Genomic DNA, 57,500 nt, shown 5'->3' on the forward strand with positions numbered 1-57,500 from the left:
GGAGGAGGAGGAGGAGGAGGAGGAAGAGGAAGCAGAGGAGAAGAAGGAAGAAGAGCAGACATTTCCGGATAGCTTGCTGACTTGCTGGTGTCACGCACGGTCGGGCACTCATCGCGGCGGCTGTGTGCTCTGACAAATTATTAATGAATACCTGGAGGAATATACTGGACTGGCTTAGACTAAAGGAGATTAAGCACCTCTCCCTCTCCCTTTCCCTCTCCCTCTTCCTCTTCCTCTCCCTCTCCCCCCTCCTTATCTCTCTCTTTTCCTTTTAGTACTATTTATTATTCTACACCTCTTAAGATTAGATAAGAGTGTGACGCTTCAGTCTCTCAAGGGATTAGCAGAAGTTTGGTGTGGTTCATTGTGCCTTTGAGTTTCTTTGTGTTGCCTTTTCGTTCCCGACCGCTGACCGACAGGGTGGAAAGGGAGGAGGTGGTCTGGGGAATGAATCGGTAGCAGGAGGAGGAGGAGGAGGAGGAGGAGAGAAAGAGGAAATGAGGAATTGTCTATAACTCACATGACCTGCTTCTTTTTTTTTTTTTTCTTTTCTTTCTTTTTTTCATTTCTTTCTTACGTATTTACTCTCTTCTCTCTTCTCTTGAATATGTGATAGTTTTTAACAATGTAAGGATAAAGATGGATAATATTATTGTAGATCTGAGAGAGAGAGAGAGAGAGAGAGAGAGAGAGAGAGAGAGAGAGAGAGAGAGAGAGAAGAGTATATATGTGTTAGCGGTTAAAACTAGATCACACACTCGCATTGCTCACTCCTGTCCTGTGTGTATCAAATTGTTGGACTATCCTTGTGGGCACAACAACAAACCATGCACACACTGAAGACAAGCATGAGAGAGAGAGAGAGAGAGAGAGAGAGAGAGAGAGAGAGAGAGAGAGAGAGAGAGAGAGAGAGGAGGGACGGCTGCATTAACTGTTGAGCAAGTCGTGAGTGAGTGATTGAATGACACATGCACACCTCTTTGAATAACACTCGTCTGTATCATTGTGCCTGCGGCGGATGAAGATCAAGGAACTGCAATTAAAGCCCCATGTGTGTGTGTGTGTGTGTGTGTGTGTGTGTGTGTGTGTGTGTGTGTGTGTGTGTGTGTGTGTGTGTGTGTGTGTGTGTGTGTGTGTGTGTGTGTGTGTGTGTGTGTGTGTGTGTGTGTGTGTGTGTGTGTGTGTGTGTGTGTGTGTGTGTGTATGAACTGTAACTGAGAGGCAACGCGTGCTGAGGCGGCCAGCGTTTTGTTTACGAAGGGTTCTGCTTGACGTACCATCTCGCAATAGGTACGGTTCGGTCAGCTAAACTCCTCTGCTCTCCCCTGTCTGCTTGCTGCCTCGGCTGACACCACAGCACGCTCCGAAGCACTATTTTGTGGCTTCAGTAAACGCAATTCTCTACTCTTCTTGTTGGAATAACTTGATCTGATTATGTACGTATATCGTGATGTCGTACGGTAAAACACAAATTAGGCCAGTCAGGTATGCACACTAAGCACAGGTTTGATCCATACTGTAATACATTATTTAACTTGCTATCTCCCAACACAATAAAGGCAATCAAATCTACTCGGATTTTCATTATTGTTTGAGAATGAGACGAATGAATGGAGAATGAGAGAGACAGACAGACAAATAGACACAGACAGACAGACAGACAGACTGACTGACTGACTGACTGACTAAATGACAGAAAAACATGAGGGAAAGAAAGGAAGCAGATCATTATTCACTTATCATCATGAAGTTATGTATGTAATGAAAAGCAAAATGTTGATAGAAGTTAACATTCGTGTGTGTGTGTGTGTGTGTGTGTGTGTGTGTGTGTGTGTGTGTGTGTGTGTGTGTGTGTGTACAAAACAGCCTCGCGGTGTCCCCAGGCCTTAACACAGCAACTTCGCGGCCTGGACCTCGTGCGTACGGGGCGCGGCCGGTGCACTACGCAGAATGTGTTAGCGCCGGTATTCCTCGGCCAGAAGCAGACCCACATTGTACTAAAATGGAGATGCATGCTAGGAATGCCACGTACAGCACCGCCGCTGCCATCCTGGGTACCGGGGTGTGGGAGGAGGAGGAAGATGAGGAGGAGGAGGAGGAGTAGGGGGACGCTACTGGGGCTTCGGTCTCCCAGGCGCGGCACCTCCCTATACCTACCCCGCTACACGCCTTCTTTCTCTCTCTCTCTCTCTCTCTCTCTCTCTCTCTCTCTCTCTCTCTCTCTCTCTCCTTCGGGCGGCAGTTAACGTTATCTCCTTAATTGTGTTGATATAAAAGCACAGCATTTTCGCCACGGTGGGATTCGGCGAGGGAGACAGGCGGAGGTATCTGGCATCTGAAAAAGACTCCACAAGCCAAGAATTCAGCCAACACACCAGTCCCTCTCAACACCACACACACACACACATACACACACATACATACATACATACACACACACACACACGCACATACACGTAAAACAATGCACATGACTTTTTTTTTTATTTGTTCGCTTGTTTGGTTGTTCCACTTAACACATTTTTCATTTTTTCCGTCCTCATTAATGAAGCTATTAGTTCGTGGCACGGTGCAAGGTTGGGCCAAGGAGGGAGGGTGGAGGAGAGGGGGCTGTTGTGGGGTGTGGGGGGGAAACAGGGAAAGGGAGAGGGAGTAGAGTGGAGGGGAGAAGGAGGCTGACATAGTTTGGGGTTCATTACGAGGCACACACACACACACACACACACACACACACACACACACACACAGCTTACTGAGGTCATGGTGAAGATAATTGATCGCCAATTGTATACTTTTTTTCCATAAGTCTTTCTATTTTGTCTGTTTTTCCTCTTCTCTTTATCTCTCTTTCTCTGTTATCTCTCGGGCGCCATGTGACCTCGTTATTGCAGCGTAAATTTCTGTCAATCAATCAATCAATCACTTAGCCATTCTCTCTCTCTCTCTCTCTCTCTCTCTCTCTCTCTCTCTCTCTCTCTCTCTCTCTCACACACACACACACACACACACACACACACACGAGTAATGCACTAAGTCGGCAGGTTTTTCACGTGTCCTGCTAACCGCGTCCTGACCAGCAACACGCCTTTGTAAGAAACCCAAGTGAGATTCTAACACGTGGTGAAACTATCTGTTATCTGACTTTTGCCAATGAGTACGTGCACTAATACCACAATGCCTCACGCTAATACTAATACCATAAACCCACAAAGAATTTATAATAAAGGAGGAATTTTAATGTCATAAATCTAAGGTCATAATTCTAAGGTCACCATGAACCTTATCACGTCCTTATCGGAATATTTCGAGATTATCGCATGTTACCTTCTTACCTACTCGCCTTCCTGCCTGTCTCTCTTTCCCATCACCTCGTCCCTGTCTAGCTCTCGTCCCTCTCGTCCCTCTCGTCCCTCTCCCCCCTTGACTGCGGCGGGTATGGCTTGGCCCAGTACGGAATATCCCGCTTAGCCTTCCTTCCACTTGACCATGTATAACCCTGACGTCATTGTTTGGGTGGTGACGTCAGGCCAGACAACCCAGGCACCCACCACCACCACCACCACCATCGCAGCCCGTGTTCACCTCAGCCACCGAAGCGAGGAGCAGATCCAGTGAGTGCGTCTTTCATCACTCTACTAAAGATGGATCACCCCCGCTCATCCAAGTGTTGCATGGGTGTGTTAATAATCTAACAGCGGTGCGAGGTGAGTTATGTTTGAGATGGTCTAAAAGTATGAAGCTATGTCGGCGGGTCTGTATTTACCCGAGGAGTGTGGGCGGTGGTGCCAAGTCTTCCTCTCCACCCCCATATCACAACCTAGACAATCTTTGCTCCCTTGATAAATAAATACAGGCAGCCAGGAAAATATAGGCAATGCGTACGCTGAACAAAAATAAGCGTAAGGGACACTCAAGTTGCCTGGAAGTAACATGGAGACGGGGCACGGTGGGGAGGGTGGTGATGGTGGTGGTGGTGGTGGTAGGGGCGTGGCATAGCGGCGCCACAAACTGGGTCACGACACACAAGGTTTTATCCTGTAGGTGTCAGACGCCCGAGCCAGACACAGCCCTGCCCTTATTATGACTTTTGCTTCCCAGTCTCACCTCGAGGGCTTAGTGCCTTCGCCTCGGTATGCCGCCCTTCCCTCACGCTGCTCTTCGCCTCGTCCTCTGAAAACAATACCCACTACCGATCCTCAACTCGAGCAAGGATTCTCAGTCAGCGGTAAATTTACGCGGTGAGGATAAAAATGTTACAAGAAATGGGTTAAATATACTTGAACACTAAACAATAATTCTACGACATGCTGTATGTGGTTAGAGTAATAGCACATAACAAGAAAATGTTTCTGGTCTAGGAAACTTACACGGAGCTTCTTTCTCTTATCAACTAATTCATTGTCTTTATACCGACTATATATATATATATATATATATATATATATATATATATATATATATATATATATATATATATATATATATTACATAAGAGTCAGCAGCAAGTCAATCTGAGATGGTAAACGACAGAAGAAGGGTCAAGACTCACTAGTCCACTACAACGTGTCTTCCTCGCTGAGATAAGACAATAATGATAGTCCACGGGTGTAGTCCCATGCGTGGTGAAATGTCATGCGTAAAATCTAACAGTCTTCATTATTTTTCCCACTGAACAGCTGCATATATTGGACGCATGAATCTCACCAGTGAATTCAAGCTGAGCACGTAACACTTAGATTTAAGAAAAAGATAGGAAGAAACTGGCTCTCAAACACAAACAGGTAGGTGGATGACTTCAATAAACTCAGTGTTAGTGCAGAGTCAATATGAAGATCTGTGAACAGACTAAACACATTTATAGGCAGAGAAGAGTGATGGACACAAGTACGTGTGTGTGTGTGTGTGTGTGTGTGTGTGTGTGTGTGTGTGTGTGTAATATAGGTACAGCCATGCGTAGGCCTATTTGCGTTTTACAGCTTCCTTTATGTTACTTTATGTTCTTACGTGACCCGCATTCAGTGTCCATCACACATAAGCAGCAATGACTGTCGTATTTCAATGTGCCGCATAACAAACAGCCAGCTCAAGGTGGTGACGCAGGCCTCCCCGCTCCCTCACAGCTCATTGCCTCCACTAATGCGATAACAACCATGATAAGCTGGTTTACACAGTGTGCGTCACCCCACCTGGTGTTCGCGCCCCGCTTTTACCTCACAGTCGAACTGTCAATCCTGTTTGCTGCCCAGGCTGCAAAGGGTCGCCGAGAGGTAGGCGAGAGCACGGTAACCTTGATATTAATTAGGATCAGTTTATGCAGATTCTAGATGACGTATAAAATGTTCCAGAAAAGGCTTGTTGACGTGCTGCCTGATGTTGGACGCCACCTGGCACTCACTTCCCTTCCTTTCAGATGCGATAGTGTCATTCTAGGTGAAAGCTGGTTTCGTGTTCTTAAACGCTTTGTTCTCTTTTCAGGGCAACTTTCAAAGGCCACTAAGATTATTAGTTAGTTAGTTTTTAATGTATGCTTTTCTTAGAATTTTGTATAACCCATGTTCAACCAGCACTGAACTCCTGAGAAGACTTTTGAGAACCTCTCAATAACTTTCATTGGAGTCTGAAAAGTTATCAAAATGAGGACTTGAAACGTTTCAGAATGCAAGGACTACATGCACTGGCTTGACTGGCGGAGACTCCAAGGCCAAGCTGAGCATTGAGGGACAACCCTATAAAACAAAAGGAACAAGGGAGGAAGAACAAGAGGGTGGAAGGTGGGCGAGACGAGGCGTGTACAGGACAAACAGCGAACCACGCCCAACACTAGCTGCCTCCGATTAGATTGTCAAATAACTGCCTTCCCTCCTCGTCACACTGTGAGCACGTTATGTTTTATCTGTTTGAACCAACACGTGCCGCCCCTGAGCGCAACAACCCAACGCTCGATTAGTTCTGATTAGCTGTGATGAAACGAAAACCATTGTTTACAAAGAAAACAGAAATAGTAGAGTTCCCCCACCCCCTCCAGTCAGGGTTACCAAGGTTATTGGAACAGGCCTGTGACTCATGCCTTCGTGCTATTACCCGGGGATTGGCAGCACTATGATAGCCCAGGGATAAGGGATACCGGCGATAACAAAAGTGTGTAAGCCGAGCCCTATCGGATTAACCTTGAGCTTCACCAGACGAGGAAAACACCTGGAGGATGATAATGTTCGGGCAAGAGGAAGGTGCAACTACGCGTGGATTATCTACGCCTTGTGGTCATCTTGTATGGCTTTACACTGACAGGCAGAGTGAGGGGAGAAGACAGTAACATGAGAACGTGATTCGTGAAGTGACAGGCATCTACTAAAGGAAGTCCAACAGCCACACGAACACTCTTAAACAGACACAGCGGGACAGGTGACAGGTAGACAGAAACACCGTGATTAGATTACTGGCAACAGTAAAGCCAAGATAGAAGCACGAGAAAGCCAGAAAGAAACTTAAGTAAAAACAAAGGATTCAGTAATAACGATTACCTCACACCCCCCAGACCGTGGTGGCCGGGATGAGGGCACGAGGTGAGGGTGTGGGGGGGAGATGGAGGAGCACCAGGTACCACACTAGGTACCACACGAGGCTGAGGTGAGGGTGTTGAAGGGAAGGTGAGGAAAAAAAACTTTGATCAACTCACCAGCAGTAGCGGCAGCAGTCACCAGCGACCGGAATGTGTGTAAGCAGGCGGCGAGGAAGTGTGGCGAGGGGCGGCAGGCGGTGACGACGCTGAAACACCGAGAAGAAAATCCAAGCGATATACAATGCACTCAAACTCACACACCTGGCCCTTGATCAACACCAGCACAGGTATATCCTCAGGGAAGGGCACTAGAGGCACTAGAGCTAACGGTGTGGCACTGTGGGGGGCGCACTAGTCTCCACGTACTGACAACACGGCCGCCCACACCACACCACCACAAGCCAAGACTGGCCACCGCCTCCCGCCCCTCCACCACCACCACACCGCCTCCTCCCCGCAGGCTAAAGATAGACACGGCCGACGCACACACCCTCAGCACCCACTCGCAGGAAATTGGGAGACCACAGGCGCAAGGTAAACGGAAAACTGCTAGACCACACCTTCGAAGAAAACGAAGAAAGGGGAAGGACGGGTGATGTATGTATTATCCTATCTACGTACATACAACAAAAAACGGGAATGTTAAATGCTCTACCTAGAAAATAGCAAGACTAAAGGGCCCGTATATCTAAACACTTTGTTCTCTCACAAGGACTATTTTCGAACACCACAGGGATGATAAGTTCAGTTCTCTTTTTTTTTTTTTTTTTTTTTTTTTTGCGGCGGTGATGATGCAAAATGCTACCTAAAGTCTAGACTAGCACTAGTATCATATAAAAACACCCTTCAACACCATTAAAATTGAACCATTACATTAAATTTAGTCGAGATAAGACTCCTAAAAAGTTTGAGACCACGATATACCAGATGATTGTGTAGCATGCCGGCACCACGTCAGGTAGTCTCAGCCCAGCCTCAGATCAGTGGTGTGCTGTGAATGCCCTGCCTGCTGAGGGTTGGTGGCCTGTGGTGTCACCCAGGCGAGGTGCACTGCAGTCTGTCACGGGCATCTCCTTACCCTTACCAGCTGAAAGGCGCTAAGGAGCAAGAGGTCGTGTGTGTGTGTGTGTGTGTGTGTGTGTGTGTGTGTGTGTGTGTGTGTGTGTGTGTGTGTGTCAATAAACTACTAACTAACTGTGTGTGTGTGACTTCAAGATAAACTAAACTGATAAAAAAAAGGAAGAATATTGCCATTGTTAGTAGTAGTAGTAGTAGTAGTAGTAGTAGTAGTAGTAGTAGTAGTAGTAGTAGTAGTAGTAGTAGTAGTAGTAGTAGTAGTAGTAGTAGTAGTAGTAGTAGTAGTAGTCGCTGTTGTCGTTGTTGTTATTGTTGTTGTTTGTGTTGTCGTTCTTGTTGTTGTTGTTGTTCTTGTTGCTGTTGTTGTTGTTGTTGCTGTTGTTACCACCTATTCTACACGCAAAGCACACGAAGCCAGAACGCGTAATTAACACCACGGCGAACAAGAGAGAGAGAGAGAGAGAGAGAGAGAGAGAGAGAGAGAGAGAGAGAGAGAGAGAGAGAGAGAGAGAGAGAGAGAGAGAGGTGCATGAGGACTCGAGAATGTTTACCACCAGTATCCCGGCTGATTCACCCCAGGCACTTCCATCACTAAGCCAATCAACAAAGAGTGATGTCAGCAGGTATTCCATCAACCACTGCGCCACGTCAAGGTTATAGACACTTGTACCAGGCGCAGGGAGATGCACAAACTCGTCGTATCTCCTTTGCAATAGTCGATACTGTGAATGTAAATAAAGAAGTGCAAGTGTGAGAAATAAGCTTAAATGAACGATACAGTATATTTGTTTACCATTTTGTTTATCTTTCTATTTACCTATTCATTTATTCATTTTCTACTTTCATTTATTTACGTATTTTTCCTTTACTTATTTCTTTATATGTTTCATTAATTAATTTATTTTTTGAGTTGACATGGTAACAGGTAACAAGATGCCCTGGAAGTGACATGAGAGACTTTCAAAAGGCTATCACCCACATTTCGTTTTGTTCGACTTCATTTGTCACCTATCTGCTTTAGGATCATGCTCGTATCGGTGCGATGGCGGGCATTACAGCAAAATTGTAAATATGACTATATTAAACATATTATAATGGAAATAAATTGGAGTATTCAAGAATATTTTCGTTTTAGTGGTGGTTGGAAAATCCTGTATCATCTCTGGAAAAAATAATGGGAACCTGTCACATAATCAGTGAGGTCTTTGATAATAGTCCGTATGAGATTCCTAAATCTTTCATAATAAAAGGCACTCATTATATATTCTATTCATATCTTCTTATAACACTGAAGTCCCTCGTGATCAGCCAGCCAGTCTTTCTAAGCAGGCCGACTGGTGGATAGGTATAAGTCTATGGTCACTCAATCCAAAAAAAACATGTAAGCAATTCAAATGAGGCATTAGAAAAGATCGTTATGGAGCATAGACAGTTAACATAAGAATATGAAAAAATAAGGCAAGCATAAGAAATCGTCAGGCTTACACGTGGCCGACCCTGTATGAATCATACCTACTTGTTTCCACTTATCATACCCCTCCATAAATTTGTCTAATCTTCTTTAAGCTTCACAATGACTCCCCACTCTAAACCAGGTTACTGAGTCAAGGTGAACGGAATATAATGCATATTTCAGGGCAAGAATGTGAGATGAAATACTCGTAAGGACGTCATATTTCAAGCGTAACATTAATATTCAAAAGATTTCTTGAACAAAAATAGCTCTGGCAAACATCCCTAACAACACAATTAAATTTCCATCACGCACAACGATGTGCTTAACCTTTTTTGGCCACTCAGTCAAAATATTTTGCATACAGTCTCATAATTAAGGCGGCTGTCCACTAAATGCAAAGACATATCAGGTAAGTGAGTATTTCGCCTACTCCTAAGCCATGGCAGGATCATTAATGGTGGAACTGTTCAATAGCCACGTATTAGCAATGGCAATACTAATGATGAGAGGCCCACATGTAGGCAATGGCACTACCAAATAATATGGGTGCCACTTATTAAACATGGCAAAACATAACAATGAAGATGCAGCCCAACCACCTCAAATAAGCAATTGCGGAAGCCATTTTCCAACTGAAATATGCAAGTACATCTTCATTGCAGTGATTATCGGTGTTCTCCCAGGTTATACTGTTTTCTTACTCATCACAACAATTACTAACCATGTTGTATTCGAATATTTTCTTTATTAATAAGTAATCATCTTTATCTGATCTTTTTGTGTGTCTTTCAAGTCCCTTTGGAGGCTGATACTACTACTCGGTTCCTTTCCAACCAGTCTGTGTGTGTGTGTGTGTGTGTGTGTGTGTGTGTGTGTGTGTGTGTGTGTGTGTGTGTGTGTGTGTGTGTGTGTGTGTGTGTGTGTGTGTGTGTGTGTGTGTGTGTGTGTGTGTGTGTGTGTGTGTGTGTGTGTGTGTATGTTAACTTCAGAAATCGATCCTGATGAAAAGAAAAGAAAGAATCTTCCAGCGACAATAATGGAAGACCCCAAATAATCTCTTGGTAATCATCTCGGTGTGGCTGATGACTCGTGTGCCTTTGATGGTGTCGCCAGTTTGATTCTCCCTCCCCCTCCACCTCGACTTTTCTAAAAATAAATAGCAGCCACATTCTAAAGACTCTTCCAGTATCTCGTCCATTGCTTAGTTGACTCAGTTCCACACATTTCAGGAACATGGAGTTCATATATTTACATTTTCATTAGCGTGCGTATTATGTATTTACTGTAGTTTATCAAGCACTTATATCGATCATTACATTACACAAGCATTTCTCGGAGTCCCTGGCATGGATGTGATGTCAGGCACGGGAAGTTGTGTAGTCTCTCTCTCTCTCTCTCTCTCTCTCTCTCTCTCTCTCTCTCTCTCTCTCTCTCTCTCTCTCCAAAGCCGCCATTGCAAACGAAATTTTTTTTCTTCACCAAAGAGAACAGAGTATCATTACCTCCTCATCAAATTTTACGTTTAAGACTACATTCATATCTACTTCCCTTTCAATGTCATATATATATATATATATATATATATATATATATATATATATATATATATATATATATATATATATATATATATATATATATATATATATTAAACAACAAAGTGGACAGCACGCATCTGTGAGGCGGTCCTGTTCACTCACGTTACTTGCCACCCAAATACATTCTTTACTGCACAAATGAAAGCATTTTGCACCTTCTAATAATTTTCTACTTCGTCCACACAATTTTCAAACGATCCATAGCCATATTTTATTAATAACGCCATATATTTTCTCTAAATTCAACATCCTACTCATATTCCTGACCGTCTTGGAGATAAGCCGAACATCCTTGATCTTTTCCTTACCTCTAATCCTTCTGCTTATACTGTTACTCTACCTTCTCCGTTGGGCTCCTCCGATCACAATCTCATATCTGTATCTTGTCCTATTTCTCTAATCTCTCCTCAGGATTCCCTAAAGAGGAGGTTCCTCTGGCGTTTCGCCTCTGCCATGCAGTTGCGGTGACCTGAGGAGGTATTATGCTGATTTTCCTTGGAATGATTACTGTTTCCATGTCAGAGACTCATCTTTGTGTACTGAAATCATAACGGAAATGATAGTGTCTGGCGTACATTCTTCATTCTTTCTCTCAACCTAAACCTTCCAAACCTTGGTTTAACACAGTTTGTTCTTGTGTTATACATGATAAAAGGTTACCCACAAAAGGTACTTGAGCCTTCCATCACCTGAATCTCATGCGCTTTATATTTCTGCCGGAATCATGCCAAGTTTGTTCTCCAACTTGCCAAACACTCCTTCATTAATGGAAAATATCAAAATCTCTCTTCATCTTTCCCTCCTTTATTTCATCCTGATAGCACCACTACCATCTCGCCTGTCTCTAAAGCTGAGCTTTTCTCTCAAACCTTGTTTTAATAACTCTACCTTGGATGATTCTGCACTTGTTCCTCCCTCTCCTCCTTCCTCTGTATCTTTCCAATGATGTTTTCCATGCCATCGCTGGACTAAAGTCTCGGAAGGCTTATGGACATGATGAGGTCCCTTCCATTACTCTCAAAAAACTGTGCCTCTATGCTTGCACCTTGCTTGGCCAAACTCTTTCAACTCTGTCGATTTTATCTTTCCTTCTTACTGGAAGTTTGCCTATACATTCAGTATGTTCCTCAAAAAGGGTGACTGTTCTAACTCCTCAAACTACCGCTCTACAGCTTTAATCTCTTGCTTATCTAAAGTTTTCGAATCTATCCTCAATAGGAAGATTCATAAACATCTGTTACTTCACAATCTTCATATATCTGATCGCTAGTATGGCTTCCGTCAGGCCCCTCTACTGATGTTTTTCTGGCTTTCCTTACTGAGTCTTTGTCATCCTCTTTTATGAACTTTGGTGAAACTTTTGCTGTTACCTTAGACATATCAAAAGATTTTGATAGAGACTGGTACAAAGCTTTGATCTTAAAATTACTCTCCTACGGCTTCTATCCTTCCCTCTACAACTTTATCTTCAGTTTCTTCTCCGACCGTTCTATTGGTGCTGTGGTAGACGGACTTTGTTTTCCTCCCAAATCTATTAACAGTGGTGTTCCTCAGGGTTCTGACCTGTCACCCACTCTCTTCCTATTACTCCTCAATGATCTTTTAAACCAAACTTCTTCCACTATCCACTCTCACGCTGATGATAACATCCTGCACTTTTCCAAGTCTTTTCAGAGACGACCAATCCTTCAAGAAGTGAAAAATCCTGCAGGGACGCCACAGAACGCTTGACTTCTGATCTTTCCAAGATTTCTGGTTGGGGCAGAAAAAAACTTAGTAGTGTTCAATGCCTCAAAAAATTCAATTCTTCCATCTATCAACTCGACATAACCTTCTATATAACTATCTCCTTTTCTTCAATGACACTCAACTGTACCCCTTCTACACTGAATATCCTCGGTCTGTCCTTTACTTATAATCTAAACTAGAAACTTCACATCTCTTCTCTTGCTAAAACAACTTCTATGAAGTTGGATGTTCTATGGAGTACACTCCGTATGTATGGAGCGGTCCTACTCACACAGTCTTATTAGATAGGGTGGAATCAAAAGCTTTTCGTCTCGTCGATTCCTATCCTCTGACTGATTGTCTTCCGCCTTTTTTTCACCACTGCAATGTTGCATCTCTTGCTATCTCCTACCGCCATTGTCATGCTATCTGCTCTTCTGTCTTCTGATCTTGCTAATTGCATACCTCCTCTCCTCCCGTGGCCTCGCTACACAAGACTTTCTTCCTCCTCTCATCCCTATTCTGTCCATCTCTCTAAAGTAAGTGTTAACCAGTAGGTACTCTCAATCATTCATATCTTCCTCTGGTAAACTCTGGAACTCCTTACTTGCGTCTGTATTTCCATCTTCCTATGACTTGGCCTCATTTAAAAGGGAGGAGGTTTCAAGACATTTATTCCTTTTCCTTTGGCTAACTTTCTCTGATCTGCACGGGGACTGGCATTCTAAGTGCACCTTTTTTTATTGTTTCTCTTCCCTTTGGCCAGCTTTCCCTTCTTACATAAAAAAAAAAAATACACGAATATTTAAAAACATTTCATCACATTTTTTTCCATATACCTGTCTCACGATAGCTTAAATACCTAATCAGCGAATTTTCCTCCTTCCTTAAAATACACTGTTGTTTACATATCATAAATTACGTCCTCTATATTAGCTAATCCTCTTAATCAACACTTGACTATACATTTTTTTTCAACAATACGAAAGACATTTTTAAGTGCCCATAAACGTTTGTAATCTTCATCCTTATCTTTACATACCTATATGGTTACGTACTCATATGTTCAATGCCAACGGACACCACACTGCTCATGAAAACAATGTACTGTAGCCCACTCTGTAATACCGCGCACCCATCCAAGCTTGAAGTTTCACCTACATTAATTTCATCTTCATCACTTCACTCGTAGCATATTAATGTCTTGCACCATTCCAAGTACAATAATTTTCAGCAACTTGTCCACCTCTAGAATGAGTAACCTCTCCAAATTTTCTGCTGCCCATTTCATTAACGTACTTACATCGCACATTATCTATTACTGTTTACAAGACTAAAGTAATGTTAAACTTTTCTATTCAATCCAAAGAAAAAGTCGCAGTAATGAATATCCAATACATATGATTGACATGAAATACTCAACAACACAATCCATAAAGTCATGTATCACACTCTTGCCTTGTCACCAGCGGCGCCACGTTTATAAATGTCATCCTTCAAAATATTACAGAGAACGACAAGAACTATTTGTATGTGACTTTAAGAACAACAAAACTTTGGAATGTGTGAAAATTTGTGCAGCGTAAAACTAATTTTTATGAGTGTGTATTAAAGCCCTAGTGAGCCTGTAGAGTGACAGGGAGGGCAGTCGAGGGGGCCACACGCAGGATATATTTGCCGGGTGCGAGTCGCAAGGCATTGTGGGTGTTGTGAGGAAGCGTTTGTTTGGGACCTTGTTTATCATGCACTAATTACTTGCTTCTGACATTTGAACTGCCTGAAGCTTGAAGCCGCCTGAGCTGCCTCAATCTCAGTAAGTCCACGGTTCATGCAAGGGTGGCGGTGGGCGTGCAGGGGACGGCGTAGGGGCGCGGCGGGCGTTGGGCGCGGGCTGTAAGGGTTAGCTTCCTGCAAAGCTTGTACACCAACAACTGGATGTTTATATTTTTCAAGGGACATTTCTATTTTGACTTGCCGTTGCCTATACCAATGCCCTCCAAACTTGCCAGGAGAATGCCCTAAGCATCCCTGGCTAGTGGTGGTGGTGGGAGGCACTTCCTGTGGGTGTGCTGTGAAGGCCAAGCTGTGCCAGGCCCACCCGACCGACGCCTGTCACATACACGCACCTAAGCAGCAGCAGGTGGTGTGGATCATATTGAAGTAACATTAGCGTCTTCATCACAAGGCAAGGTTAGGTTGGTTATGGTGACGTCTGGATTCAGTCATCATTAATTTCACTGCTGATTCCTTCATTGTGTTGGTCGCTATTTGAAAAGTGCATCAAATTTGTTCAGAAATAGTCAGTGTCTGGATATTAGTAGATAAAGGTTGCTTCTATGATACCCAGTGTAAGGGCCCCCCTTTAGTTAATATCAAAGGAAATATACCATTCTTAACAACCAGTGTTCCATGGTCTTCGGTATGAAAAAAGTATAATTTTTAAGCATAAGGGAGAGACAGACTTATTACAAGCAGGTATGAGGAAATCAACATTTAGGGAGAGAATATCATCTTGTTTTCTTTGTTAACTAAAACAAGGTAATGTAGTGTAGCCATAAAATGTACTGGTCAGGATGAGAGCATAACCCTTCTTTAAATTGAGTGAAGAAAAATTGAAGGAAGATTATTAGTGACCTAAAAATAGCATAGTGGATAATCTCTGTGCCCAGCAGAGATCCTCTTGAAGGGAAGGCAACCCAGACATGACTGAAAATGTTTTACTGCAGGAATGAAATACAAACACTACCTTTAAATCACTTTTACAATAGACTAGAATTGCAGTCCAGTATTTTGCCAGTGCACCCGTAGAGTGTGTGGCAGTATATAAGTGAATAGTGTTGTTGTCTGTACATTTAGTTTTATAAAAACAAAATGTACAGCTGTCACAGTAGTCACTGTAAGCGTAAGGATAACTTGGAGGTAACTTTTACTCTTGTGCATTGTACAGCTGCCCTTCATTATTGGGTGGTGAATCAGTCTTTGCACAGGTTCAGAGACTAGCACTAACAGTGCATTATTTTTTCATATATTTATTATTTACTGTGAACATCAAATTTATCAAGAAACAAGCTAATAATTGTTCAATACTTAATAGAGATGAGACATACACATCTTTTCATTGACAGAGAATGAGTCATCTTGAGAGTGGGTCAGTGGTTTGGGTGCGGCTGGGCCAGGCCTGGTGGCCAGGTACCATCACTACCATTGCCAAGTGTCCACCAGAATTTGTGCAAGCCATTCGCAAGACTCCCATTGCTATTGTCAAGTTCTTTCATGAAAATGAATAGTAAGTATTAATAAAAAAAAAAGTGTTATTTGTCTAGAGCAATGTGTTAAGTTATTTAGAAAAAGTGTCTTATTATTTAGATTTTATGTGTAAAACCTTCACCAGTGGGCCCAAATATGATCATACTACTTGTCATCCCCAGTCAGGATGTGCACAAGGCAGAACACATCTTCCCCTACAACTGTGACCGCAAGGAGGAATTTATCAGAAAGGGACAAGGTAGGTACATCTATCTTTTTCTCTGGACATTTACTCCAGACAAGTTTTCCTAGAAATTTAGTTCATGTGTTGTAGAGGTCCTTGATTGTCATTTACTGAACCTGCTTGCAACAGTGAAGAGTCTTATGTAATGAGTTATTCTATCAAATAAAACCTTGATCTGTTTCAGCGGTAAACAAGAATCAGAGTCATGGGGATGTGGACCTGCTGGCCAAGTTTGAGGCGGATGTGGTGACTGCTGAGAAGTTGACCGGTGGGGACATGGACATCCTACGCACACTCGTGGAGGGGGCTGGTAAGCGCAGGATAGACTATAGCGACCTAGGTTTTGGTCCACCGAAACCCAAGAAGAAGCGTGAGGATGGAGCCAACCGACAGGGCTCTGACATTGGGCAGGCAGTGGTGTACAAACGTCTGGGTGGGCGTGGAGGGGGACGGGGGGGACACAGGGTGGTGGTGGAGCACCGAGTACGAATAATGGAGCAGCCACGTCGAGAAAACATGGAAGAAGAGATGAGGGCTGCATCCAGCTGGTTCAAGTGCCAACAGTGTGGCTTCACCTGCACACGCCTCAATGTGATTGTGTGGCACAACAAAGCTCACATGAGCAAGGTTTGTAACTATGACTCTGGCATTAAATTGCCAGGTCGGCGGCGGCGACGGCCGGGTGCATCACGAGGTGGTCGGGATGGCAGGAAAAAGGGCAAAGAGCGCAAAGGAAAGGAGAATTTGGATCATGCCCATACCAATGGAGATGTGCCAGGGGGAGTTAGCGGAGGCAAAAAGGACTTACAAGACACACAGCAAATTCTAATGGACTGGGATGATGAAGAAGATGCTGCAGCTGTTGGTGGTGAGCCTGGCACACCTCAGAGCCCTGAGAACAAAGAGAATGAGTCGGATGGCGGATACAGTGATGTAGACGATGATTATCCACCCCCTCAGCCCAGATATGAGCGACGTCCCATGCCCAAGGCTGCAGATCTCAACTCAGCCTTTGATGCTTTACTAGCTGCCACTAACACACACTCCAACCTCAATACTTCTACTTCCTCTGGACCGGCCAATAACTATATCAACAATGACTCTGACAGTGACTATAGTGACTGGGAAAAGTACTATGCACGAGACTCGGGCTCGGGTTCGGAGGAGGAAGAGGAAGTTGAACAGGAAAGTGATATTAAGAGCTTGTGTGAGGGTAATAGTGGAGAGGGAGGTAATGTGGCCACAGGGGAAGATGAAAGGGGTGAGGAGGAAGTGGTAGGAAGCATGGACCAAAGCCATGGGAAGGAGCCACAGCAAGAACAGGAACAGGAAGAGCAACAGCCAGAGAAGATGGAAGCTGCCTCTTCTCCTTCCAGGCCAGTCAGTGTGGAAAATGTTTCACCCCCACAAAAAGTTCCAGCCTACCCGTGCCCAGATGAACCAGAGCCAGAACTGCAGCAGGAGGATTGTGCACAGCCTAGTGTGGGGGGTCCAGAAAACTTAGGTGAGTCTCGAGAGGAAGCCTTGGAAGTAGAAGCTGTGGAGGAAGTGACAGAAAGCATGGAAATGGAAGAAGGGCTTTCTAACCCTCCAGAATATTGTGAGGAGGTATCCACAGAACCTCCACAAGCTGAGGAAGAATTGTCCATGACAGCTGAGGAGGTTGAGTACTATGAAGAACCTGAGAAGAGTTCCACTGAGCCAGTGCTTGATCAGCCAAATGTGATTGAACAAGAAGATTTGACAGTTGCAAGGGATTGCACTGATCCCTGTCAGGAAGATGTCCAAGAACATCCTAGTTCTCCTCCAGTGACAAGAACTGAGAGAGATGAAAGGAAACACCCCACACCCACCCAACCTTCCTCCAAGGCCCCTACTGGAGAGCAGCCAGGGAATATGAACCGTCTGAGTCGCTACATTGATGAGTTTTCAGAGACTATGGTAGCAAAAGAAGAGGAAGTCAGTGCAAGCTCTGTGGAGTATTCTCGAGGACGTCGCCAATCTGTTGAAGTTTCATCTTCACCCAGACCTGTTCCAGGCGGACAAGATGGGACGGTTTCTGCGTCACCAGCCAGATCAGGAGATTTAGCCTCCACCTCCAACTCTGGGACTACTTACATGCTTGTTGCAGTGGATGCCCATGGCAATACAGTGCCCACAGTGCCCACACCAGCCTTGAGTGAGGGTGGCAATGACCTGGTGGCAGTGGAGGCCACCATGGAGGACGGTACCACTCGTACTTTGTACATTGATCCTGCCCAGCTAGGACCTAATGTGGATCTCAGCAACTTAATGCTACACATTGACACTTCTGGACAGGAACATGTCATCATCCCTTCATCATCATCCTCAGATTCTGAAGGGCCCTCATCCCGCCCTGCACCAGCTGTACACTATTCACAAGGCCATGGTTATGCCCATGGAAATTATGAGTCTGCATCAAGCCCACCAGAGCCCAGCCATAGCCATACCCAGCATCATGGTGACAGTGACTCTTGAGCATGTGGGATGGGATGGGCAAGACCAGGACAGCAGTTCGGGTGTCATGCCCACCCACTGCATTAGAGGGCATCATCCAATGCTGTGTGGCCATTTGCTTTCATAGGATTGTATTTTTATCAACAAAGTTTACATTACCTGGTGAAGAGATCTGGCCCTGGTGTTGAAAAGTTAAGCGCGTGTTAGAGGGTGTGCTGTGTACAAGTGCTTACAATTCAAATGTAAGGTGTTGACTGTTGCTGTTGAGTAGTGCTTTAGGTGCAAGTGTTGAACATGTGTGTTATGGATGAAGGTGTTGATTAGAGTTGTGGATGAAAATGTTGAGGTGTGTTGTAAGTACAAGCATTCACAAAAAAGCTGCGAGTGAAGGAATTGAATAGTGTTCTGAATGCAAATACTGAATAGCAGCATTGCTGCTGTGCTATGTACATGTGTTGAGCAGAATGTGGGTGCAGGTTGTCCACTTTCAGGGTTGCAGTGTTGTGGTTTGCAAAGCATGCACAAGTAGAAAAGCATTAGAAGTGAATCCTCCTTTTCATGTCATCCATTACCTCTAATTAGGCTACTCTCCCCAACACATGTCAAATACCAGGCTTGCTCTGTGCCTTTTTTTTTTTTTTTTTTTTTTTTTTTTCTCCTCTGGTATTTCTTCCCGAGTGTGTGCATGAGATGTTTATCAGACTATTTTATTGTCAGACGACTGCAGAGGACTTACATTTTATATTTAAATTAAAAGAAACCATTGTAAAATAGTATATAATTTATTCTGTTTTATGCAGATCGTGTGACTCTAGTTTTTCATCGATCCAGGCTTTACCGTACACTTCCAGAAATGTGTGTAGCAATATTTTCAAGGTTCTTTTTAAAAATGTTAATGGATTATTATTATCATTATTGTTATTATTATTATTATTATTATTATTATTATTATTATTATTATTATTATTATTATTATTATTATTATTATTTATTCTTTCTATCTTTACCTCCAATGCCTCTCTTTCATCTGAAAAGTTTCATCAAGGGGATGGCTTAGCAAGAAGGAATTAAAAGTCTCCAATTTTTCTTGTTCCAACATGCCTCATTTCATGGTCTAAGCCTTGCCTCTCATCTTATCCATTATTACATATTTTATTCATTTATTAATTTTGCTGGTGGCCTCTCTTTTGTCTTTACACTAGTGTCGCTCACATACACAATTTTTGCAATCTCATTACATTCATTCTCACCATTAGTTCTAACCACCTCAAAGTAACATGTTTTTGCCCATTCATTCATTCTGCACAATATTCTGTGCTGTTTCACTTCAAAAATTTTTGTACACATGAGCATTGCTCTCTCAATGTCCATTGGGATAACACATGCTCCTCTTATGTAACTTCATTACACTTGCTCTCATGTACACACACACACACACACACACACACACACACACACACACACACACACACACACACACACACACACACACACACACACACACAGTAGCTCAGTGGTTAGAGCACTGGCTTCACAAGCCAGAGGACCGGAGTTCGATTCCCCAGCCGGGTGGAGATATTTGGGTGTGTCTCCCTTCACATGTAGCCCCTGTTTACCTAGCAGTGAGTAGGTACGGGATGTAAATCGAGGAGTTGTGACCTTGTTGTCCCGGTGTGTGGTGTGTGCCTGGTCTCAGGCCTATCCGAAGATCGGAAATAATGAGCTCTGAGCTCATTCCGTAGGGTAAGTCTGGCTGTCTCGTCAGAGACTGCAGCAGATCAAACAGTGAAACACACACACACACACAGTGGAACTTTGACTTATAAGAATTTCAAAATGTGAGCCGTCCATCACTTGGATAATTTTTCATTTTGACTTGCGATCCAAAATTCAAGTTGTGAGCTAACTCCAAGTATGCTGGTGCTAGTTGGCAAAGTAAACACCACATCCACACAGCATCTATCACCTACTGCATTCACCTCCCATTTTTTTTTCGGCCATGGAAACATTTCTCTCACTGTGCTAGCCTTTTATATTTTTATGCAATTATTTATTTTTTTTTTTTTATTTATTTATTTTTTTTTTTTTTTTATTTATTTATTTTTTTTTTTCCCTCCCTCCACTCTCCACCTTCACCAACATCACCAACAACCCCAAGTTGTCTGATCTCCAAGGAAAATATTGGTACCATTATAAATAAAATTGCCTGCACCACTAATGGGTGGAAGCTTAACAGCGCTTCCCACACTCTTCAAGTATGCCTACAAGCGCTATAGGCCATAACGTAAAAAAATAATAATAATGATAATAAATAAAAAATAAATTTTATAAAACCAGTATATTTCTTTACATTCTTTTGTTTTATTTATTTAATTATTTTTTTTACAATATTTGTTACTTTCAAATAATTATTTTTTTCTTATGCAAAAACACAACAAAAATATATTTTTTGCCGGGGCTGGAATAGATTAATGGCATTAAATCAATTTCAAAAAATTGATTTGAGACATGAACTCCGTCATGGAATTTATAAAACTTGTATGTCGAGGTACCACTGTATGTGTGTATTTATATGTATATTACCAATTCCCATATAGATTCCAGATAAAATTGTCAAAAATATAGAGTAAGTATCTTGAAAGAGTTCAGGGTAGGAGGAAATACAGGAGAAAGCAGAGAATTTCAGTTTACCTGTGAAAGGGATGAAAGAATTCAAATACTAGGTAATTTTCATTAGTGAGTGGGAGAAAATATTGTTGAGTATAGCAAGGCTATGAAATTGAGGAAAAGATGCAGTTAGCAAATTTTGAAAAGCAGTAAACATGAAAAAAATGGAAGAAAGATGGCAAGAGTACATCACTGTAGTGGAGTATGAGAAACTAGATTGTATGTCAACGAAGAATTGATTAGGTAAAAAGAAACTTCATTCCTCTATGTAGAAGCCATCCTCCATGCAGGATTCTGCATTAAGTTAGTACTTGAGAGAATAGTTGCAAGAACAGCAAAAAATTACTGGAGTAATGTTTTTGTAAAAGGTGAATTTTGAAATTTTCAACTAAGGTTTTTATTTTGTCAAAAATAACCTAAGTATATAAAATTGTATGGGCAGGTCATAGCTGATTGTGGTGCCTAAGGCTGTGTTGAGTAGATAGTGAAGAATTGAAGTATTCAAGACACTGATCAACACAAGGTTTGCTCTGCCCCATTCTCTATTATACAGTATAAAGATCAGAAGTTAGGCATTCTGTTTAGTTTCTCTGTTTCTGTGTGAAGACTGTTCTGTTCTTGCTTCATTCTTTGTAAATAACACTGAGAGCTGTAGAGCAGTCATTAGTATCGAGTGGATAAAACAAATCTGTTGGTTTGGGATACTTTATAAATCAGAAAAGAAAAGATGTATGAAATACACCATGTGGCATTTTACTAAGAATGAGCTTAGGAGAAGAAGGACTGTAGCATAATCTGTGTTAGTGTACCAAGCAAATAGCCCCTACAGACGAAACCATTAATTATTTTACAAATTGCTTATAATCACCAGTTACTGAATACATTTATTTTCAGTATCATGCCAATTTTACACTTGGTGCATAATTCATAAGCCAAAACCAAACACTTGTAATGAAGTGTGCTTTTACTTTGTGGAAGTAACAACAGCATATTCAGTTGTTTTTGTTTTTACAAGAAAATAATGGTTATGGTAACTCTTCCACATCTTTAATCTTTCATCCATTTATTTATTTGTTTATATCTTTTGTGTACGACCTACATCTTAATATCCATTGCCACTTACGGAAAATGCTTATTTCATAGCGCACTAGTATCCTTTGTGAAGGTTTCCTGTTCCACTAAATGAATGCTTAATGGGATGAAAAATGAGTATATGAAGAGATCAGTTTCTTTAATGGACTCACAAACTAGTAAAGGGAAGGATCTGTCATACACCTGTGCACTGCATTCAAGCAAACATAGTTCAGAGGAAGCAGATGGGAGATACAGATTACAGACAAGGCTTCAGAATCCTATTGCTTTTTAAACAAATTGCCAATTTCTAAATTGACATTGTATGTAGAATGTGATTCTGTAAACACTGCCATGTGTGTGTGTGTGTGTGTGTGTGTGTGTGTGTGTGTGTGTGTGTGTGTGTGTGTGTGTGTGTGTGTGTGTGTGTGTGTGTGTGCATTTGTACATGCTTTTGAAAAATGAGAATTTACTCATGCAGATTTCGTAGTTTTGAATGGTCATAAATAAGAGAATTTTTTTCATTAATAAGTCTCTTGTTTTATAGCTACTACATATAAATTGATAATGGAATCCATATTTGTCTTAACATATATAATTGGTTCATGATTATGTTTCTGTTTATTCGTAAATGTATGATGACAATATTTTTTTACTAATTTTTAGTTTCTTGTTATGTATGTGTGTACAGGAAAGACATTTGTTTGACAATTTTTACAAAAATGTTTAATAATTCAGTACAATGATCAGTAGATATTCACACTGAGCTTAGAAGACTTGGTGAGAGTGGAAGAGTAAATAAGCTACACAACATTGCAAACTACATTAGATACAGCTTATGATCTTGACCAACATTTTATGGGATTGATATTTAGTGATGGTTTGCAAATTTAGCAATGTAAATAACAAATTTTGAAGGCTTGATGTGCAAAAGCTACAATGATGTACAGTACAGAGGTGTGTGTAATTAGAGGTAAAACAGTATGTAGTGTTAATGCACTCCTCCCATCACATAGGAGGAATATTTATATCATTGAAAGTGGCAGGGCTGTGAGGGGTGGGGTGGTGGACACACAAGCTAAGGGGACAAAGGTACATGGTTAGGGATGGAAAGCCTACCTCCAGCAAGATGGTACTAGATGGACAGCCAAATGTTCAATGAGATTGGTATATTTTATAATCCCCTACCCTCTGGTGAGACATAATATCACTGCCCTCCCTTGCCTTAATAGCCTGGATCTTCCTTATCAGAGCTTTATCACTGCCTATCCAAGTGTTTGCACATGGAGGTACCTTATTCACTTTCTTACTAATATCCTTTCATTCTTGTTTACCAGTTATCTTTTAAATACAAATCCTTTTCTAAAGTTATTTTCTTATCTAATTAAACTGGCATCATTGACGATTATAGTGCAAAGTTTTATCTGTTAGTTTTACCTGTTCTTTCTTTTTTTAACTATTAAATTTTGCTCAGTGGCAAGACATGGGCTCTACGTAGAATATTCAGCTACAAAATTCCAGGCATCTCATTATTTACTCAAGATTGTTTTTTTTTTTTTGTACCTTTCCCTCACCCAGCTACAATATGCTCAAAATCTGAGCCAATTTCTAATGTTTGATGTACTGGTACAGTTTGTTCTAGTAATCTGGATCCAAACACTGCTACAAAAATCAGATGTTGTATGTGTTAGACAGTGCATGTCTTGGTAATTCATGCCATGACAATACATTTTTATTTCATGTATGTATTGATATGTTTCCTCACTCAATGAATTTCTAATAATCCCATGTATAAACTATTGAGTGGGATATGTTTTTTATATATCAACATAGAAAGCATCCCCTTTCCTTCTTTCAAAAGTTGACAAATTGGTCTGGAGCTGGCCATGAGAGGGAGCAGGCAGAGATTGAAGTTCTGGCTGGATACTTAGATGCATATTACCATTTGAACCAGTGTAATCACTGAGGTCCAAGTGGATTTTGGTTGGCTTTGATTTGATTCCTATGCCACTTCAGAGGTGCATATCATCACTATGAGCCTATAGGCAAAATTAGAGCTTTTCAGAAGACCTGTCAAGCAGATACTAAAGAGCACTGCCTTTGAAATTCTTGGCAAAAAAAAGGGGTTAAGTCCATGTGATTTCCTTATGATACAAGTTCTCATACAGATTCAAAAGATCTCATTGTTTAAAGACTGAATATAACATTGGTAGGACAAATACATCTTTGATACTGACTCTATGTCAAAACTTTACTGTATAAGAAAGGAAATCATCTAACTTCGAGATTAGGAACTACTTTAAATTTAAGTTTGCATATTGGTTTTAGTTCACATCATGCTTATGTGTTATTATGTTACTGCAATATTGCTACTTCTAGTACTAACTTTCCAATGCACTGGAGAAAATATCTCTCTCTCTCTCTCTCTCTCTCTCTCTCTCTCTCTCTCTCTCTCTCTCTCTCTCTCTCAGAAACAGAATAGTAATGTTTGTATTTTGAAAAAATAATACACTGGAAAAAATCTTAATATGAAGTATTTAAATGGGTGAATAAGCATATTTTAACTTCTTCGGGAATGTATAAATATTTACTTATTAGCACTTTGTATACAGCAATTCATTTTACATTACTCTATGTTCATTCCTACTTTTTAGATTTTTCTATTTTCCTTTTCTTCTCAGTTTTACTTAGTTTGTTAAAGATTCTTCCCCAGCACATAACATGTTAAAGATTGTTGGGGTTAGGGTGGGGAGGGCTGGCCCTATCTCTAATCACCACGATTGCATTGTTTTGGTAGCTCAAGAAATAAGAGCATGCTGTAAAACACAGGATTTTAACAAAACAGATGAGTTGTCAAAATAGACTAACACGGTATATTGCTACTTTGTATGCTAAAGTATTTGAAACGTTAAAATATTTGAAGATAATTTTATAAGAATTATATTTGTTATATAATAGTGTATTCACCTTTCTATTAATTGTCAACTCCCTAGGGTTATTCATAAAGGCATTACCCATAGTGGCAGTGTGATGATTCTTATTCATATCTTTGTAATAATTTGGAAATAATATATAATGTAGTTGGCATTTACACAAATGAAGGGTCAAGGAATGACTTTGTGAGTATGTAATATACATGCAAGTCATTGTGTGTGTGTGTGTGTGTGTGTGTGTGTGTGTGTGTGTGTGTGTGTGTGTGTGTGTGTAATGTGTGCTTGTCTGTACTTGCACATATACACATATACCAGGTGTTGGCAGTCATTCCATTAAGAGTGTATGGAGTGGCCTGTACCAACACACACTAGCTTTCATACCTTTTGGGATCTCTAGTAAACCAGACCAGCGAGGGAGCTTACATTTCAGGATCTCATTTCTCTGTTCAGTTTGTATCTTTTACTGGACTCCTTGCTGGTTATTTGTGAGCAAAAATTTACAAGGTTAACAAATGTATGATAAGAAAAACTCATACATAGAACGTGTGCATTGTTAATTCCTGGTTTGTGTATGTGTATTTATATTATTTTTCTCACAATCTGAGGATCAGTATCCCCAATGTGCTATAGAAATTACATGAAATGTGCTCTGACCATCTTGAAAATTTTCAGACACATATAAGGCCTTCCACACTACTCACTGCCCCCCCACCAGTCCCCGTCTTGACTCCAATAATATGGTAATATCTGGCCAGCCTCTGCAGCCCTCTCTGGCCTCCCCCTGTCCAGCTGGTGTTGAATTTGAGTCAAGGTAATAACATAAGTGGAGTCATGTGTTTGTTTCCGTAAAACTTGTTTCAGTATATATATATATATATATATATATATATATATATATATATATATATATATATATATATATATATATATATATATATATATATATATATATATATATATATATATATATATATATATATATATATATATATATATATATATATATATATATATATATATATAGGTAGTTGTGTTCCTTTTCACACCTTTTCCTTGGCTTTATCTTTCCTCTAAAATTCCTTCATCCTTTCTTTAATTCCTGATGTTAATTGTACTTTATATTTAGAGGATTAAATTCCATCACACAATAGTACAGAAGTTTAGTTATTAGTAGACATTTTTATTATGTATGTGTATGTAAGCTGGGTCAGTCCACTTGGAGTCAGGCTTTTGGTAAACAGCAACACTGGCTGTTGGAATGTGGCTTTGTCAAGGAAGTTGCCAGTAACTTGTGTAATATTTTTCTCCTTGGGGTTGTAGAGCACTAGAGCAAATAAACACAACTATGATTGATACACCAATTATCTTTTATTTTGCCTAGGAAAGTTGGGAGACTTTGTTGGAGGAAAGTGGTAAGCAGACTACTATTCTGAAAGGACTAAATAATAAAAGGTCCAAATGAGAGGAGGAGGGGAGGATTTTATCACACAATCAGGCATTTGGTGGTCAACACAGGCTAGGTCTGGCATATCAATAAGTGAAGTTAGTACAAGTGGGGTTTCTCATATTTTGTCTTCTCTTGGTTTCAGACCCCAGGAGAATTTGTGGCCAGAGAGTGTAGAGGCTCACACACGCTTAGGCTGTAACACTAGCAAGGTGAGAAACCCCCAGAATTGCCAGGCGGCCAGTAGTGACCACCAAATTGCCGTGCTGTCCAGAAACTCACTCCCATCTCTGGCAGCCAGTGCTGGTAGAGAAACAGACCAGAGTCATCCTCACTTAGGGGGATCTGTACTTACTAAACACTCCAATGATACCAAAAGGGAAGAGGAGATGTCTACCACACATGTGGAGGAGGTAGGCTCAACACAGTGTGTTCCTGTATCTCTCAAGGAACAGGTGATCCACAATGACATAAGCCTTGCCACCAAGGTCATCCCCTCAGAGGCTGGGAGTGGGAAGTCATTGGAGGAAGATGAAGATGAGGAGGAAGAAGAGGAAGAGGAGGAGGAGGAAGATTCGTTGAATAATGAATTGAATTCCGAGTGTGAGAAGTTTGTTGAATCAGTGGATGAGGATTCTTTCAACCTAGATTTAGAGATGGAAGGTGAGGAGGATGAGCCTGATCCCAAGCAATTGATCTCGGAAGAAGGTGAGGCTCTGGAAAGTGATAGTGACAGTGATTCTCTTTATGAGGCTGAAGATGATGAAGATGCCCTACTGGTACCAGAGCAAGACAATTTGGTTGGGTCAGCTGATGACAATGAAGATTCTCTCATGCCAGATTTTGAGTTCTTAAGTGAAGATGAAGATGAGGAAATCAGTGAAAGGGTTGACCAACCACATCCATCTCAATCTTGGGAGACTGATGAAGATGATTCAGAGGAGGAACTGTACCGTAACCTTCCCTCAACCTCTGCCACTGATGAAGAGGAGATTGGGTGGATGCAAAGTGGTATAGGAGAGCAGAATAAAGATCATAATGAGGTGCAGACTACTGATTCCACTCATCAGAAAAGTTATGCAGTTTCTGGGAGGAGCCAAAGCAGACATGAGGTAGAGAAAGAGGCAGCTTCATTGGAGAAGGCATCTTTGTACCAAGAAGAGGAAGAGCCTTGCCCTAGTGAGAGAACACAAGATTTGGAACCACTAGTGCAACAAACGTATCATATTTCCAGTCCAGTGAGAGGCCAGAATTTAGAGAAGGAAAAGAATCCCAAGGAAGAGGAGGAGGACGATCTATATGATCACCAGGATCACCCTGATCTTCGTACCTGCAATGAAACCAGCCATTCTCAGGAAGTTCAATCCTCAGAGGAAAACTTGCCTTGCCAAAATTCCAAGGAACCTGCCACCCTTGATTTCTCAGATTTAGAGAAACCCTCCACTTCTAAATCTCCTGACAACTCTTTGACATTCGAAGGGTTTGATTGGGAGAAGACAAGGCAAGCTAGTGCCCGGCTCTTGATGCTTTTGAAAGCAAAGCAGTTCCAGCCACAACGTAAGACCCAAGGTTTGAAGGCCAAGACTGTAACCAAGAAAAGAGGAAGACCATCCCTCAAAGGACGCATTGATCTTCAGGGAAAGAGATCTAATAAAGCATCCCTTACTAGGAAGAGGAATCAGTTGCACAACTCTGCCACTGCACCCTCAACTTCTGAGTCAGATGAAGAGCAAGAAGAGGAAGCAGAAAGTGGACACCAGAAATCCATAAAGGGAAAGGGTGGCAGAGGAGGCACTGGATGGATGAAACAAAGATACAGTAGAGGCAGACCAAGCAACAAGAAACTAAGACACTCATCACTGAGGAGAAAAACACTTCACAAACAGCACAACAGCATGGAAAGGTCTATAGATAAGCGAAAAACCAGAAGCAGTGATAAGGAAAAGGAGAAAGAGATCAAGATAATTAGAAACACTAGAGATTCTTATGAAAGGTATGCCCACAGTCCAGATATAAGCAGCTACTCAGAAGCACAGCCCAGACAGCCAAGGGATTGGGATGGGATAAAGGAAACAGAGAATAGAGCAGAACACAATGCTGCTTCTGGAAATTCTCCAGCAAAGCGTCCTAGGAAAAGGAAACCATCTGAAGTTGACAACTTGCTAAAATGGGCAGTGGAGACTGGTCACACAGCATCCAGAAATAGGGGTTTGAGAGAACGTTACAGTTCTCCCAGCAATCCAAGTATCATTAGCAGCAGTACAACTAGCAACAATAACAATAATAACAATAACAACAATAATAACAACAACAATGCCACCAGAAGGTCCAGACAGGAAACAAAGACTGCAAATAGAACACAGAAAAAGAGAGGAAGAAAAAAGAAAGTTAGGAGAGAAAGTGATGAGGAGAACGATGAAGAATTAGAGAGACGAGTCCATACACACAGCTCCTCGGATGACCCACTAGTCAACTCAGAGGAAGAATTACCTGACATGGGCAAGACATCAGTGAGCAAAAGTAAGTTCTGAAACCATGTTTTCAGAGTATTTATCATACTAAATATTTGACCTTTTTTGTTTTTTATGGAAACTTATTTTTTCGTAGTCTTAATAAACGTACTAAAAACACCTTGTCAATCAGGATATACACCAAAGTAACTATTAATAGTGGTGTTCCTCAGGGTTCTGTCCTGTCACCCACTCTCTTTCTATTATTCATTAATGACCTTCTTAACCAAACTTCTTGCCCTATCCACTCCTACGCTGATGATACCACCCTACATCTTTCCACGTTCTTTCAGAGACGTCCAACCCTTCAGGAAATTAACAGATCACGCGGGGACGCCACGGAACGCCTGACTTCCGATCTTTCTAAGATTTCCGATTGGGGCAGAGAAAATCTAGTAGTTTTCAATGCCTCAAAAACTCAATTCCTCCATCTATCAACTCGACACAACCTTCCAGACAACTATCCCCTCTTCTTCAATGACACTCAACTGTCTTCCTCTTCCACAATGAATATCCTCGGTCTGTCCTTTGCTCATAATCTTAACTGGAAACTTCACATCTCATCTCTTGCTAAAACAGCTTCTATGAAGTTAGGTGTTCTGAGGCGTCTCCGCCAGTTTTTCTCGCCCTCCAACTGCTTACTCTGTATAAGGGCCTTATCCGTCCCTGTATGGAGTACTCTTCGCATGTTTGGGGGTTCCAGTCACACAGCTTTGCTTGATAGGGTGGAATCGAAAGCTCTTCGTCTCATCAACTCCCTCCTCTGACTAACTGTCTTCAGTCTCTTTCTCACCGCCGAAATGTTGCATCCCTTTCTATATTTTATCACTATTTTCATGGTAACTGTTCTACTGATCTTGCTAACTGCATGCCTCCCCTCCTCCTGCGGGCACGCTGCACAAGGCTTTCTTCTTCCTCTAATCCCTATTCTGTCCAACTCTCTAATGCAAGAGTTAACCAGTACGCTCAATCATTCATCCCTTTCACTGGTAAACTCTGGAACTCCCTCCCTGCATCTGTATTTCCAAATTCCTACAACTTGTCTTCTTGTAAGAGGGAGGTATCGAGGCATTTGCTCCCCTAATTCTGGCTGACGGTTTTGGCACTTTTTTTACTCTTTGGAGAGCCAGCGCTCAAGTGGGCTTTTTTCTAACTTTGTTTTTTTTTTTTGCCCTTGGCTGTCCCTCTTCCCTACGTAAAAAAAAAAAAAAAAAAAAAATCATCAGTTTTAGTTCTTTATTCCATATTCATATGTAAGTGAAATATAGGTATGAAATTGAAGGCAAAGTCATTAGGTCTAAACCCTATCCATGCTAATGAAATGTTACTTAACAAATGCCTAGTGTTCTTATATTGGATAATGAGAAATGAAGTTGCATGTAACATTTTTGACATGATGGTGATGAAACAAAGTGTGAAGTGGTTAAAGGGCTCCCATACACCATCAGGATTGTTCATAGAGAAAGAGAGAGCATGAGTATTAGATGCAGTGTGTGAACAGGATGACATCAAGTGAAATGGGAGGATAAAGAGTGCTAAAGTATGCCAGAGAGGAAAAGGAGAATCAGAAAATATATTAATTCAAGGATAGGAATAATGGTTCAGAGTCTTCAGAATGAAAATCAGATGTAGGTAGAAATAGAGACTGGCATTTACCTAACACTTCATATACATAGCCACTTAGCATTCACACACACACACACACACACACACACACACACACACACACACACACACACACACACACACACACACACACACACACACACACACAAGTCCAGTAACCAATTGCCTTGGAAGTCATGGAAAATAATTCCGTTTCCATGCCTAGGTCGGCCTGGGTATCCTTACAAAAGTGGAGACCTGGTATGGGTGCAGCTGGAGAACCATTGGTGGCCTGCCTATGTGGATCAGGTGTACCCTCAGACCAGGAGGGTGTCAGTGTACAGGGTGGGCCTCAAGCAAGAAGCCAGCATCAAGGTTGAGTTGGCCAGAGTCAAGTCTTTCCAGTATGGAGATGTGCCAGCATTTGTGGTGGGTCTTTGGGTGGATGAAGACATGTACAGCTTGACAATGCAACTTTTTTTGTATAGTGTTTCTTCATTATTTTTAGTGTTTTTAATTTGTAATAGAGAGACTAAAAAATTGTCATGTCATCATCATTGTTGTTCTGATAGTATTCTTCCTTAATTTAAACACATGTTGCAGATAATAAAAATTATGGAAAGGGAAACCTTAATTATTCATATACAGCTGCCAGAAGTAATGACAAAATACAAAATTCATAATATGACACACTTCACAAGTCCATATCTTAATTTTATGCAATATATTTCTTTCCTCTGAAAATAATCTCTTTAATTCCACTTGATTAATATATTATTATGTAGATTTCTGTAATTCTTTTCCCTTCGTACATCCATTCCACAAGTGGAAACAACTTTATTGCCAATTTTCTGCCATATATTTGAAAGGCTCTTTCTACTTTGTTCACACTGTACATTGTAGATATGATGTAATTAATCCTTATCTTGTATTCTTTCCTTCTACACAGGACCGGAGTGAAAGTGGCTTCACAGAGGCCCTACAGATCATTGAGTCTTTCTGTCTCTTGAGGAATCATGGCAACAAGATCTCCTCACATAAGTTTTTCACCATGCCTCCAGAAGGTTAGTGTTATATATATATATATATATATATATATATATATATATATATATATATATATATATATATATATATATATATATATATATATATATTCAAAACATATTTTGAATCATTACTTCATATACATATTGTACTTTAGTCACAGATTTCTGTATACACTAGTTTCTCTCTCTCTCTCTCTCTCTCTCTCTCTCTCTCTCTCTCTCTCTCTCTCTCTCTCTCTCTCTCTCTCTGTAATGCAATCATTGCCATCATCATGAGTTTGAAATGCATAGTCATGATTACATTCATAAACCTTTTTGCTATCCAGTAACAGCTCACAATGGCAGGGCAAAGACTTTCCTAAGCTTCTCTTATATTTCTGGGCAGCCCATCTAACTTCAGACTGTGCCAACTAAACTTATCCCATCTCTCCATTTTATTGAAGTCTATTATGCTTTTTCTCTCTGGCATTGAGTTCCTTAATTATGTTGCATATATTCCTAGTAGTACTCAAAAAAATCTTCAGAGGTGGATAGTTCTAAGTTATGGAGTAATGCCAACATTGCTATTTAACTCTGAAAACTGGTGTCATAATAGTGTGCTGGACATAACACCCTCATCAGTATCATTGAACAGTGTAACATTAATCATTCACATTATCCTGCACCTTTTTGCCAGCACACCATGATGATACAACATAATAGTTTCTCTCTCTCTCTCTCTCTCTCTCTCTCTCTCTCTCTCTCTCTCTCTCTCTCTCCAAGAACTACATCATATGGGTGTCATAAAATATACTTATTTAATGTTCAGCCACAAAATGGCTATGCCTAACATTGTTAGTAAATAAAAGCTGCTGACTGAAAGTAGTGCAGTTTTGAAAATAACTTCATACCTTACTGTGATAGAGCAATGTTACTGTGATAAAAGCTATTACATGTATGTAGATGATAGATACATCTTTTCTAACATTTAATTCTGCAGCTATGAGTTTCATGGCTTTTTATGTGACATTAAGGAAGGAGGCAACGATATGAAATCATTTCAACACAAAAACAACAATGATGGGCAGGAAAACACTTGTAACACAAGGGAGCCAAGGGCATATGCTACAGTTTAAAGGGATAGATACCGTCTAGGTATTCATAAGGCATTGCTCTCCATCATTAACAGATCATTGACAAAAGCCTGCACACAAATTAAGCTTTGACTTATTCTAGAAGCTACTTGATTTATCTGTATTTTCCCTCAGAACAAGATGCCCTCATCATTGTGAGCTTCACCCCCAAGGATGACCCTGCACTGACCTCACCTCCTGGAAAGAGGACAAGGGGCCAAACTAGACAGGAGCAGCAGCCCTTGTCCCACAAGGGATGGTATTATGAACCTCTCAATTCAGACAGTGACGATGCAATGGGGGAGCGGGGAGAGGACAAGGTGAGGCAAAGGATGACTCATACACAGTAATAATGGGAATCAGGATACTATAATTCATTAACTCTTTCATCATTCATTCATTCAGTTTTATTTCACATATTATGCATTTTGCCTTCTTTCAATATGATGTTTTTCAAAGTCTACCATTAAAGACAGTCATCCATATAATTGATAATATTTAAGGAGATGCCATTTCATGTCACTACTGTAACATGAAATGGCGTTCTGAGGCGTCTCCGACAGTTTTTCTCGCCCCTCCAACTGCTTACTCTGTATAAGGGCCTTATCTGTCCCTGTATGGAGTACTCTTCGCATGTTTGGGGGGCTTCCAGTCACACAGCTTTGCTTGATAGGGTGGAATCGAAAGCTCTTCATCTCATCAACTCCCCTCCTCTGACTAACTGTCTTCAGTCTCTTTCTCACCGCTGAAATGTTGCATCCCTTTCTATATTTTATCACTATTTTCATGGTAACTGTTCTACTGATCTTGCTAACTGCATGCCTCCCCTCCTCCTGCAGCCACGCTGCACAAGGCTTTCTTCTTCCTCTCATTCCTATTCTGTCCAACTCTCTAATGCAAGAGTTAACCAGTATGCTCAATCATTCATCCCTTTCACTGGTAAACTCTGGAACTCCCTCCCTGCATCTGTATTTCCGAATTCCTACAACTTGTCTTCTTTTAAGAGGGAGGTATCAAGGCATTTGCTCCCCTAATTCTGGCTGACGGTTTTGGCACTTTTTGAAGTCTTTGGAGAGCCAGCGCTCAAGTGGGCCTTTTTCTAACTTTCTTTTTTTTGCCTTTGGCTGGCCCTCTTCCCTACGTAAAAAACAAACAAACATTATAATGCCAAGGATTCTGCCTTGTGGAATTGCAGCTTAAGTGAATGGAAATCACAGCTAAGGAAAATCTTTTATTTTTAAGTTAGTGAAACAAGATTTACAAACAGGTACTGAAAAATTCCTGGCCATGAGGGCTCCACAAACAGTGGGGTTATGAAATTCACAATTTAAGTATGTATAACAACACTATTATCATATAATATGGGAAAACTATGATATTATAGGACATATTTCATGTTTTGAATATATGACATATGAAGATAATTGATAGCAAAATTGAGATGCTATGTGTTAATTTCATAGCCCCACCTTTTGCAAAACCCTCAGTCAGGAATTTTTTTAGCACCTGTACGAATTAGCTGTTGAATCCACAACAGTAACAAACATGACTTCTCCCTCCACCAGTACATGTCTGCCCGGGATCGGAGAAGGATGCAAAAGGCCCTTAGATCACGACGGAGAGAAAATGAAAAACTGATTAAATACATGAAGTCAGCAGCATGCATGGAGCACCTGTGGCAGATTTTCAGTGGACAAAAGCAGTGTGAGCGCCACAAATTGTACCAGAGTGAGGCAACTCGTCGCTCTCTGTTATGGTCTGGGATTGGGCCTTTCCAGTTAGATCAAGATGATGATCAGGTAAGAGGTGTTAACTCTCTCTCTCTCTCTCTCTCTCTCTCTCTCTCTCTCTCTCTCTCTCTCTCTCTCTCTCTCTCTCTCTCTCTCTCTCTCTCTCTCTCTCTCATCAAAACATACAAAGCCACCACTGTCACATTCCACCACCACTACCACCACCACACCTTCCAAAGCAAGGGGAGTCATTGGACTGGATAAAAATTAGATACATTGCTTAAGTAACTAGTATCATCTTTCACCCTCAGATTCTCTCAGTTGTGGACTTCCTGCACACTGAAATAAACAAGAAGCAGCCGGATTTCAATCTGGCGCAAGACTATGTGTTCAAGGTGTGGATGCCCGAGGTATGTCATTGCTGCTCATCTGATCTCTTTAGAACGTACCTCTAATTGGCTGTTGTACTCAGAGACATGCTAACCAAACACCTTTTCAAGATAATTAGTACTACACTTTTGATTTATATGTAGATACAGTTGAGGCCTAAAGAGATGAAATTGTGCAATTGTGGGATCAAAGATTGTGACATTATAAAGTTTTTGGATGTTTCATCCACCTTTCCTGACAGGTGAGGACTGCATTCTTTTTTTCTTCTCATAATGTTCAAGATTTATTGAGCAACTTTCTTTCCTAATCCAGGTGTTGCTTTATGCTTTGTGATAGATTTCTCACTACCATCTTTGAACTTTATCCATTGTTACACAGTTCTCTCTCAAACTTCAGTGATATTAAATGTTCCTTTAAGTCTTTTTATATCTCAGCAAAATGGAACTATAGGTGCTATAGATGGCCTCTTTAGTAGTCATTGGTGGATGATAAAAAAAAAAAAAAAAAAAATATGCATTAATAACCTGCAGAAGTCTACTTTGGAAAGCATGTACAGAGAACATATTTTGTCACTCATCTGTCAAATACATACAAATAACATCAAAACTACTTTCTCTTGAGTTGCCAGATTAGATATTTTTTTATATTTTTTATATTATATTTTTTTTATATATTTTATTTTATACATTTTTTATATATTTTATATTATATTTTTATATGATATATATATATATATATATATATATATATATATATATATATATATATATATATATATATATATATATATATATATATATACAAGATATGTTAACTTGATAAATATTGGTCTTGTTTCTTTTTATCCACTGATAACTTTGAGTATAATATGAAAGGAGTAATTTTCATCCTTTCAGGCTATTAAGGAGGCTCTGAGGATGGTGTTCAAGGTGCCAGAGGACATGCTGGAGCTAGCCCTGGATGAAGGATACCGGGAGAACCTTACCGACAGGAAGACTCGACGCCTTGACTTTGTATAGTGGTTGTAATGAGGACGGCTGGCAATACTCAGCAAGCTTGCCTTCCGTTAAGCCAACCTACACAGGACAACTGATATTTCTGGGTTGTACATAGTGACTCATAGATTTAGGTTTTCTTTAATTGGTGTGTGGGCAGTGTATGTCAATCACACCCATCTCACGTATTTTTTTCTCTCTTTTACTGTAGCCCATGATTTCTTTTATCTTTACTATTTCTATGACTACCACCACCACTGCCACTGCTGCCACCTCCACACCTGCTACTATTGTTACAGTAGCATGCATAGCAGAAATATTAAGGATCATTAAAGTTTTACATAGCTCTGTCAGTTTGGCAATGTTGAAAGTAGAAGATAATGTTGTATTAGATTTCATAATAATTTCTAATGACAGTAAGAGTTACAGAAAATGCAGTGGCAAAACATATATATATATATGAAATGTAGATCATGCAAATATTGAAGGAAAGATTGCATTGCCTGGGATTGTAAAAATTCAAATGACAAGTAGTGTTGTCTGTAAATTTAGCTTATTTCTATTTTCCTTATCCTTTACAAACCATTTGCTTCAGCAACTAAAAATGAAAATATTGTTGTCATTGCCCAGTTCCATTGTATCATTTTGATTGAAAAAGGGAGTATAATAGTATATCTTTAATAATCTAACATTGAAAACTTTATTTCTGAAGAATGTAGTGTAAAAATTTCATTTGTGAACTTTTTAATTTAAGAAAAATTGTGTTTTGTAATTTCATTAGTTAATTTGGGTGATTCATCATGACACTGGCTGCATCTTGGATTATGTTATATAAGTAAAGAAATGGTGTACTTCACTGGCTGTGCAAAACTTAGAGTTCATTAATCATTAAGTAAGATACTTCATAACTCAGTATTACTGGATTTAGTATGTACTTTGTATAGGTGGCATTTCTAAACTTACTAGTAAAACAAAAGATTCCAATTATCATCTAATACAATAATTACTGATTTTAAAGAATGAATTTAAATTAGTCAGGATTTAAGGAGAATTAATTTTGATAACAGCATATAAAGGAAAGAATTTTGAAACAGCTTTGACCATTCTCACAGAACAGACAGAAGTCAAGTTTGCTTAGAACAATAAGATTTTAGGAATGAATAACATAATTGTCACTAAACATATTTCAAAACCAAAGGCATAAATTTTCAATAATTATGGAGTACCAGCACTATAAAGGAAATATTTACAAATATGATTTCTTAATGATTGCAGCTACTGAGGTGAATGTTTCTGAGTTTAGAAATGCCACCTCCAGACAGCTTATGCATCTGAAACCTAAAAAATGTTGTACTTAGTTATGTGTCAGTGAGCTACTTTGTTTCTTTAGTGACCATATTGTAATCCATGGCATATTCACTAATGCACTGTGGATCACTTACTTATCTGCGCCCATAAACATACAGCACCCACCATCTTTATATAAATGAATATTCAATTTGTAGGTAATTAATTAGTTCCAGTGAATGGAAAAGGAAACCCCAAAGGAAACCCCTACTGAAATGGGAGGGCAGAGTGCCAGAGTACATGAGATAAAAGGAAAGCACAGAGAGCAAAATGAAAAAAATAAAGCATACATTACTTATGTAGTGGTCATGGCCTGAGGAAAATCCTTAGGACTTAGGAACAGGTGTCAGATGTAGGTAGATAGAACACTCAGTTTGCAATACACTTCTTGTTACACAGCATATATTATGATAGTCATCAGTTGCCATTTATGTACATTAGAGTTCATCTCATGAGTTTGGGCAGAAATGGTGCCAAAGCTTACTGATATACTTCAATAGCTCAGTAACATCCTTGAGGATTATTAAATTTTGATTCGTAACATTGTTTTGGTGGGATAAAGGTTAGTTTCTGCAACTGATATGGAAACAGTAAAAAAAAAAATTTAAAAACCTCATAATGCCTTTTTATCAGTTATCTGGATTTTTTTTTTTTTTTTTTTTTTTTTTATAATCATGTGGTGCACATCTTGGTAATTGATCCCAGTCATCAGGTTGTTTTCCTTCAGCTAACCTAATGTAGGAGAGTCCTATAGATACTTGTAAAACTCAGGGTCATTGTCTTGCTGAAACTGTAGCCAATGGAAGTAATGCTGCAAGTCTGGGAGTGGAATTTATAAAAGGCAAAGCAATATACTTTATTGTGTTATGTTTTGGTAATGTACCAAACCTTTTCTGGTTTTAGGTTATTTAGAAGTTATCAGTATTGTGCTGATTTATTTTCTTGATAAATGCTGAGCTGTGCATTGTGACATGGGTATTTCCTAAACCTAATTTTGAATATTGTTGTGTTAGCAAATTTTTTTTGCACACCATTGTCATTTGAGTGATTTAGGTAATGAAGTTTTGTTAAATTATTTAATGCACTTACTGTTCTCTTTAATGGTACTTTTTCTACCACTTCTGTTGCAGTTGCTGCTGCTGCTACTGCTACTACCACTACCACTACCACTACCACTTTGTTTTCTACCGTACTTTATTTGAGAACATTAGATATTATGCTCCTCCTGTAGGGTGGATACATGTCACGGCTTAGGGTCATCTCTATTGGGTGGTGGTTTCCCAGGCAATAAGGGAAGGTTTGCCCTGAATTTCATGATTCCCAGAGGCTGTGTTCCACATGTTAATAGTCCTTTACTTTAGTCCTCATCTATGGAGAACTCTCAAACACGCACACATCAGTAACAACTTAAGAGTAAAAAAAGTCATATTACGATCTCGAACATCCATAGCCTGCCTGTCATTTCCATTTCTTGCTTCACCATTCCCTGCTTGAATTTTTTGTGTATGATACTCTGATATTACAATATACAGTCCCATTCAATCTCCTCAGGTCAAGATTTGTATGTTTGACCTCAAATTGGTGACAGGCTGTGGAATGACTCATTTCATTCTCTTATTGACATGGAATGTTACTGGCCTTTTAACTTGTAGCACTGTATCTCTTCAAAAAATGTAATTGATTTATTTTGCACTGCAGTCCTAAGACACTCTAGGTGATAAATTGATCACTTTCATCTTGCTGAAAGAAATGGATAAAGTGTTATTAAAGAAACAATGAAGCACTGTAGAGTGCACACTTTTACTGAATTCCCTCCTTTAATCAGAGGAGTGAACAGAGATGTACCATTGTGCAAGAGGAGCTTAGCTCTTTAGGTTCTCGAATAGGGTATATTACTACTACAACTATTACTTAAAATTTTGTTGTATTACTTCCATTTCTATTACAACTTACTACTTACTACCAGTCATTTCATAGGAATAGAAAGTCTAATTGAAAAGGAAGAAATTATTATATGAAGTGTTGTCAAAGTTGTTAGGAGGTTTCATCCAGCAATGAAATGAGACAACTAACAGCTAGTGAGCTATTTGATGTTTGTGTATGTAAATGTATTATTTAAAGTATATCATTATGATATACATGTATAACATATTACAACATACTCTAATGAAATTATAATAATTAGTCATACAAATTAACTGTAGAAATGTGATTTTGAATCACATTTCACACACACAGTCTAACCACAATCTACTTAAAGCATCATCAATAAGGACATGATGAATTTTTATCTTGCAAATCAAATACTGCAGTATATCTGTGATGATAATGAAATCAACAGCCATAATTTTTGGAAAAAAAAAAAAAGTAGAGATTAAAGGTTGTCATAATGATGCTGAATGGAACTTGTCAGACAGTATGGTGACACTTCGTATGATACTGTGCACTGAAAGGAGGCAGTGATGCCTGGAATTTTCTGTTGTAACTTTTCAGCAATGGTCCCACATGTCTGTGGTACAGATATTACAAGATCATCAGCAGCTTTTCCCAGTGCCCAGGGTTAGGATAGCATTAATTTCTCATGTTAATGTTAGAGCAATAGAGATATTACTTACAAAGTACACATATTAGCTTTAATTATACACTTTTAGTGGCTGAAGAACTCTTTCTTCATTTAGTATATTTGGAACACAATATTTGTATGAAAGAAAATTTATTATTTTAAGAGAGTTGAATATATTTTTTTAATTTATTCTGTAAAGCATACTAAGTCACAACAAATTGTGATAGTGACACTAACAGATAAATTCTTGACTTTGTACAGTTAAAAATTGTACACTTATGGCATTAAATTTTTGTTTCATCCAGTGACCCTGTATCTATTATTTTGTTATAAGGGTAACCGTACAAGAGTAGCACTAGCCTCAGCAGCTCCAACACAATGCCACTCACTGTAGACTAAGCATTTCTTGAGTAAAAGAACACATAATGTGATTTATTCATTCCAAGTGATCCTAAGCATCAGTGTGTGTGTGTGTGTGTGTGTGTGTGTTTTTTTACCTAGTTGTATGTTACAGTGTTCAAGTGGGGCTCATAGTGACCTGTCTCCATATCTACACTTATCAAACTTCTTAAATTTGTGCACACTTTCTGCTGTTACAATCTCTTCACTCAATCCATTCCAGATGTCTACTGTCCTATGTGGAAAACTGAACTTCTTGATATTCCTATGACACTGACTTTTCATGATTTTCTTGGAATGTCTGTCTCCCTGCTCCGTCAGTGTTACCAGGTCTTGCCTATCTATCTTCTCCATACGGTGTGTGTGTGTGTGTGTATGTATCTGTGTATATGTGAGGGAGGTATGGAACAGAATGCCCTTGCCATAGGAGTTTAGAAATAGTCTGTGTGTATTTACCTAGTTGTATATTACAGGGTTCAAGCAGGGTTCAATAGTGACATGTCTCCATATTTACGTTTATCCAACTTTTGCTTAAATTTGTGCACACTTTCTGCTGCTTCAATCTCTTTACTCAATCCATTCCAGACATCCACCATTCTATGTGGAAAAATGAACTTCTTAATGTTCCTTAGACACTAACTTGGATTGTCATCTTGTTTGTCCATATTCCGTCAGTGATACCAGGTCTTGTCTATCTATCTTTTCCATACAGTGTACTAACTTATACATTGTTAGTAGATCTCTTTCCTATCTATTCTTCAATAATGATAGTTCCATTTCCTTGAGTCTTTCTTCATAGGGAAGACCCTTTATTTTCTGGCACCATCTTTGTAGCAATCCTTTGGATTCTTTCTAGTTTCTTGAAGTCTTTCTGCCTGTATGGTGACCATACCACTGCTGCATATTCTAGTCTAGGTCTTATCATAGTGGTTATGATCTTTTCATCATACTCTTATCCATATAATTGCATGCTACCATGATGTTAGTTAGTGTCTTGTATGTTGAAGTAAATACTGTATCCATCTATGTGTCTTCCTGGAGTCAGGGTGTCTTGTATAATCACTCCTTTTCATTATAATCTCTTCTCTCATTTTGTATTCCCACATAGGTCTTCTATTACTTTTACCCATTTCCATTACATGGCATTTCCTGGTATCAAATTTTAATTTTCACTTTTGGCTCCATTCCCAGATTTTGTCAATATCTTTCTGCAACTCCATACAGTCCCCAATGTTCCTTGATATGTACTCTCAAAAGTTTCACATCGTCTACAAACAAATTTATGTAGCAACTCATACCCTCTTGTATATCATTAATATATACTTGGAACACAATGTTTCCATGGGTTTTGCAAATACCATGTGTGATCAAGTGTTTTTTATGAAAAGTGGTGTGTCAGTACCCACAACCTTCTATGTTCATAAAAATTATGATGATAGTAAAAATGATGATAATAATAATTATAATAATGATAATGATAATAATAATAATAATAATAATAAATATTATTATTATTATTATTATCAAGGCAGGTTCACACCGCTAGAAGTATCGAATGAGCCCTTCTAGTCGGAACACGTTCACACATAGCGACTGGAAAGTATCGGCTGTTTAGCGTGAAGTGAATGTAACAAACGGCTGTAACAAACAGCTACTCAAGATGTTTTCCTCTAGTGACGATGACGACTGCGAAGAAATTAAATCATCACAAGTATTCAATCCTCACCTCCAACAATACCCTGCATAGATGGAAGCAGTCATCGGAGTGGCAGCTGTCTCATCGAACGCCAATGTTTTTTTTTTTTTTTTTGCTATGGAATTCACTTTCAGGTCCCAGATGTGCTCTTTTTCTCTCACCAACTCCAAAATCTTCTTCTCTACATCGACACCACATTTCCAAACCTTTCTCTGTGACGTCACAACGTAACCAAAGTCGCAAATTGACTGAACAAGATCAACATGCTGGTCTTGTTTTCCGATTGATTTTTTTTCCAATATTATAGGTAACGATATTCAGTCAGAAACTCCAACGACTTGCAATTTCAGTCGCATATTGACACGTGAAACCGCCTTTATTATTATTATTATTATTATTATTATTATTATTATTATTATTATTATTATTATCATCATCATCATCATCATCATCACCATCATCGACATCGTCACCATCATCATCATCATCATTAATAATAATAATAATAATAATAATAATGATAATAATAATAATAATAATAATGATAATAATAATAATAAAGAGTAGGGTTTTTAACAAGTTGAGGCCAATGATGATGAACAGGAATTTCAAGATGGAAGAAGAATGTTACCTAAAGGTTAAAATTAACTTAGATGTTGACACTTAAGTATGTGGTAGAATTGCAGCCTATTAAATATCAAGATCAAGACACTACCAGCGCCGCCATCAGCTGACATAAACAAGCAACATGGCAGCGACTGCGGCTCGTCCTGTACCAGATGGCTATGAAAGGTAGACCTACCAGATCCCTAACAGTCTTTACTTTATAGTGTTCTTAGCGATGGTGTTTTGCTGCCATAATGGTTAGCACGTGGGCGATGGATACATGCCCAAACTTCCCGCGGCCGTCATCGTAGCCTCCCTGCCTGTGGGTTAGGGTAACATGACAGATCCCAAACACCACCTGACCGCTACAGATGGTATCACACCAGTCGGTTGTTCAGAATGGTCTGAGTTGGTTGCCATGATGGTCAAAGTTAGTGTTTCAGAATGACCTTGGCTGATTGAGATGACGGTCGGAGTTAGCATTTCAGAGTGGTCCTAGTTAGACCTACCGGCACTGTCCCAGAGAAACCGTCCCGCACGCTCACCTCGATTCCCGGCTCGGTAAAACTACAGAACCACTGCTCCTCCCCTTTCCTCTCCCCTCCCCTCTTCTCTCCCCCAACTGTGGGGAATCGGGGGTTTTGGGGGGGGAGCCAAAAGAGGCGAGATATGGCGACCCAAAAAAAATCTAAGGACAAAAACATAACATAACATAACATAATCAGGACTCCTCCTACAACACTAACCTAACCCTACCATAAACCCATCCTAACTTAACCTAACCTAGCCGCAGGGGGAGTAGCCCCCCCGGCCCCCCATAGAACACTAACCTAACCCTAACATAAACCTAACCTAACCGTGGGGGGGCTGCGTCCCCGGACCCCCCTCTCCAACACTAACCTAACCCTAATATAAACCTAACCTACCGTATCCTTGCTTTGGGGCAGTTTCCCTCCCCCCACACCAGTTCTCTTATAGCTTCACACAATATGCCCTACCTCTACCAATACCCTCCTCACAATACCTTAACGAAAGGATGAAGGTCCTGGCACGTCCTCTTCTCAATTGTACACTGACTAGCATCGCAGGAGTGATGATTTCCCAATAATCAAATTGCAACCTTTACAACTAATGTCACTGGTGGCCATGGCTGAACTGCACACACAGATGTCTCTGTGCACCTGTCTGCCCAGCTGTGCCCCGCCTACGAATACATATAGCAAATTCCTATTGGCGCAGCTCGTGGTGGCACGTCATTGGACAAAAGAACTATAGACACAATAAGAATCCTATTCAACAGTTACCTACAAACCCCAGCTAGAAGCAAATGCAAGTCAGTGTACTGCTCATTTCCGAGTGTGATGGAGCTCCGTGGCTCGCCGCAGCTTGCTGGACTTAGAGAAAACTCGCCGAACATCGCACATTTGAAGGCTTGTGTACGACACACTAAGGCCAAGCACTCACCAAAACTCTCACTGACGGTAAACACGTTACATATACTGCACTGTGCTATACATATTATACAGATCGGCGTGGAGCAGTGATTCTAGAGAAGAACCCCCAGCTCCCCCTTTGCAGCTCCTCCACCCAGCTGATTTGACTTCACATTAAATGAGAAATATATGGTATATAATTTTGTTTTTGCGCAGGGATTCCTTGAGACATGTCATGTATTCTAAGGGTTACGCAAGGGTAAAAAGGTTGAGAAACGCTGCCTTATTCATTACCATATTCTCTCTCTCTCTCTCTCTCTCTCTCTCTCTCTCTCTCTCTCTCTCTCTCTCTCTCTCTCTCTCTCTCTCTCTCTCTCTGACCAATAGCGTGGCTTCATATATGTGACGTCAAATCAGCTGGGTGGAGGAGCTGCGAAGTGGGAGCCGGGAATCGAGACGAGCGTGCGGGATAGTTTCTTGGGGACAGTGCCGACCTACCTACTACCCCTTCACTTGAGACTCAGCCTATTTGTTGTATAGGCCAGGATAGGTTGAGGTAGGGATTAAAATTAGTTTTATATATATCTTTTCTTATTCCAACGTGCAGTAAATTTAGGATGATGTTTATCAAAGTAATTATTCTTTATTTCACTAGTGTACATGTGATGATGTTTCTGGCAGAGCTGGGCATTGCAGCACTGAATTGTGACTTTGCTCCACCATGAATTTTGAAGACACAAACTTTTTTAAAAGTCACATAAGCAAAGTCGCTCTGCCAATTTTCTGCAACTTTTGCCACAAGTTTGAACAGGAACAAAGACAATCTTTTTTTATTCTTTTTTTTTTTCTTTCTTTTTAAGAAATAGCAACAGCTAGAGGAGAAAATGGGCCAAGAGGACATGGAGGAGGAGAAGGATGATCTGTAGATATTAGTTTAATCTGTGTTTTAACTAAGAAAAAATTAATATGTGTTTCTCGGCCTTGTATAAGCATGCTTCTGTTACTGTGTTAAAGTTTACTCTATAATTGGCAGAGAAAAAAGTCCCAGTTGCAAAGTTGTAAGTTACATCAGGGGGACCAAAAATAGTCACAAAGTCTTAGTTGCATCAAAGTTGCAGAGTCAGAGTTGCACCTAAAATAAATAAAGTCATACCCAGCTCTGGTTTCTGGCTTCAGTTCTATATCAGCTGGTCTGCATTCAACCATACAGGGCAGTAACAGAAAACATTGTGAGCTGTTTTTCTGCATATTTAGTGGTTCATTCTCTTTACAAAGGTGGTCATTCACAGATGGGCATGCCTCTACCCAGCCTATATCAACAAAGATAAGTCAAGAGCCGAGGGCAGGAGGATTCCAAAAAATAAGGTGAGCCTCTTGAAGAAAAATCTTGTAAGAATAACTACCAACATGACTATTTCTGTTAATACCAGAATTTCACACTGAGTTTTTCCCCCCTCATGAAGGCTTACAAATGAGAGAACTATTAATTGTAACTACTGCAGCTCACTCCCAGATACACATTGCAAAGATCATGTCATAAATCACTTTTCTTCAATGAATAATTGCAGTTGTCATTTCTCATATGCATTTTTATTTTTTTCCTCCTGCTTGTATAGTCAATCTGAATTATGAATGGAAAAGAGAAGGCTTCAAAACTTCAATTTATCATAAATTGGTGTTTGTTGCTTTCATTTTAAAACAAGTCTCTATTTATTACTTAATTTAAAAAATTTTAGTAAATACTTAGTGCTGTTAATATTCACAGGCTGTATCATCACCCACGTGTAAGGAGATGCTGGATGTGCTCTCCACCACTGGCCTTCAGGTAAGGAAGCACTTCAGAAACATGCTCTAGAAAAAAAAAAAAAAATAAATAAAAATAAATAAATAAATAAATAAAAAAAAAAAAAAAAAAAATAAAATAAAAAAAAAAAAAAAAAATATATATATATATATATATATATATATATATATATATATATATATATATATATATATATATATATATATATATATATATATATATATATATATATATATATATACCCAGGTATAGGGATATGATGAGCCCAATGGCTGACGCACTATTACTTGTACTACCTTGTGGTACAATAATAATAATTATTCTTGTTTAACCATATAGCCAGCATCAAGACATGGTGCATAAAGTATGTGTCTGTATTCTGTGCATACAAGTATCATAAGATGCAACTGGAAAGGATATAATGAGACTGGGTGTCCCTTTCCTCGGTATACATTCCTTACAGTTAGAGAGTGATTGTACCTTATATGAGTGAACAAAAAGCAGCTGTGATGCAAAGCCTGGCGATGAGGTGTTCAGGGCCTCTATGGAAATACAGTTAGCTGATCTGGTAAAATGCAGGTAGAGAAGGATGTATCTGTTGTAGTTGCTATAAAGCCATGGTGTTTAGGAACTTGGGTACAGCCAGCTATTGTCTAGTATATGTATGCAAAAAAAATTTTCTTGGGGCTTTGCTTTCTTTTCATAGTATTGCTTCTTCATAATGCCTTATGCATGAATATTATATTTTTTATTTTTTTTATCATAAACATTAGGAAAATTAAAGGAAAAATTTTACATCAACCAATTTTTTTGTTTGCTGTTGTTATACACTGCATATATAATATTATATTCTCTCCATTCCTCACTTTTCACATCCTTTTCCAGGTGAGGGGAGAGAGGAAGATTTACTGCCGGGAGAAGAGCAAGGAGCCACCATTCTGGGGTCGTGTGAGAGTCCAGCTCAAGACACCAGCAGGGGAAGCAGTCAATCCGAAGTTCAGGTAAGGCTTGGACCAGGTAGACATGGTGAATGTGTTCCTTTAGTATCTTGTCATGAACATGTGGGAAGCAGAAATGTATCTGCTAATTCTGTCACTCACTACTAGTAAAATCAAATACAGGTACCTTCACCATCACTAATGAAGCATCACTAAAACTTGTAGGGTGATAGATGAGTGATTTCACTGGATTACAGATTGGCAGAGTTAAAATTAATTTAATTCAACAGCCAATCAGTTAATTCCTCCCTTGAAGTACCCCATACTTCAGTATAAGTTGCTTAATAAAGAAAGAAATATAAAATCTCAGATGAACTGCTGTTGAAGACTTTTTCAGGTGATGTAATGTTGCTGTGAGTGAATTTGTCTTAAAGCCCTTTTACCATCTTCTCACAGAACACGGGAAGACGTGATGCTGTTTGCTGCTGAGAAGATCCCACAGTTAAAGACAAGAACCAATCCCAAGCATGGCCAGGATGGTGGGCAGCAGCAGGGCAAGCAGGGCAAGGGCAAGAAGAAGAAGTGATACAGGAAACTTAACTAGATGTGTGTAGAAAGCATTTGAAAATAATAAAAAAACAAAAATAAATAAAAAGGGTGACAGTGGTTAGTTCTCAGTCTTCTCCTTAACACTTTAATGATTTAATAACTGCCTCTAAGTGACAGGCTGTTTTCCTTCCTCATTCCTATTGTTAAGTTAAAAATAAATGTTTTGTAATCTGGTGTCTGTGTTTGTTATTCCTGACAGACATGAGATGGAAACAACAGGGCCATTTCTAGCTATAGGCGGACAAGGCAATTGCCTAGGGCCCCCAAGTTACCAGGGTGTCCCCTGGGTAGCTTGGAAAATTTAAATTTCCCAAGTCACCCAGGGGCTCTGACGAAAAATTGAAATCTAGGGCCCCCTCAAACATCATCTTGCCTAGGGCCCCCACAAAGCTAGAAACGACCCTGGGAAACAATACAGCAGCACTACATAATATTGGTGCTCAGGCTGGTGAATGCTGCAGTGAAGTATGCTATTCCAGGTACTGGGATGTGGGGCTAGTGCATGTGCCACAAATATATGGGTGGCTCGCATCATCCCAAAAAAAATTAACATTCTAACAAAATTGTGTGAATTAAACATGTCAGTGGGATTTCTGTTTTCATGTCATTAATCCTATAGGTTTGCAATTTTTTTTCTTTTTTCATATTTTTTAATCATTAATTCACCTGCATGATGTGTGTGTATGTATAGTATGTATACACAATATATATATATATATATATATATATATATATATATATATATATATATATATATATATATATATATATATGGGCACTACCAAGGACGGGCCCTCTCGGTTGTGAGCCGAGCGTGCTAACCACTACACTACACAGTGTGTGTTCCAGATCATTACTATGACACAGGTGAACAAGGACACTTGCAAAGCCCCGCTCTGGAACCTTAAAAAGGAAATTGAACACTACCGCTCATTCCTCCAAGGAACCCACAGTGGTGCAAGGCGTGGCGTGTGCCGCACCTAGCCTTTGTGCAGCAGAATGAGACCACTGACCGCTCACCACGCTTTTCCTATTGCACCGCTTTACATACTCCATACATGTACCTGTATCATAATATGTTTTACGTAATTTGAAGCGCTTTTGGATCTCAGCAAGACCTTCAAACACTACAAAGATCACTATTCCTGATGCTACCAAATCTTTGTTAAGCAACCATCAGATTCAGGTAGCATCTATAACCTGTTTAAGGTATCTAGAGAACACTGCAAAAAGTTTGAAAATAAGATCCTTTTTTAATATAAAAAAGAAAAAAAGGACTTTATTATTATACATAAGTGCCAGTCCCTAAAACGGAAGCCAAAGGGATGTGCGGTGGTAAATAATATTTAATGAGTAATGTATATTGTGTCACTCGTCGGCATAAGAGATGGAGTTTTGTATTGTCAATGGAGAAAATGACACGAAGAAAGGAGAGAAAGGCGTTTAAAGAGCTTGGCGAGAGAAAAACTTGACGCAGGATGAATTAAACATGCCTCGGGAAAGAAGAAGAAGAGGAGGAGGAGGAGAGTGCCGGAAACTTAGGGGCTCAACCAGGCGTGGGGAGAAAGCTGCGGCCACTGTGCGGGAGTGAAGCAGCCTGGCTAGAAGTGAACAGTCTGAGTACAGCGGCGGCACAGCAGAGCGAAATCCAGGCGCGGCGCGGACACCAAGCAGGCACTCCGACTCACTGCCACCCAGCACGCGCCGCGCTCACTTCAAAGACTCGCTAGGCCTTTTCACCATTTGCCTCTCAGGATCATGTAAAGAGTGACCCTAAACAAAAGTGAGCTCCGTCAAGTTTATCTAAGCTCTCGTTAATAACTATAATACTACCTTGAATTATTAGTGTTTGTCTAACTTTGTACAAAGAAAAGAAAGTTGTCCTATTATATTCGAACTGAAAAGGAAAGAACGCAGAGTTATTAAAAGGAACAACATACTGTGAATTCTACTACCAGTGCCAATTAAGGAGTGAATTTGTCGATGAGGTTTCTTCGACCAAATCTCACTAACGGGAGGTGAGTAAGCTAAAGACTAACATTGTAACGCAGGAATGACTGGAATGACTAGAACAACTGATACTGTGCTAGATCTCTAGAGTCTGGTTCACCACACACACACACACACACACACACACACACACACACACACACACACACACACACACACGTAATGGTTTAAGAGAAGTGACCATTAGCAAACTCGGAACGCGGCTGAACAAATCATTTAGTGATGTTATCTACACACAAGCATCGTGTCTCCAGCAATACTTGTGTAACGTTTTGCATGTGTGAAATGAACCGTATTGTATAAAACCGTAACAAATATTCAACAGCAACACGTACAACTATGATATCAACATAACATAACAAAGATGTGCCAGTGTCTGCAAAGTACAAGTTCGTCATACATGTCTAGAAGAGTTATAAATTGGTTCATGATTTGTTAGCGACAGGGCATGACAACATATGAATGGTAGGAGAGAAGCAAGGCTGATCAGAGTCGCAAATAGAAATGTCACGTATCACAAGGGATCTCTGACATCAAGCAGCTTACATTTCTTTTTCATTCCAATTGTGTAATTTATTTACTATTGTCGTAAAGAAAAACCTGCTACAGTACACGAGAAGAAAAAGAGGTAACCTACAGCCAGTATTGTTTATGTGGGAAGCTACAACACCATCTGACATTTGGATCCTTGCTGAGCTGTTTGAATTTATTACTCACATAAAAAAAAAAAATAAAAAAAATGTACATATCCAGAACTATTGCATTTGTAACACCTGAAAGTGTCTCCTCAAAGTTCACTATTTTAAATGTCTCTTTTCTCCCTCATAATTTACTTCCACTTAATTTCTTTGTTGTTTCATTATGTTAAGAGTCAGAGAAGAACTAACAACAGCACATGAGAAGAGAAAAATAGTGTAATCTATACCCAGTTTTGTTTGCAGAGGAAGGCATGCAAGCGTGACGGTATGGCAATGTGCTGTGTGTACTATATGGGTGGCGGCAGCATTCGTAGTAACCCAGCGTGTTCTGGATGTGAGATAGGCAAATAAAGCAAATCCATCCACATAGCTCGTACATATCAATCAATCTTTTTCTTTACAATATAAGAACTTGCTATATTTGTCCACCAATCAACATTACCATTCGTTTGCCAATCTAACCACCTGTCAACGTCTATTCAGTGACTAATGTTGGTAGGGAAAAATCGCCTGTATGGATATTGAAACAGCATACTACACTCCAGGCCACGATAGATTATGCTGTACGGGCATACCACTCGACAACACCTGACACACAACACAACACTCGCACACCTCATTGCCTTCAAACATCCAACGTGATCCGTGAGCAGTGAAAGCATTCCTAAGTGTAACACCATCGTCACTCTCAGGGAACACGAAGTATATCAAAAGTATGTGCTATATTGTTTAATCTTATTTGTATTAATTGCATGACTGAGTTTGGATTTACGTCTTGTCTTTCCTCTCTCTCTCTCTCTCTCTCTCTCTCTCTCTCTCTCTCTCTCTCTCTCTCTCTCTCTCTCTCTCTCTCTCTCTCTCCTTCTCACTTTCCCTTAGTATTTACAATTTCACTGTTATTTGTTTAAGCATTTCCGCATCAGTTCTCTCTTGTGTGTGTGTGTGTGTGTGTGTGTGTGTGTGTGTGTGTGTGTGTGTGTGTGTGTGTGTGTGTGTGTGTGTGTGTGTGTGTGTGTGTGTGTGTGTGTGTGTGTGTGTGTGTGTGTGTGTGTGTGTGTGTGTGTGTGTGTGTGTGTGTGCGACACTCTCTCTCTCTCTCTCTCTCTCTCTCTCTCTCTCTCTCTCTCTCTCTCTCTCTCTCTCTCTCTCTCTCTCTCTCTCTCTCACACATTAATAATGATAATAATGACAATGATGATGATGCTGATAATAACAATAACAACAACAACAAACAACAACAACAACAACAACAACAACAACAACAACAACAATAATAATAATAATAATAATAATAATAATAACAATAATCACCACCAACAAACCCAAAGCAACGCAATGACGAGAGACAGAAAACCCAGCATTTCTCATTAAGTAAAGGAAGACATGGTTTAATCAAGCCAGACATCCCCTCTCCTCCTCTGGCTTAGTTAGGGCATGTTGGCACGGCTGCGGGGGTTGCAAGGTCACTATCACTTGGCTTGTGCCCCGTGCCTTTCCTCTGCTTGTGACCTTGCAACCTCCAACCTGGCCAAGACTCAGCAAGGTAGCGTGGTGCAGCGCCTGTCTCGACACCCACCCGACCACTGAGCAGCCTTTGTTCTGGTGTGCTATTCATGGTGGGGTGATGGTGGTGATGGTGATGGTGGTGGAAGTGAATGATGATGATGATGATGATGATGGTGGTGATGGTAGTGGTGATGGTGGTGGTAGTAGTAGTAGTAGTAGTAGTAGTAGTAGTAGTAGTAGTAGTAGTAGTAGTAGTAGTAGTAGTAGTAGGAGGAGGAGGAGGAGGAGGAGGAGGAGGAGGAGGAGGAGGAGGAGGAGGAGGAGGAGGAGGAGGAGGAGGACGAGGAGGAGGAGGATAACAAACTATTAGTACCTATCTATTATGAAGCTGGCAGTCTAACAAGTGTGGGCCATAAAAAAAAGTACTATATACATTATACATACACACACACACACAACAACTATAACAGCAACAACAAAAATATCAACAACAACAATAACAACAACAACAACAACAACAACAACAACAACAACAACAACAACAACAACAACAACAACAACAACAACAACAACAACAACAACAACAATAATAATAATAATAATGATAATAATAATGCTCCCGATGATGATGATGATGATCTAATAATGATGAGAGAGAGAGAGAGAGAGAGAGAGAGAGAGAGAGAGAGAGAGAGAGAGAGAGAGAGAGAGAGAGAGAGAGAGAGAGAGAGTAGTGGGGGACGGGGTTGAGGGAGAGAGAGAGAAACAGCCTGAGTACTCGTATCAATGTAGGCCACCCATACCCTTTGGTCAGTGTGTGTGTGTGTGTGTGTGTGTGTGTGTGTGTGTGTGTGTGTGTGTGTGTGTGTGTGTGTGTGTGTGTGTGTGTGTGTGTGTGTGTGTGTGTGTGTGTGAGAGAGAGAGAGAGAGAGAGAGAGAGAGAGAGAGAGAGAGAGAGAGAGAGAGAGAGAGAGAGAGAGAGAGAGAGAGAGAGAGAGAGAGAGAGAGAGAGAGAGAGAGAGAGAGAGAGAGAGAGAGAGAGAGAGAGAGAGAGAAACAAAAGGCAAGAAAGAGAAAAAAAAAAAAAAAAAAAAAAACCTTTAATACACACTGGGACAAATCATAATACTTTTTACGCTTTCGGCTAAAATTTCATATGGCTACGGGCGATAGGAACCCAACCCGCTAACCCGCCAACTCGCCAACCAACAAACCAGCCACCCAGCCAACAAACAAGCCAGCCAGCCATCCGGTCCATACTTCCTTGACCGACTCCTTACAATAACCAGAGCAGCAGATTGGCGGTCACTGCTCCAGCGGCGACTATCCTCTGGCGGTGTGTCTTTCTCTGGCGCAAACCAGGAAATGCAACGACTGAGCATACTTGGGGTCTGGAGGTGCAGCTGGTGGAGGCAGTGACCAGCTGCCGGAGGGGGAAGAAGAAGAGGAGGAGGAGGAGAAGGACGAGGATGATGAGGAGGAAGAGCAGAATGAGGAGGAGGGAGATGATAAGTGGTGAGAAGTAAAAGTGAGTAATTTGTGATTATAGTGATTGGAGAGAGAGAGAGAGAGAGAGAGAGAGAGAGAGAGAGAGAGAGAGAGAGAGAGAGAGAGAGAGAGAGAGAGAGAGAGAGAGAGAGAGAGAGAGAGAGAGAGAGAGAGAGAGAGAGAGAGAGAGAGAGGAAACAACAGGTAACAATAACGTAGTACTCTTAAATCACAGACCTATTAACAAAAGAGGCAGGGCGAGATGAGAGAGAACAATGTAGTGCAAGGAAGGTGCGAGAAGCGGTGATACAGGAGGTAAAATCAGACGGGAACTTATCGACAAATTTTCCGGGGAATTAGAAAGCTGGTGAACAAGACTAGTGGGCCAACACCCGCCATGATGGAACCCCTATACGCCCCCCTACGCCCACACCCGGTATTCGCTCGCTCCAACATAACCTTCCCATATACACCCATTACCTCTTCTATACCTCTAACCTGCTCCTATACCTTTAATTCAATCTAGTTCAACCCCTTCAGTACCATGACGTGTTTTCATATTCATTCTGCTGATTTTATATTGCTTCAGAAACTTATGTGGGGATTGAAATAGTGAAGACTCTGGCCATTAATCTTCTGACCTCCGTAGACCATCTCTAATGTAAATAGAATCGTCTAATCGTACCCAAAACTCAAGGTAAAAATGCGTCCCAGTACTGAAAGTTTTTTTTTTTTTCACCTTTCGATTCTACATATAAACACACTTCATTATCAGGACTATCTTCAAAGGGCATATATATCATTATCATTCGTGTTTTAGTGAGTTTATTTTTTCCTACTGATAATGCAGAATTCTTATCAATCCCTGTGAAACCGTTGGTATATTCAGGAAAAACATACTTGAGAGCACCTTTAATTTAACTACAACTTATTTCAAGACGATGACATGCGACGTACGAACGTTTAAAGATGCAAACCACATAATCTATCACATTAAACTTGTCTCACTTTCCCAAAACACACTTCAATATGTGATCTAAAAGTTAATGCCAACTATCGGTCTCGAATTTAAGCATTCTTTTAAACCTACAATACTTACAATACAGTATACATACATTGAAACATACACTGTCTGCCTCATTCAATCTTACATGAGAACATAAGAGAACGTGACAAAAAGCTGCAAATATCTATACCAGGTGTACTCGAGGCAACCCCTGTGTAAAATCTAGTTATATATACCCTTCCAAATAGACGGGAACCAAATATGAGTCTTCACCCGTCTATACATTCCAGTGACACGTCTTTTGTACCTCGGCCCGCATTCTTGCATCCTCACTAGTGCTTCCAATGGGACGATTCTGAAAGGTTACCCAAATGATGACGACTTCTTATCAGTGTTCTAACCCACTAACCCTTTCACTGTTACACATCTTTTTTCCACCATAATTAAGTACAAGTTTATTGACATTTTGGTTTTGTACTATAGACTTTTATGGTTATTTCTTTTTTCTAATCATACTGGAGAAAAAATTACTGACCGATTTCTCTCTCTCTCTCTCTCTCTCTCTCTCTCTCTCTCTCTCTCTCTCTCTCTCTCTCTCTCTCTCTCTTGAAAACATTTATTTTTTTGCAGTGATCTGAGTACATAAAAAGATTAATGGTATCCTTTACATAATCACTACAGTCTAACATCATGACGACTCATTTGAAAACATCACTAAGTTGCAGAAAAAAAAAAGGTTACTGGAACTGAATAATTTTTACATTCACCATCTCTATGTCATAACATCACGACGAACATACATGACCACATGAGAAACTTCACTGAAAACTTGTCAATTTAAGATCCAGATAAAACATTGAAATTATTGAAAATATTAACACCAAACTCACACGCCCTGTTTCTTTCTGTCTTCTCTTCTGTTCTCTTTGTCTCTCTCTCCATTCTCTCACCTCTCCCGTTCCTCGTACCTTGCTCCTCCCAGCCACGGCCGAGAGAAATTCTGAAAACCACTTTAATTCTACAGCCTCACGTTTTATTCCTCGATTGTCTCGGCCATGTGATGTGACGTGTTGTAATGAAGTCAGGGTGCCGCAGGAGGAAACGTGGAAAAAAGGTCTGCTATGTGAGTGACCAACAAAGACTGGGAAAGTAGGTGTGTGTGTGTGTGTGTGTGTGTGTGTGTGTGTGTGTGTGTGTGTGTGTGTGTGTGTGTGTGTGTGTGTGTGTGTGTGTGTGTGTGTGTGTGTGTGTGTGTGTGTGTGTGTGTGATGTGCGCGCATTTTTTCCCTTCCCTCTCTCTGTCTCGCTCTTTCTTTTCATGTTTTATTACGGTTGATGCTATTTTCATTGTTTTATTCTATATTGTGTTGTGTTTTTATGAACTATATTGTTCTGATGATTATGCAGTAGAGAGAGAGAGAGAGAGAGAGAGAGAGAGAGAGAGAGAGAGAGAGAGAGAGAGAGAGAGAGAGAGAGAGAGAGAGAGAGAAGGGGGGAAGTGAGGGAGGGGAACAGCTGACTTGTTGTGGTCCTTTCCATCTGTCAACTTCCCCTTCGTGCATCTCCCCCACACCTCCCCCACTCCCCGGCGACAGCTGGAGTGGCTGCGCCTTACTGAGACAATTTTGAGATTTCCTGCACTCCTGCACAGAATGTATGTTAACTACTACTACTGCTACTACTACTACTACTACTACTACTACTACTGCTGCTGCTGCTACTACTACTACTACTACTACTACTACTACTACTACTACTATCACTAATACTACTACTCGCACTATTACTACTACCACTATTGCCAATAATATCACTTTTACCATCGCTCCAACTATTACTACTACTACTACTACTACTACTACTACTACTGCTGCTGCTGCTACTATTACTTCTACTACTACTATTACTACTACTACTTCTAATACTACTACTATTTCTATTACTACTACTACTACTACTACTACTACTACTACTACTACTACTACTACTACTACTACTACTACTACTACTACTACTACTGCTGTTACTAATTGTTGTTATTGCCACTTATTGTTGCTATTCCCACCATCACTACTACTGATACTACTACTATTAAAGTAACTGACAATAAACTACAACTATTTACAACTACTACTACTACTACTACTAGTGATGTTGCTGTTGCTGCTGCTACTACTACACTTATTACTACTAATTCTAATAACAGCAAAGTAACTGTTACTATAAAACTCCTATTGCTACTGCTACACTCTGTTGCTGCTGCTATTGATTCTGATACTACTACTACTACTACTACTACTACTACTACTACTACTGCTACTACTACTACTACTACTACTACTACTACTACTACTACTATTGCTACTACTACTACTACTACTACTACTACTACTACTACTACTACTACTACGATTAATATTAAGACCACTTCCCTCATCCCTCCCTCCCTCCTTTCTTCCCTCCCTCTCCTCCAGCGCCTTCAGGCACTGCGGGAAGGAGGAGGCAGCACTTTCTCTCGCCACCCCCCGAGAGAGAGAGAGAGAGAGAGAGAGAGAGAGAGAGAGAGAGAGAGAGAGAGCACTATCACACCGTCGTTTAAGTTGAAATTTCATTGTTTTCCTCCCACTCTGTCTTCTTCCCTCTCTCTCTTCTTTTCCTTCTCCTCCCCGCCCTCTCCCAGCCGTCTCATTAGCCCTCGCCTCTCCTCCCATCCTCTACTCATCCTGGCCGCGTGACGTTGTAAATGGTGTTTTTCCGCGTTTTAGTTTGCTTGATATAAGATTTGCTGTTGCTGTTGTAGTTGTTGTTGTTGTTGTTGTTGTTGTTGTTGTTGTTGTTGTTGTTGTTGTTGTCATTATTCTCTTTCTCATGCTAATTCTTTATATCTTTATTATTTTTATTATTGTTCTCATTGTTACAACTACTGCTACTACTACTACTACTACTACTACTACTACTTCTTCTACTACTACTACTACTACTACTACTACTACTACTCCTACTATTACTACTACTACTAGAACTACTGCTACTTCTACTACTACTACTACTACTACTACTACTACTACTACTACTACTACTACTACTACTGCATCTACTAAGACTGCGACTACACTATCACTATTACTATGTACTGCTGACACACACACACACACACACTGGTCTCAGACCTATCCCAAGATCGGAAATAATGAGCTCTGAGCTCGTTCCGTAGGGTAACGTCTGGCTGTCTCGTCAGAGACTGCAGCAGATCAAACAGTGAATTACACACACACACACACACACACACACACACACACACACACACACACACACACAGACGCACCTTTTCTTTTTTACGTAGACACTTACAGCGCTACTGTTAAAAATAATAACTTATCTTTGCCATTCGTATGTACATTGACAGCACAATTTAGCTAATCTCTCTCTCTCTCTCTCTCTCTCTCTCTCTCTCTCTCTCTCTCTCTCTCTCTCTTGTTTGCTCTAATTTTCTCTATCTCTCCAC

The 57,500-nt window shown here is 40.2% G+C and overlaps 4 protein-coding genes across 6 annotated transcripts in view; 3 read left to right on the forward strand and 1 right to left on the reverse strand.

The window, feature by feature from the left end:
* Positions 1-7,584, reverse strand: part of LOC123520795 (rho GTPase-activating protein 45-like) — a 207,321-nt gene extending 199,737 nt beyond the window's left edge. Inside the window, exons 1-2 of one of the 2 annotated variants that reach the window (XM_045283401.1) lie at positions 7,484-7,584; positions 6,677-6,765 (exon numbers count right to left, since the gene is read on the reverse strand). The gene's annotated coding sequence lies outside the window, so the exon portion shown is untranslated. Of the gene's footprint in view, positions 1-6,676; positions 6,956-7,483 lie in introns of those variants that run through there. The other variant, XM_045283400.1, reaches the window with a different exon arrangement.
* Positions 7,585-14,060: 6,476 nt separating this feature from the next.
* On the forward strand, positions 14,061-40,229 carry LOC123520796 (uncharacterized protein DDB_G0283697-like). Of its 2 annotated transcripts, XM_045283405.1 has the most exons (12): positions 14,063-14,231; positions 15,544-15,704; positions 15,847-15,923; positions 16,093-16,218; positions 25,730-25,868; positions 26,647-29,021; positions 30,843-31,045; positions 31,566-31,680; positions 32,913-33,097; positions 34,343-34,576; positions 34,819-34,917; positions 35,794-40,229. In XM_045283405.1, the coding sequence occupies exons 2-12, from the start codon at positions 15,547-15,549 to the stop codon at positions 35,914-35,916; spliced, it is 3,834 nt and encodes a 1,277-aa protein (XP_045139340.1). In that variant the 5' UTR covers positions 14,063-14,231; positions 15,544-15,546; the 3' UTR covers positions 35,917-40,229. The 2 variants fall into 2 exon arrangements, with proteins under 2 accessions (XP_045139341.1, XP_045139340.1); XM_045283406.1 differs by lacking the exon at positions 34,819-34,917 and having other exon boundaries at positions 14,061-14,231.
* Positions 40,230-42,560: 2,331 nt separating this feature from the next.
* Positions 42,561-47,461, forward strand: LOC123498035 (signal recognition particle 19 kDa protein-like). Its single transcript, XM_045245112.1, has 5 exons — positions 42,561-42,689; positions 45,226-45,301; positions 45,702-45,761; positions 46,626-46,741; positions 47,135-47,461. The coding sequence occupies exons 1-5, from the start codon at positions 42,646-42,648 to the stop codon at positions 47,262-47,264; spliced, it is 426 nt and encodes a 141-aa protein (XP_045101047.1). The 5' UTR covers positions 42,561-42,645; the 3' UTR covers positions 47,265-47,461.
* A 1,302-nt stretch (positions 47,462-48,763) lies between these two features.
* Positions 48,764-57,500, forward strand: part of LOC123520846 (mucin-17-like) — a 31,825-nt gene continuing 23,088 nt past the window's right edge. Inside the window, exon 1 of the mRNA XM_045283486.1 lies at positions 48,764-49,305. The gene's annotated coding sequence lies outside the window, so the exon portion shown is untranslated. The remainder of the gene's footprint in view (positions 49,306-57,500) is intronic.

The sequence above is a fragment of the Portunus trituberculatus genome, chromosome 47, assembly GCF_017591435.1.
Source record: "Portunus trituberculatus isolate SZX2019 chromosome 47, ASM1759143v1, whole genome shotgun sequence".
NCBI classification, from domain to species: Eukaryota; Metazoa; Arthropoda; class Malacostraca; order Decapoda; family Portunidae; genus Portunus; species Portunus trituberculatus.

Excerpts from the sequence above, each read along its gene's own strand:
- LOC123498035 (XM_045245112.1), top strand. The coding sequence starts at position 42,646 with ATGGCAGCGACTGCGGCTCGTCCTGTACCAGATGGCTATGAAAG. Across the intron at positions 42,690-45,225 it reads GTACCAGATGGCTATGAAAG|ATGGGCATGCCTCTACCCAG; the intron begins GTAGACCTACCA and ends GGTCATTCACAG. Across the intron at positions 45,762-46,625 it reads TCTCCACCACTGGCCTTCAG|GTGAGGGGAGAGAGGAAGAT; the intron begins GTAAGGAAGCAC and ends ATCCTTTTCCAG.
- LOC123520796 (XM_045283405.1), top strand. The coding sequence starts at position 15,547 with ATGAGTCATCTTGAGAGTGGGTCAGTGGTTTGGGTGCGGCTGGGCCAG. Across the intron at positions 31,681-32,912 it reads TTTCACCATGCCTCCAGAAG|AACAAGATGCCCTCATCATT; the intron begins GTTAGTGTTATA and ends ATTTTCCCTCAG. Across the intron at positions 33,098-34,342 it reads GGGAGCGGGGAGAGGACAAG|TACATGTCTGCCCGGGATCG; the intron begins GTGAGGCAAAGG and ends TCCCTCCACCAG.